This window comes from Elaeis guineensis, chromosome 13 (assembly GCF_000442705.2).
Source record: "Elaeis guineensis isolate ETL-2024a chromosome 13, EG11, whole genome shotgun sequence".
NCBI classification, from domain to species: Eukaryota; Viridiplantae; Streptophyta; class Magnoliopsida; order Arecales; family Arecaceae; genus Elaeis; species Elaeis guineensis.
The window spans coordinates 60,462,336-60,534,424 of NC_026005.2; the positions used below are offsets into that span (position 1 = coordinate 60,462,336).

General features: G+C 37.4%; 2 protein-coding genes and 2 pseudogenes across 9 annotated transcripts; 1 reads left to right on the forward strand and 3 right to left on the reverse strand.

Annotated features, from left to right (window-relative positions):
* Positions 1–14,169: 14,169 nt before the first annotated feature.
* LOC105060967 (arabinosyltransferase RRA2) lies at positions 14,170–45,171 on the forward strand. 4 transcript variants are annotated; one of them, XM_019845928.3, is made up of 3 exons: positions 14,170–14,239; positions 14,325–14,593; positions 43,271–44,590. In XM_019845928.3, the coding sequence occupies exons 2-3, from the start codon at positions 14,402–14,404 to the stop codon at positions 44,381–44,383; spliced, it is 1,305 nt and encodes a 434-aa protein (XP_019701487.1). In that variant the 5' UTR covers positions 14,170–14,239; positions 14,325–14,401; the 3' UTR covers positions 44,384–44,590. The 4 variants fall into 4 exon arrangements, with proteins under 4 accessions (XP_019701487.1, XP_010943175.1, XP_029116503.1 ...); XM_010944873.4 differs by lacking the exon at positions 14,170–14,239 and adding an exon at positions 44,765–45,171 and having other exon boundaries at positions 14,249–14,593; positions 43,271–44,430; XM_010944874.3 differs by lacking the exon at positions 14,170–14,239 and adding an exon at positions 40,661–40,718 and having other exon boundaries at positions 14,393–14,593.
* LOC140853286 (uncharacterized) lies at positions 17,545–18,527 on the reverse strand (annotated as a pseudogene).
* On the reverse strand, positions 29,187–30,233 carry LOC140853389 (uncharacterized; annotated as a pseudogene).
* Positions 45,172–47,006: 1,835 nt separating the features above from the next.
* On the reverse strand, positions 47,007–58,158 carry LOC105060966 (G-box-binding factor 1). 5 transcript variants are annotated; one of them, XM_010944869.4, is made up of 11 exons: positions 57,902–58,147; positions 57,714–57,809; positions 57,543–57,629; positions 57,326–57,453; positions 57,124–57,166; positions 56,852–56,900; positions 55,539–55,604; positions 55,399–55,460; positions 55,159–55,236; positions 47,923–48,048; positions 47,007–47,356 (listed from the first exon to the last, which is right to left on the reverse strand). In XM_010944869.4, exons 1-11 carry the CDS (start codon positions 58,028–58,030, stop codon positions 47,330–47,332), a joined length of 891 nt encoding a protein of 296 aa, XP_010943171.1. In that variant the 5' UTR covers positions 58,031–58,147; the 3' UTR covers positions 47,007–47,329. The 5 variants fall into 5 exon arrangements, 3 of the variants coding, with proteins under 3 accessions (XP_010943171.1, XP_010943173.1, XP_010943172.1); XR_012136328.1 differs by having other exon boundaries at positions 47,141–47,356; positions 47,923–48,128; positions 55,399–55,442; positions 57,902–58,158; XR_012136327.1 differs by having other exon boundaries at positions 47,141–47,356; positions 47,923–48,128; positions 57,902–58,154.
* Positions 58,159–72,089: the final 13,931 nt, after the last annotated feature.

The following is a 72,089-nucleotide window of genomic DNA, read 5'->3' on the forward strand; positions in this document are numbered from 1 at the left end:
CTCTTGGAGTGGTCAATTCCATCTTGACTCATGCATCTACTTTACAAGTACTTGACTGTGTCCAAAAACCTTCCAATCTTAAATTAGAAATTCAGGTAGTTCGGCCTCAAGGCATAGTGAGTTGCTTGCAAGTCATCGTGGTGATCTCAGGACCGAGGGACACTTATATCTATATCCCTTTGGAGTGACACTTGATAGCAAAGTACTTCAAAGTTGGTCACGTTCAGTGAAATGTACTCCTACATTTCACCTGCATGCCATACCAGCGTCTCCATTCTCCTTGATTAAAAGGACAACCAACCTATATGGCACACAATGATCTATACTTGATATGTCTATCATCCTAGTAATAGCATATCATTTGATCACGAACTCATTTAAAAACTAAATGATAAATCCTCCTTTATCAATTTAAAATAGTCGTAAAGACTTTCATCATAACATAAAAATTCGATATAGAAGATGTACAAGCTTATGATAAAAATTATCAAATAAATATTTTATTAATTAATTCATATACAATTACATCAATTAGTACAACCATCAACAGGCTGACGATTGATTTTGGAACATATTTTCCAACAACTCCCACTTGTACTAAAGCCAGTCGCTACAGTATCATATACCCATCTTCATTTTGTGATCTTCGAACTCCTTTTCTACAAGGACTTTAATTAATGGGTTGGCTAGATTATTCTTTCCATCGATCTTCTGAAGGTTGATGTTACTTCGATCCATGATTTTTCGGACAAGGTGGTAGCGACGCAGAATATGCTTTGTCTGCTGATGTACCTTCGACTTCTTTGCCTGAGCTATGGCTCTAGTACTATCACAGTAAAGCAAAATTGGACCATCGATGGAGGGTGCCACTCCAAGCTCGGTGATGACTTTCTCAGCCACACAGCTTCCTTTGCAGTATTGAATGTCACGATGTACTCTACCTCACAAACTGAATCAACTGTAGTGTGCTGCTTGAAACTTTTTCAATATATAGCTCCACCATTTAGGGTGAAGATATATCCCGATGCGCTTTTACTATCGTCACGATCTAACTAAAAATTAGAATCAGTGTGTCCCACGAGTTGCAAATTAGATTCTCCATAAACGAGCCATTGATCCTTAGTATTTCTCAAATATTTAAGAATAATTTTTGCAACCTTCCAATTGTTCTCATCCAAATCTGATTGGTATCTGCTCACTACTCCTAGTGAGTATGCCATATCCTGTCTTGTACATATCATGGCGTACATTATAGAACCCACTGTCAAGGCATATAAAATTTTACTCATACGCTCTCTCTCTTGAGGTGTTATCGGACAATCTTTCTTCAAGAGAGAAATTCTATGGCCTATCGAAAGATAGCTTTTCTTGAAATTCTTCATGCTGAACCATTTCAGCATGAAATCTATATATGTTGATTGGAAGAGTCCGAGCAGCCTCTTAAATCTATCTCTATAGATCTTCATCCCTAGGATGTAGGCTGCTTCTCCTAGATCCTTCATGAAAAATTATGACGACAGCCATACTTTTATTTCCTGTAATGCAGGGATATTATTTTTGATTAAGAGAATATCGTCTATATACAAAATAAGAAATATAATTACTGAATTATTAGCTCACTTATATATATAGGATTTCTCTCCATTCTTAATGAAGCCATACGTTCTGATTACCTTATCAAAATGTATGTTCCAACTCCGAGATGCTTGCTTCAATCTATAGATGGATCTTTGAAGCTTGCACATCTTGGACTCATCTGTAGATGTGAACTCTTCAGGTTGCATCATATACACCTCTTTATTTAGCTCTCCATGTAGAAAAACTGTCTTCACATCAATTTGTCAAATTTCATAGTCCAGATATGTTACTATCGCAAGCATGATCTGAATAGATTTGAGCATTATCATAGGAGAGAATGTCTCGTCATAGTCAATACCATAATATTGACGATACTCTTTGGCAACTAGACAGGTTTTATAGATCTCAATCTTTTCGTATGCGCCTCTTTTCCTTTTGAAGACCCACTTACACCCTCTGAATTTTATCCCTTCAGGTGGATCAACCAATGTATACACATTGTTGATCTTCATGGACTCCATTTCGAATTTCATAGCTTTAAATCATTTCTCAGAGTTGGACCTCTATATTGCATCCATATAGGTGACTGGATCCTCATTGTTCTCATCGAGCTTAACAGGATCACCGTCTCGGATCAAGAAACCTACTTATCTGTCTGGTTGATGCGGTACTCTACCGGATCACCTTAAGGATGTTTGTATATTGGGCTTCGAATTTGATCTTATTAAATCTAGTTCAGATTCAGTTACTGGTATTGGTTCTTCTACCTGTCGAATTTCGTCAAGCTCGACTTTAGAGGTACTTATTCCTTCACTAAGAAACTCTTTTTTCAAAAAGTATGCCTTACTGCTGACAAATATATTTTGTTCAGCAGAAAGGTAAAAGTAATATCCTCTCATTTTTTTAGGGTACCCTACAAAATTATACTTATCGGACCTAGATTCGAGCTTGTCGGTTTGTAATCGTTTGACATAAGCCGAACACACCCAAATCTTAAGGTAAGTGAGGTTTGGCCTACGCTCTGACTATATCTCATATGGTATTTTACTAACTGACTTGCTCAGTATATTATTGAGCATAAAATAGGCCGTCTCAAGTGCATATCCTCAAAAAAAAATCGACAGACTTGCAAACTCCATCATGGACCGAACCATATCCAACAAGGTTCGATTCTTTTTTTCTGAGACATCATTATACTGTGGTGTCCCTAGAAGAGTTCATTGTGAGAGAATCACATTCTCTCTAGGATATGTCAGAAATTCATTGAAAAGGTATTCACCCCCTCGATCAGATGGAAGAGTCTTAATACCTTTTTCAGTTTGTTTCTCTATTTCATTACGAAATTGTTTGAACATTTCAAATGATTCAGACTTGTGTTTCATCAAGTAGACATATCCATACCTAGATAGGTCGTCTATGAACGTAATGAAATAGCTATACCCTTCTTTGGCACTAATGTTCATAGGTCTACAAACATCACTATGTATTAGACCTAGAACTTCACTAGCTCGTTCATCTTTTTCAGTAAAAGGTGACTTAGTCCTCTTTTCAAGAAGATAAGACTCCCAGGTCGGTAATGATTTACAATCATTGATATTGAGGATATCCTTTTGTGCTAATCTATTTATCCTATTTTTGTTAATATGATCGAGCTTGCAATACCAAAGGTAGGCATCTGTGATATTATCTAACTTTGGATATTTATTTAGAGTGTACATTATGCTTATAGACTGTGATAATATATAGATACCATTTCTTAATTATCCTCACATTATTGTAACATCATTCATAATTGTATCATAATAATCATTCTTTATTAATAAACTATAATCATCTTTGGTCAAAAGACCAATAGAGATTATATTCATCAAGAAAGATGGACAATAGTGATAATCATTTAAAATGATACTGTTAGACTTGAAAATAAGCTCAACAACTCCTAAAGCTCAGATTGAAACTTGACTTCCATCTTCCATATTTAAGAATCTCTCGTCATTCTCAAATTTTTTACTAACTTAAAGTCCTTGCAATGAATTACATATGTGAATTGAACTTTCGGTATCCAATACCCGATAATAGTGTCACATATAGAGAAATTATAAGGTATTATCATATAAGCACCTTGATCAGCAACTAATTATTCATTTCTCTTTAGCTTATTTGGGTCATAGTCTGCTTGACTCGATTCAACCCTAAACTTTTTAGCAAGATTGGACTCAAGACCAATATTCAACTTTCAATATTGACTATCAAAGTTGGGTCCAATAAGCTCATCGCTGTCAAACAGTGAGTGGAGCGATACATTACTAGCTATTTTTGAAAAGAAAGAAAAATACAGACCTAATTAGTATATGAATTAATCAAGCCTAAAGACATGGACTTTAGTCTAAAGGTTCTCCCACTATTTTATACGAATTGGTAGCCTCTACCTCCAGTTCGAAGAATTATCTTAATTCTTTAGCGGATACTAGAATCCACACAGACTGTATACAGGCCCGAGTATGGCTCAGCTAATTCATATGCATCTATGGGTAGGTTCTCAACCAATTATTTTTTTAAATAATTTTTAGTAATTAGTTTTATCCCAGATTTCATTTCAGTAGACGATGGGCCTCCACTGAAAGTCCTGGTTAGGTCCAACCATTAACATAAATCTACTCAGTAATTCTAACTAATGAATAATCAGGCTCGAGTATGACTCGACCAATCCAACTATTCATCAGATAGTACAATAAAGTCATCATATGATGAATAATAATTCCATCATTTCAGAGAAATACCAGACGGATGGCGCCTGCAATATCAATCAAAAATAATGGGTCCATTATCATGCACCTTAATGGGAGGCTATGATCTAGTTATCACCATAACTAACTCATTTTATGGATCTAATAATTTAAAAAATTTGATTAACAAAATTTATCAGAATTAAATACATAGACCAACTAATCTCAATCCTTCCACTGACTTCACCAAGTCAGATTTGGATGGACTAGAAACAAGTCGATCCAACTGACAAGTCGTCAATCCTTCCACTGACTTCACTAAGTCATATCGAGCATAAGATGAGTCGAATTAGGGGCACCTAAATTAGTCAAACTAATTTTTTAGTAAGCATGGATCAACCTTAATCATTAAGTGATCTGATCAAAACTTGATTCACCATGTTGGCCAGATAAGTAAGATCGATGGGAGGGATATGCCATTAACTCGTCATAAACTCAATCTATGTGAGTAGCTCCCAATTAATGACCACCGATCAAGACTGTCAAACTTACCTTAGATACCAACTAGTTAATCGATTTCAATTGGATCTACTTATGGATTTGGGTTCGATGCTGAGCTCAAGATCAAAGTCCATTTGGATCCAATCAAAGATATGGACTCGACCAACTATAACTATTGTATTGGCTCTAAAGAAATCTTGATTTAATCTAATTTCTCTTCTTAGTCCTTTTGATCTTTGATTTTAACCCTAGGTCTAATCCAATTAGGAAGACCTGATCAAGCTAACCCATAAACCCATCACCCACGTTTTATGCGAATGATATTAGATCTTTAATTCATAATTCTAGATCTAATAGGTTCAACTTAATTCTTAATTCAGTTTGAGACTGTGGGTAGGGGTTCGATATTTAAAAATAGTTTTAAATTTTATAAAATATTTTTATAATTAATTTTATGCATAATCATTTAGATCTGAAATTTGAATCAGCTCACCCTTGGATTGAGCCTACTCATCATAATGGGTCGACTAAGTTTCAAGACTTAGTTAACCATTGATAATGAATGATTAATCATAATTTTTAGCCTGTAACAATGAGTCAGCTCAATAGAAATTAAGCTGAGGAATCAAGGTCCTTAGTCGACCCAAATAATACTAAGTCGACTCAACAGACGAGCTACAATAATTACATTAATTTTAGATCAAAATAATTCTATATAAATAGTATAAAATTAATTATAAATTATTTTAAAATTATTCTAAATATGTTCATGATTCTAAATTTTATTTGCAAAGATTAGATGTAACTACTTTTCATACAATGTATCATATACACAATCTTAGGATTTTGAAAAAAGTAAATTTTTTTTTCGCATTCATCTTCATGGGATATAGTCACAATAGTATCCCTACACATCATAAGAAGATCTAATTGAATAGAAAAAAGAGAGATCTAATCTCTATTACCTCCTATGACCGGATGGCCTGATGATAAATCCGATCCAATTACTTTGCTACTCAGATCATCTAATCTAAATAATTTAGATCTAATCTAAATTATTTCAGATCTAATTATTATATTTTAATTATACTAAAATTAGATAATAATCATCATAAATAAATTTTACATATTTCAAATTAAAATTAGATTTTATAAAAATCAACACAAACTAGGATAATCTTTGCACTGTAAGGGGTAAACCTTACAGCAGGACAACCTTATATCAGTTTGTACGATCAGATTTATAACTAATCTTAGATCTAAATATTATATATCAGATCTAATCTAAATTAAATTATAGATCTATATGTATATAACATCACATCATATCGAACTGTGGCTCTGATACCACTGTTGGGATGCACAAAGATTTCATGCATGCATTTTAAAAATTTTTTAGTGAAAGAATATTAGATTAAACTATTTAATCTATAAATACATATATAAGATCTGATCTTAAAACTCCTACAAATGAATCGATGACATAAATTTATATGCATAAAAATCTAAATCTAAAATGACAAGCATGTGACCAAAAACAGTATTTAGTAATAGATCTAATCTACCACTTTTAGGATTCCAAATCTAATATCTGAGCATGGATAGTCAAACTCCATGATTGAGAATATAGATCTAGAAGTCTTCTCTAATCGCTCATAGCAGCACAAGCGTTCGGCCTCTATGAATGGTCCACACGAAGTCCTCAGACCGATCAGCCTTCCATGGGAGTGCTAGCTTGTGCAGTCAGCTTCTGATGGCAGATCTGACTTGATCTCCTTCTTCGATCACTTCAAACCTTTTTGATGTTGAAGATGGATTAGAGGAGGATGCTGGATGATAGAGAAAAATAGATGAAGACTCTCTTCTCTTTTATTTTTTTCTCACCCAAAAACCTTAGAATAGTTTTAGGTTGCTCACTCGAGAGGAGATCGATCTCCTCTTTTGTTCATGCCAAGAAAGAAGAAAATCCACCCAAACCTCACATCCCAAAGAAAGATTTTCAACCCTCTTTCTCTTTGGTATCTCATGGTGAAAAGTTCTCTTCTTTTGGTGCACAAAATTATGGTCTTTTTTATGATTATCGCACAAATCAAATAAGACAGAATAAGGACTGGAGTTTGTTACAATTTAAACTATTTTAAATTTTAATTTAACTTTAACTTTTTCTCACCCTTATCTAACTTAAAGAGGGACTTACCAAAAAAAATTGAGTACAAAAATCAATTGAGAAGACTTTCTTTTCTCGCACATAATAGGCACCTTCAAAAACTACCGACGTGTGGAAGGATATGGATAAGATTTAAAATTAAAATTCAAATCAATTTGAATTCAAATCAAAATCAATCAATTTTTATCCATAATGGATGACAAAAGAAGGGTTATTTTTTTATTTTCTCATGCACAAACTAATTTTGTGTGGTGAGAAAAGGTGTGAGATAATTTGGGTGGCGCAAGAGAGAGAGTCCCACTCATTTGGGACTTTAGGGTTTAACCAATTAGATTTCTTTCAAATCCAATCCAATTAGAACTAAATAAAATATGATGAACCTAATCTAATTAAGCTCTTATAATCTTAATTAAATTTTATCAAATCAATAAATTAATTGAGCCATAGATCCGATCAAATTAGGATCATTTTTTCTTTACCGATTAGGTCATCTCATAACCTAATCAGACTTGACCTGATTGAATTTAATTCAATCAAATTTAGTGATCTAATAACTAATTAATCCTTCATTAACGATAGAGGTCAAGTCTAGTGGGACTCTTCTCTAGAATCTCCGTCCAGTAGGACTCTTCACTAGAGTTTTCATCCAGTGGGATTCTTCAGATTAACCATATGATCGGAGAGAAACTTCTAATGTGTGTGACCCCATAAGTTCGTACCTAAGTCGGTAGCACAGAAATTGATTCTGACATCAATCGGTGTAACCATCTAGTAATGGTACCCGATATCTGGATAGACCGAATGTATATAAAGTAACACTCAAGAACCTATTTGGATATAGTTATCGTATAATTCATTCCTTTGACCCTTGATGCTAGGATGACTTAGAGTTTAAACTGTCAACTCTTAACAATACATCCATTATGTATCTCAACTTGATAAATCTTATAACTCCTCACAAGGATTGCCCTAACCAAGGTCTTACTAAATTGAAACACAAAGCATTCTCTCCAATCTCTTGGAGTGATCAATTTCATCTTGACTCACGCACCGACTTCACAAGTACTTAACTATGCCCAAAAATCTTTAGATCCTGAATTAAAAATTCAGATAGTCCAGCACCAAAGCACAGTGAGTTGCTTGCAAGTCACCGTGGTGATCTCAGATCTGAGGGACACTTATACCCATATCGTTTCAGAGTGACTCTTGATAACAGAGTACTCTGGAGTTGGTCACATTCAGTGAAATATACTCCTACATTTCACCTGCATACCATACCAGCATCTCCATGCTCCTTGGTTAAGAGAACAACCAACCTATATGGCACACAACGACCTACACTTGATATGTCTATCATCCTAGTAATAGCATATCATTTGGTTGTACACTCATTTAAGGACTAAATGATAAATCTCCCTTTATCGATTTAAAATAGTCCTAAAGATTTTCATCATAACACAGAAGTTCGATATAGAAGATGTACAAGCTTATGATGAAAATTATCAAATAAATATTTTATTAATTAATTCATATATAATTACATCAATTAGCACAACCGTCAACAGGCTGACGATTGACTTTGGGACATATTTTTTAACATTTAGGTCTTACTAGTATGATCTCATTTTGGCCCTAAAATCATTACCGTAACCTATGGGGTTCATTATAATCTTAAACAAGCATAAAATGCAATATATAATGAATCAAAATATCTAACTTAATTAATAATAAATATCAATTACATGAGTTTAAAAAATAAAAATATAAAAAAATATCATATTGCATCATACATGCAATTGATTTGTAGGGTATTATTCTTTCAATCTTTCACTTGCACTAAAGTCAATCGTCCCTATACTTGATGCCCATGCAATTTAAGTAGCGATCAAACTACTGCAATGAGAAGGTCCTAGTGAATGGATCCGCTATATTGTTCTTGGTGTCAACTCACTTAACGATCACATCACATCTTTTGACTATCTTCCAAATGAAGTGAAACCGCCTTAGGATGTACTTGGATTTGTGATGAGACCTCAATTCCTTAGCTTGAGCAACTATCCCAGTATTATTATAATAAAAAGACACTGGTTGTTTAATTTTAGAAACCATACCCAACTCTGAGATAAACTTTTTCATCCAGAAGGCTTCTTTAACAGTCTCACTAGCAGCAATGTACTCGATCTCAATGACTGAGTCAAGAGCATTCTGCTGTTTGGAACTCTTCCAACTCATTGCACCATCATATAGGGTAAATACATATTCAGATATAGATTTACTATCATTTGGATTAGATTAAAAATTAGAATCAGTAAAGCCTTCCAGTTTCAAATCAGATCCACCATTAATGAGAAAAATATCACTAGTCTTTTTCAAGTACTTGAGAATATTTTTCATAACTTTTCAATGATCCTCTCCTGGATCTACCTAAAATCTGCTTACAATATCTAAGACATAAACTACATCAGGCCTGGTATACAGCATAGCATCTATAATCGATCCTACAGTCAAAGCATAAGGAATAGAACTCATTCTATTTCTCTCTTTAGGTGTCTTAGGAGATATTTTTTTAGAGAGTTGTATGCCATGACTCATGGGTAAGTAACCTCTTTTATTTTTCTTCATATTGAATCTCTTCAACACAAGATCTATGTACCTAGACTGAGACAAGCCAAGCATCCATTTCGATCTATCCCTATAGATCTTTACACCAAGTATATAAGATGCTTCATCCAAGTCTTTCATAAAAAACTTTTATGATAGCTATATTTTGACCGATTGCAACATAAGGATGTCATTCTCAAGGAACAGTATGTCATCCAGATACAAGACCAAGAAGACAATGACACTCCCACTAGTCTTCTTGTACACACATAGTTCATCCATATTTTTAATAAAATCAAATAATTTGACTATCTCATCAAAGCAGATGTTCCTACTCCTCGATACCTACTTTAATCTATAAATATATTTCTTTAGCTTGCATACTTGATTTGCCCTTCCATTGAAGGTAAATATCTCTGGATGAATTATATAGACTTCTTCCTCAAGATTTTCATTGAGAAAGATAGTCTTGACATCCATTTATCAGATCTCATAATCATTATATGTAGCTATAGCAAGTATAATCTGAATAGACTTGAACATAGCTACGGATGAAAAAGTTTCTTCATAGTCAACACTTTGCCTTTGTCTGAAACCTTTTGTCATCAGTCTAACCTTATAGGTCTCTACCTGGCCATCTGCTCCAATTTTCATCTTGAAGACCCATTTGCAGTCTATTGGGGTCACATCCTCAGGTGCATCAACTAAAGTCCAAACTTGGTTGGCATACATGGAGTCCATTTTGGATTTCATGACCTTAAGCTATTTGTCAGAGTCACTACTAACGACAGCTTTCTAATAGATTATAGGATCATCATTCTCAATGATGTATAATGAGTTGTCATTCTCAATGACAAATCCATATCTAAGTGGTACATTATGCACTTTACTTGACTTTCGGAGAGGAGGTGTGTGTAGTGGCTGTGCCTCAACAATGGATACATTAGGTTGAGGATCAACTTATAGACTGTCCATATGTTGCTTCTAGATAAACTATAGGTCTTAAACTTCTTCAAGTTCAACTGTCCTCCCACTACCCCCTTCTTTAGATAAACTCTTTTTCCAAGAAGATGGCATGCCTACTAACAAACATCTTTTGTGGAATAAGGTGATAGAAGTAGTATTCTATACTCTCTTTGGGATAACCTACAAACTTGCATTTATCTGACCTAGCACTTCGCTTATGTCCCTCAGTATTTCTGACATAAGCAGGACAGTCCCAAATCTTAAGATACTCAAGATTAGACTTTCTTCATCTTCATATCTTATATGGAGTACTAGACATAGATTTACAAGGTACCTTATTTAAAATATGTGCAGCAATCTCTAGGGCATAGCCTCAGAAAGAGATCAGAAGATCTGTAAAGTACATCATGGATCGCACCATATCTAATAAAGTATGATTTTTTCTTTCCGCAATACCAATTAATTGTGGAGTGTAAGGAGTCTATTGAAAGAGAATTCTATTTTCTTTTAAATAATCAAAAAACTCACTAGTTAAATATTCATCTCCTCGATCAAATCGAAGAGCTTTGATACTCTTACCAGTTTGTTTCTCAACCATTATTTGGTACTCTTTAAACTTATCAAAGACTTCAGATTTATATTTCAATAAATACACATTTCCAAACCTAGATAAATTATTAGTGAATATGATGAGATAGGAGTATCCTCTTTTGGCCTGAGTTGACATTAGACCACAAACATCAGTATGTACTGGGTTCAAAATGTCACTCATCCTATCTCCATATCCAGTAAATAGAGTCTTGGTCATCTTACCTGTGAGACAAGATTCACAAGTTTCATATGATTCAAAATCATAATGATCAAAGAACCTTTCTTTGTATAACTTATTAGTCCTTGACTCATTGATATGACCAAGTCGGTAGTACTAGAGATATGTGACATTCACATCTTCTATCTTTTTTTCTTCAAATATTCAACATGAAGAATATTATCATTAAGTGACAAGAATAAAAGATTATTATCTATAAAAGTATTACCATAACATTCATTAGAAAAACAAATAGAGCAACCATTGTCTTTTCTTTTTATTTCAAAATCCTGTTCCAGTAATACAAGTACAGAAATAATATTTCTAACAATATTTGGCATATAGTAACGATCTTTCAATTTCAAAATTTTGCCTAAAGGCAACTTCAATAGCTTGGTTCCTATAGCTTTAGCTTGGATGGACTATCCACTAGTATCGCACAGTATGAAGTCACCTTTATTCAGACTTCCTATTTTCTGTAAATCCCGCAATGATTTGCAAAGTTGTAAATCACATGCAGTATCTAATATCCTAGAATCTGAAGTTGAAGTACTTAGTGATAAATTTGTCTATATCATATACAAACCTTTAGTAATATTTGCTTCTTTGTGCTTTAAACTTATAAGATAGTCCTTGCAGTTCCTCTTCTAGTACCCTTCTTTGCCACACTAATAATAGGTACCCTAAGCAGAGACTTTCTTCGCCTTCTTCTTGAAGATGCTAGCCTTAGGTTTGACTTTTTCTTAGAATTTTTTTTGTCTTTCTTCTTGGAGATCTTATCTACAAGAAGAACAGGAGCTTTTTCATCCTTGAAATAGCTCTCTGCTATTTTAAGCATAGCTCAAGCAGGCTAGTATTCAGTTGTTCATGTGATAATTTATGATAAACTATGAGAAAAAATCAGAGAGTGACTGTAGGATCAAATCCTGACTAAGCTCACTATCCATAGTAAAATCCAACTATCCCAAATGAGTGATCAGATCAATCATCTTCACGACATGAATCTGCATGAACATGTCTTTACTCATCCTGGCACAGAATAACTGTTTAGATATCTCATATCTAGCAATCCGATTTTATTCTCCATATAACTCTTTTAGATTAAGGAGTATGAAAGAAATATTCATGCCTTCATGTTGCCTCTGAAGCTCATTGCTTATATAGGCAAGCATGACGCACTTGATAGTCACACTGTCATCTTGCTACATCTTGTATATGGCCCTTTCCTCCTCCGTTGCATCTTTACCAATCGAATCAGATGCAGGGATATCCAAAATATAGGAGACTTTCTCCTGTATGAGAATAATTTTCAGGTTCCTCAACCAGTCCACATAATTGGATTCGATCAACTTATTGGCATCAAGTATGCTATGCAATGAAAGTGAGGATGCCATTATATAATTAAATCTACAATAACAAGAAACTAATATAAGCGGACAACTCATGATGACATGAACAACTAGATTAAAACGTTTATCTAATTGTTACTTCTACTATTTTATTGAATACCATAGTCCTCTCTTATGATAAATGAGAAATTTCTATTGATTTTCTTAGTGGGGTTGAGATCCTAATTCCTCACAAAAGGCCTTGTGGTTGCATAACAAACCTTCATAAGTTCAAAGGTAGAAACTCTTTCCAATTGCATCTTATGCAACTCTCAACATCTTCCTGCCTTTAAAACATTCATAACCTTATGGTTGCATAACAAACTATAATATTTTAGTTAAGTTAGACCCTTCATTTTCATACAGTCATATTTGAACAATGCTACCCTTGTGATTGCACAACAAAGCAACATATTCAAATATACTGTCAGCATCTATTATGTACCAAGACAATCCAACATTAATCTCCATAGTAAGCCTTGTGATTGTACAATAAACTCACTACAATTTTTGATATAGAATTGGCTTATCATGAAGGAAGGCCTTTATTGTGTCTACATCACTAAGCAATCCAAATTCAAAACTCAATAGATCAAATTGGTCAAGTAGGTGGGAGGCTCCCCAATGCTTTCCTTAGATACCAATAACTTGATCAAGTAAGTAAACAGACCTAATTAGAAAGTCACCTTTAACATTTACCTTGGATACCAACTGATCAATGAATCCAACATTCGGTTAGCAAGTGAATCCCGATAGTATAACTTAATATAATTTTTTAATAAAGATTTTAGACTGGTCACTAGCATATATTAATATTTACATCATATATAGGCTATGCAATTTGATTTCTCTCAATTACGTGCACTTCTATACAACTTTCCATAAAGGTGGTAAAAGAGAAAGCAATATTTTTCTCCTTTGTGCAAAATCTCCAATGACCCTATGCAATGCACTGGATATGATTATTTTCTTTTTTTTTTAATTATTTTTAAAATGCTAACAAATGATAATAAAAGTAATATTTAATAAGTAAATTTTATTATATATTAAGTAAAGAACTTTAATAATAACCAAACATATCAATATTATCATTAATATTTATTTTATATTAAAAAATAAATTTTAGTTATTACTAATCGCATTGCTGTTGATGTTATTAAACTGGCATCTATGCGGCAAACAGAGAGCTTTGCATAAGTAGAAAGATCCATAATTTGTGCAAACTATACAAAACTTGTCCAAGCTTTTCTTTAAATCTAATTAACCACAAAATTTTAGACCAGTTGTTCATGAATATATGCAATTGATTTTCAAAATGTAATCCCCGTTATCCATCGATGTGAGCATCAGGTAAACCAACATGATAAAGGCTTCGAATATTTTTGTTAAAAAAATAAAAAAAAAAAACAAGTTGCCAAAAATAAAATGGATTTCTTTCAATTTATTTTTTTTCTTAATGATTTGCTGAACGTTTCCTCATCTTCACATGGAAAGTAAATCCTTGGTAAGTCCCTTCATGGAAGGAAAATCTATAGTAAGGTTTTCATAAGCATCATAAAAATCTCGCTGATCCTGATTTCTTCCCATAGGGAAGAAGTAAAAGGCTTCAATCTTCGCTTTCGTCTCCTCTCCTCTCCTCCGGTTTGGGGATCGGAGGGCCGAGATAATGGCAGGGCGGCGGGAGGGTCCGCTGATGCGTATCGGGAATGGCCCGCCTTCTCGCGGATATCGGATCGCCTTGGCCGTCGCCATCGGCATCATCCTCGGATGCGTCGTTGCCTTCCTCTTTCCCGATGGCCTCTTCCGCTTCTCATTCCCGTCTCCTCCTCTCTCCCACAATACCACCAAATTGATACAGGTACTCTCGATTCGACTTCGTTTCCTTCTTTTCTCGGTTTTGGTGACTTATTCTGATTGAAAGGTGGAATTGAAAATTTGCATGAAATTTTAGAACATGTCCTTAATTTCGGAATTTGTAGTGATTATAGTGTATTATTCTTCGTATGCCAACATGTTGGAAAAGCTTATGGTGAGCCCGTTCGCAAGAACTATTGAGAACTATTTTTCCTTATTGATTTTGGTCCTTGCAAAGAACTAATTTTAATTTCCCTTCGATGTTTTTCGGTCCAAGAAGAGTTTTGGATATCTTAAACCTGATTTTGTTTAAGCTTTGCCTCATCTTAGGACAAATTCTCCATTATGTCAAAATTTGGAACATAAAGTGTGAATTTTGAGGTACTGTGATTAGCCAATTAAAAAACATTTTTTTCTAATGATTTCGAGGAAGAAAAAAAAAGATATATTCTGCTAAATTGGAGGGAGTCTCTTTTTTTTCCCAACAGTTGCAACATGATCAATTCTTCTGACTGTTTGCTCGTGTTTGGTGTGAAGTTTGGCAATTTTTAGGGAATTTTCTGAATATATTTAGACTTGCTGTCGAAAGCACTGAAGTTGTAGTCACTGTTTAACAGCCATTCAACGGCCGTAACAGGTTTTTACGGTTTCAATTGATTTATTTCATTCAACCATTCGTCAACTTCAAAGAATTGCATTCTGCTACGATGCAATTTCTGGAGAAGTAATTTGATCTTAAATTTGTTAGAAGATTTTCCAAAATAGATATGTTGATGCCATGGCTAAAAGGATGTATGGAGACTGGAGAGCAATAGCGGAAGTGAAAACTACTTGTGAGTATCTATTGTAGTGCCTTTAGATCCATCATACATTGGGTGTGCCGTAGTTAGTTGTTGGTGGATGAATAAAGTTAGGCTCTATTTTGAATTATCATTGATGGTAGAGCTTTTGGAGTTTTTAGAAGTAGAGCTTTTGAGAAGTAAAATTTTTAGTAGTTTCTGAAAAAAAGCTAGTAACTACATTTCTAAAGTGTTGTAGAATTTTAACATATATTTGGTAATCAAAATGAGAAATGCTTTTTGTATGATAAAATTATAATAAATGATATTATATAGTACTATATAGTGAAATATAATACAATAAGATATTGCATATTATTACATATTAAAATATTATTATATTTTATAATGTTATTTTAATGTAGTGTAATATAATATTGAATACTATAGCATTATAATATAATATAATATAATATTATATTATATTATATTATATTATAATTATAACATAATATATAATATAATATAACATAATGGATTATAATCCAATCTAATAATATATTATATTATATATTTATATAATAATATTATTGTATTATTATTATAATAGAACATAATATAATTTCTCATTATCTTGTTATATTGTTAATATAATAATATAATATAATAATCAATTATATTATTATATTAATAAATTATATTATCATAATATAATATATATTGTATGTTTATATTATACTAATATAATATTATTGTTAGCATATAATCATATAATAAAATATAATATAATGTAATATAATCTAATACATTATCTTGTTATATTGTTAATATAATAGTATAATATAATATTCTATTATATTATTATCTTAATAATATATTATTATCATCATAACATAACTATTATTATAACAATAACATAATATTATGATTGTAATAATATGTTATATTGTGCTTATAATATAATATAGGAATATATTATATTATAGTTATGAATTATAATAATAATATAATATAATATAATATTAATTTATTATATTATATTTATAGTATAATAATAATCTAATATGATATGATATGGTATGATATAAATTTATAATTATGAAATATGTTAGTAGGTATTTTGGTCATTAAAACTTTTTATTAAAATAAAACAGCGCTCCGCCATGGGTCAGAAAGTACTTTTGGGGAGAAGTTCCAAAATGAAGCTTTTTCCAAAATTTTTTTAGCTTTCTTACAAAACCAAAGCAGCTTTATGATATTTTATCAAACACTATTATACCATTCAAAAGTACTTTTGAAGGGCCAGAAAATACTTTCTAGCCCTTCAAAAACTTTGCCAAATGGAGCCTTAGGCCCTATTTACGATTATCATTAGCAGTAGAGCTTTTAGGGCTTTTGAAAGTAAAGCTTTTAAAAAATATAGTTTTTACAAAAAGCTGTTTGCTATTTGGTAACTGTATTTCTAAAGTACTGTGGAACTTTAACATGTATTTGATAATCAAACTAAAAAAATACTTTTAATATAACAAAATAACCATAGAAGATATTACCAAATATTATACACTAGAGTAAAATAAAATATAATATATATTATTACATAAATATATTACATATTATAATATTATTATAATGTAATATAATATTATTATAATATAGCAATATAATATTGTAACTATCGTATAATAATATAATATAATATTGTATAATATAACATAGGAATGTATTATTACATAGTATAATATTATTATACTGTAACATAATGTAACATAAAACTGTAGTATGGTGTAATATAATAATATATGGTATTATTACATATTATAATATTTCTATAACATGATATAATATAATAATATTTTTATATATAATATAAAATAGTATAATATTATATCATAATAGTTCAATATATTATAATATAATATTATATTTATAGTATAATATAGATGCATATAATCATGCTTGCCTAAAAATAAAATTTTAGGATTCTTTTTTACCCAGTGCTTTTCTTGTTCTTGCTTTTCTTATATGTAATGAAATATTATCAATTGATATTGATAAATCAAGTATATATTTGATGCTGCCATATCCATAATGAATTCTAAAATATGCATTAACTATTAATGGCACCAATTATTTTATATTCTTGATTCTAGTAGCAACAAAAATAGAAGATGCAAGTTTACTTAAAACCAAAATATGAATGATCCGAGATAAAATACATGTTGCATGTATAATTTGATAAAAAAAGAAGCCAACGAGTCATAAGAAGAGTAGCAATATAATCATGCAGAACATCTATCTTATAGTTATTGTTCGGCTTTGCTCTGTACTAGGTTCTTCTTATAATTCACTAATCTCTAAATAATCTGGAGAGAGTAGATCCTCATCATCATCATAAAAACTGAAACTCAAAGTCTTTAATTGCATGATTCCTAATAAAGTTATAAATGGCCATGGAAGCCATCACAATTTAAACTTATTTATAATAAGGAAAGTTAAGCATTATACTCAATATTCTCTATCTATTTTTTCAACATCCAAATATCCTCTTAATAGTACATCTTAGGGAGGAATATGCATGATTAAAGATTTCACGCATACCCCTTGATTGACTTCCACATCGAAAATTTGGTAAATGATATCTTTCCCCTTTATAAGGCCCCATATATCCTGACACATAAGGCTACACTGCATCCACCAAGTAATATTTACCTGCATCAATATATATACATTAGAATTTAACACATGCATGAAGGTTAAAACATATGCCTATCATTATAATATATTTAATTAAAATGCATACCTCTAGATGGGTATGGAAATTTGAGCTCTTTTCTGCGATAATCTCTAAAACAATACCAGTATAATGAGCAGTACCCTCCCATTTAGCCCAAATAAAAGTAAAATACACGTCAAAATCACAACAAGCCATAATATTTTGTGTAGAAATTTCTTTTTAGCCAATATATGGTATATGCTTAGATGGAGAAATTTTTACTAGTACATGGATACCATCAATTTCTCCAATGCAATCTTTAAAATAAGGCCGCCAGTAGCTGTCATCATGGTTGTTTCTCCATTCTAAATTGTCATTAACATTTATCTGGATTGCCTTGTAAAATCTCTAATACAAACCTATATCCAGTTGGATAAGAAGTTCTACAAGGCTCTTTGTCAACATTATGTAATATTCAATTGCAATACCAGCAACTACAGTCACGAATGCATAAAATTCAACATCATCAACTATCTCATCTTTTATTCTGCTCACAACTATTATCAATGCTATCCATATCTATATAAAAAATATTATGCAAAAATTAAAACATCTATAACAAAAAAAACAAACGATATATAACATCAAGACATAAAATATATATAACATAAGAAATATAAAACACTAATACATAACGCCTATAATATCCATAATATTCACAACATCCATCATGATTCCAATATAAATGTTTATAATTAAAACTGTTGGGTGTAAAACCCCCCCAGCCGAAGTTCGTATCCGGAGTGACCCCTCGGGGATTCTACAGGCAAGCTTCGTCCGGACTCCTACGGGAGCCGGACTCCGTCTCCGACTTTCTGGAGTGACCCCTCGGGGACTCTACAGGCAAGCTTCGTCCGGATTCCTACGGGAGCCGGACTCCGTCTCCGACTTCAACTGCAGACAAGCTCCGTCCGGACTCTTACGGGGGCCGTACTCCGTCTCCAACTTCGACTGCAGACCGGACTCCTACGGGAGCCGGACTCTGTCTCCAACTTCGACTGCAGACCGGACTCCTACGGGAGCCGGACTCCGTCTCCAACTTCGGCTGCAGGCAAACTTCGTTCGGACTCCTACAGGAGCCGGACTTCGCCCTCAACTTTGATCGAAAGAAGACTCCGTCCGGACTCCTACGGGAGCCGGACTTCGTCCTCGACTTCGAACACTGGTAAGCTTCGTCCGGACTCTTACGGGAGCCGGACTTCATCCTCGACTTCGAACGCTGGTAAGCTCCGTCCGGACTCCTACGGGAGCCAGACTCTGTCTCCAACCCCGACTACAGACAAACTCCGTCCGGACTCCTACGGAAGCCGTACTTCATCTCCAACTTCGACTGCAGACCGAACTCCTACGGGAGCCGTACTTCATCTCCAACTTCGACTGCAGACCAGACTCCTACGGGACCCGGACTCCGTCTCCAACTTCGGCTGCAGGCAAACTTCGTCCGAACTCCTACGGGAGTCAGACTTCGCCCTCAACTTTGATCGAAAGAAGACTCCGTCCGGACTCCTACAAGAGCCGGACTCCGTCTCCAACCCCGACTGCAGACAAACTCCGTCCGGATTTCTACGGGAGCCATACTTCATCCCCAACTTCGACTGCAGGAAGACCTCGTCCGAGCTCCTACGGGAGCCGGACTTCGCCTCCGACTCTAGCTACAGACTCCAACCGAACTTCAGCCGACAAGTCTGGACCCCCTGGCAGGCCGTAGTAACGGTCACGACTCTGCTCCACTCCTTACGGCAGATCCTACGCGGCTTCATTACTCTCTGGCAGGCTGCAGTAACGGCCACGATTCTGCTCCACTCCCTGCGGCGGATCCTGTGCGGTTCCACCACTCCCTGACGAGTCACGACAACAGATGCCGCTCCACGCCTCGCAACTGATTCCATGTGGCGAGCCATGGTGACAGCCACGACTCCACCCCATTACTCTTCATGATAAATTTCTCCTGGCCCCGTACGGCCCATGACGAGGCGATCATAAACAGTCGCTATCAACCCGCTGCTCCCCCCCGTCTATAAAAGGGGACCCCAGATACGTTATTCTCTAAGCTCTATTTTCTATCCCAAAATTCTACTAAAATTTCTGTTCGAGCACTCCATTCTTGTTGAGGCAGAGAACTGACTTGAGCGTCGGAGGGTCTTGCCGGAGCAACCCCACCTCCGGTTTAGATTTTTTTTGCAGGTCCCGATGACGATCACGACTCCCACGACTCCAGCTTCTCCGGCGCAGGTGGATTTTTGCACCAATAGGATTGGCGCTAGAGGAAGGGCTATGTCTTCGCGGTACCCTTGTTCTTAAAGGAGCGCTCAACGGGACCGCCCCCGGGCATCTTTTCCGACGTCCTCTCCTCCTTCCTCCACTGGATCCTCGCCCGATGCCTTCTTGCGAAGCATCCACACGGCGACCCACGGCCTCCGCGGCCAGATCTCAGGCTCCGGCCTCGCCTCCAGTTTCCCAGGCCCCGCATCCTCCGGCAACGGTGGCCGGTATGGAGCGGTCGGACAATCGGCCTCCGATGGATTTTGCCAACACCATCTCGGGAGGATCCCGGCAGGAAGCAACCAACGTACTAGCTGTACCCCCCAAGCGATAAAAGATTGAGGAGCCCATAACCTTTACTGAAGAAGATGCTCAGGGAGTCCAATTCCCTCATAACGACGCGGTTGTAGTTTTCTTGAATATAGCAAATTACGACGTCCGCCGCATTCTCGTCGATAATGAAAGTTCGGCCGACATTTTGTTCTACGACGCCTTCTCAAGAATGTCCATCCTTGACGGTCATTTGAGGCCGATTAGCTCCCCTCTAGTAGGGTTTATCGGCGACGCTGTTCCGGTGGAGGGAATAATAACTTTGACTGTGGCCGCAGGTCGATATCCAAGGCAATCCCGAGCTCTGGTGAATTTCCTGGTGGTGAAGGCGCCGTCAGCCTACAATGCAATCCTTGGCCGACCTGACCTCAATGCTCTCCGAGCCGTCGTGTCAACCTACCATTTGAAGTTGAAATTTTCTACCAACCAGGGAATCGGAAAGGTCAGAGGAGACCAAGCCCTGGCCAGACACTGCTACAACATAGCCTTGCAAAGAAGCGACCAATCCGACCCCTGTCCAGTTGATGGGCTGGATGCTCGCGACGACCTCACTGAAGAGAGGGGTGGCCCAATTGAAGATCTGGTACCGATCCCTTTGAACGACGGAAATGCGGAGCATGTGGCGATGATCGGCTCCAACCTGGGGGAAGAGGTGCGGATGCGTCTCATTGATTTTCTACGAAAGAATGCGGACGTCTTCGCTTGGGTTTCGACGAACATGCCGGAGATCGACACGGAAGTCATGGAGCACCGCCTGGCCGTCGATCCCATGCATCGACCGATGAAAGAAAAAATTCGAGGTCATGCACCAGAGAGGCAGAAGGCGATAGCCGAAGAAGTGGACAAACTCCTTAAGGCCGGATTCATTAGGGAAGTCCATTATCCTAATTGGATTTCCAACGTTGTCCTAGTCAAAAAGGCAAACGGCAAGTGGAGGATGTGCATAGACTTCAAAAAGCTGAATAAAGCCTGCCCAAAGGACAGCTACCCTCTGCCCAGAATTGATCAACTGGTAGACGCGACCTCGGGCCATGAGCTCCTCACCTTTATGGATGCATTCTCCGGCTATAATCAAATCAGGATGGCGCCGGAAGACGAAGAAAAGACCGCTTTCATTACTAACCGTGGCCTTTACTGTTACAGGGTCATGCCTTTCGGCCTCAAAAATGCAGGCGCAACCTACCAGCGGTTGGTGAACAAAATCTTCAAGGAACAGATCGGCCGCAACATGGAGGTCTACGTGGACGACATGCTCGTAAAAAACAAATCTTCTATGGACCACGTCGCCGACCTCGAGGAGATCTTCGACGTCCTCCGAAAATATAAAATGAAGCTGAACCCGACTAAATGTGCTTTCAGAGTGACCTCAGAAAAGTTTCTGGGCTTCATGGTATCGGGGCACAGAATTGAAGCCAATCCGGAGAAAATTCGCGCCATCCAGGAGATGGCAGCCCCAAAGTCGATAAAAGAGGTTCAGCACCTTACAGGGAGGGTAGCAGTCCTGAATCGCTTCGTCGTGAGGTCGGCCGAACGGTGCTTACCCTTCTTCCAAACCCTCAAGCAGCCGAAGAACTTCTGTTGGACCCCTGAGTGCCAACAGGCATTCGAAGAACTAAGGAGCTACCTCGGCTCACCTCCGCTGCTGGCAAAGCCAGAGCCTGGAGAGGAACTATTTTTATACCTGACGGTCTCTCCCATGGCTCTCGCGGCAGTTCTTGTCAAAGAAGAAGCAAAAGTCCAACGGCCGATCTACTACGTCAGTCGCACGTTGAGAGACGCCGAGACCAGGTATACTAAATTGGAAAAACTGACTTACGCCCTGTTGATTGCAGTCCGGAGGCTCTGACCCTACTTTCAAGGGCACATCGTAACGCTGCTCACCGACCAACCGATCAAGGTGATTCTACACCGGGCGGATGCCTCCGGGAGGATGGCAAAATGGGCAATCGAGCTCACAGAATTCGACATCAACTATCGATCCAGGTCAGCAGTGAAGACCCAGATGTTGGCGGATTTTCTAGTGGAGTGTACTATCCCAGAGGAGGCCGAACTTGAACAAGACGAAACTGACGACCTGAAATCCCGACCGAACTCCCCCAAAGGAGAAGCGGATCCCTCTGATTGCTTTTGGGTCCTCTACGTGGACGGGTCTTCCAACACGACAGGCACAGGTGCGGGCCTGATCTTGATCAGTCCAGAGGGAATCATCGCGGAGTACGCTCTGCGCTTCGAGTTTCCCGCAACAAACAACGGAGCAGAATATGAAGCTCTGATCGCAGGACTGAGGATCGCCAAAGAGCTGGGAATAGATCGGCTCCAGGTCCACAGCGACTCTCAACTAGTAGTGGGACAAGTCAACGGAAACTACGAAGTGCGGGAGGACAGCATGACTAAATATCTTGAAAAGGTAAAGGAGCTCGTCCCCGCCTTCAGTAGCTTCAACATCAGGCAGATTTCGAGGTTGGAAAATACCAGAGCCGACCTTCTCTCCAAGCTGGCAACGCTGGCTCCGGCCAAATTACCCAAGGGTGTTCTCTTTGAAGTGCTCAAGTGCCCGAGTACAGAAGAATGGTGGCCCGTGTTGGAAATTGACCACGAGCCCAGCTGGATCGACCCACTGATAACATATCTCAAAGACGGGGCTCTCCCCCAGGATGCGAAAGAAGCTCGGAAGCTCTGAAATCAAGCCTCCCGATACATCCTTTATGAGGGCAAGTTGTACAAGAGATCATACTCTTTGTCCCTTTTAAAATGTCTCCGGCCTTCGGAGGCTGACTACGCCTTGTGGGAGGTGCATGAAGGAATCTGCGGAAGTCATCTGGGGGCTAGATCTTTATCCCACAAGTTGCTCCGCCAAGGATATTACTGACCGACGATGCATCATGACTCGATTGAATACGTCAGAAAGTACGATCGATGCCAGAGATATGCCAACATCCAGAGACAACCCGCCACCGAGCTTACACCCTTGAGTGCCCCATGGCCTTTTGCGCAATGGGGGATGGACATCCTTGGACCCTTTCCCGTGGCGTCGGGGCAGAGGAAGTTCCTCCTGGTAGCGATTGACTACTTCACCAAGTGGGTTGAAGCCGAACCCCTGGCAAAAATCACAGAAGCTAAAGTGCAAGATTTCGTTTGGAAGTCAATCATATGCAGGTTCGGTCTGCCAAGGATCCTAATCACTGATAATGGGCGGCAATTTGTGGGAGCAAGATCCGCCGAATTCTGTGAAGATCTAAACATCTCCCACAACTTCACATCAGTAGCCCATCCTCAGGCGAACGGCGAAGCTGAAGTGACCAACAGAACCCTGCTGCAGGGGATCAAGACAAGGCTTGAAAAGGCGAAGGGAACTTGGGCAGACGAACTTTATCATGTGCTGTGGGCGTATCGAACTACCCAAAGACTGCCCATGGGAGAGACCCCCTTTGCTTTAGCCTTCGGAACGGAAGCCGTCATCCCAATTGAGCTTAAACTCCCGTCGGCACGAGTCGTGGCATTCAACGAACATCAAAATTCGCAAGGTCTTAAAGCCAACCTCGACTTGCTGGAAGAAAGGCGGGAGGTAGCTCAAGTTCGAATGGCAGCCTACAGACAGAAAGTCACCCGCTATTACAACTCCCGGGTCAAGAATAAAGCCTTTAGAGCAGGAGATCTAGTGCTTCGACGAGCCGCTGTCTCGCAACCTCAGGATCGACGGAAGCTCGCCCCAAACTGGGAAGGCCCGTATGAGGTCAAAGAAGTAGTCCGGTCCGAAACTTATTACCTCAAGGAGCTCGGAGGAGTAGACCTCCCGCGACCATGGAGCTCGAAAAACTTACGAATGTATTACCGATAACTTTATTTTAAATAAAAATTGCATATCTACATGTCTCCCCTCTTGGCACTAGCTTATATCGACAGGGCAGTCAAAACAAACTGTGTCGGAAGTAGGGGGGAACTTCGTCTCGACAAAGTCGAAGGTCCGATTCTCTTTAGATCGGATGGAGGGAGAGGCCCTGCAACGCCCATATGCGCCCCCACGGCCCTGTTAGGGACAGGAGGAGAACCTCGCCCTAACTTGAGCAAAGTCGAAGGCCCGATTCTCTTTAGACCGGATAGGGAGAGAGGCCCTGCAATGCCCATATGCGCCCCCACGGCCCTGTTAGGGACAGGAGGAGAATCTTGCCCTAACTTGAGCAAAGTCGAAGGCCCGGTTCTCTTTAGACCGGATGGGGGGAGAGGCCCTGCAACGCCCATATGCGCCCCCACAGCCCTGTTAGGGACAGGAGGAGAACCTCGCCCTAACTTGAGCAAAGTCGAAGGCCCGGTTCTCTTTAGACCTGATGGGGGGAGAGGCCCTGCAACGCCCATATGCGCCCCCACAGTCCTGTTAGGGACAGGAGGAGAATCTCGCCCTAACTTGAGCAAAGTCGAAGGTCCGGTTCTCTTTAGACCGGATGGGGGGAAGGGCCCAGCAATACCCATATGTGCCCCTACAGCCGCGTTAGAGACAAGAGGCGAACCTCGTCCTAACCAGAGCTGAAACCTATTACGACAGAAATAGGGAAAGAACCTCGCCCCGACATCAATTAAGGTCTGGTCATTCAAGACCAGATGAGAAAAAGGAGGACCTTCCCCAGCAGCCCCTTCGCAATAAAACTTCGTCCGGGCTCCTATGGGAGTCGGACTTCGCCCTCGACTTTGATCGAAGGAAGACTCTATCCGGACTCCTACGGGAGCCGGACTTCGTCCCCGACTTCGACCGCTGGTAAGCTCTGCCCGGACTCCTACGGGAGCCAAATTTCGCCTCTGACTTCAATTGCAGGTAGACTCCGTCCGGACTCCCACGGGAGTCGGACTTCGCCCCGACTTCACCTAGGGGAGCCGGACTCCCGCAGCCCCACCAAGAGCAGAGGGAAAAATCCCACTCGAAAAAAAAAAGGGGAGAGGAGTTAAAAGGGAAAGCGATGGACTACGTCAGCGACGAATGAAAAACAAACAGCGTCGAAGATGCAGAGAACCCCGTCTCAGCAAGGGTTGGGGTTCTTATCAAGAACCTCAGCTTTCAAGGAAGCTTTCAACGCAAGCCCGAGATGAGACGACTTCCTCAGGGTGACAGAAGCTCAGACCTCCGAGCTCGAGCCCTGATGGGGGGCGCCAAATTCGAGCGGCCCCAGATGAATCTGCGGCCACGGACGAAAAAGACGAGTCGATACGATGGCAATCGGGTACCTCCGAACGACGCAAAGGCCGAAAAGAAGCTCGGCAAGCGACAATTCAACACATGAGTAAAAGAGGTAGCAGAAAATTTTCTTCTCATATTATTCATCAAATATACATCATAGAGCCATTGAGGTTGAGGGAGAAGGATAACTGAAAGGCGAGCCGACGTGACAACTACCGGTAACCTACGGACGACGTCAAAAAAAAAAAAAAGAAAAGGAGAAAAAGAAGAAAAAGAAGAAAAGAAGAGAAATAGAGAGAAGGGAATACAACAACAACAATGGTAAAGAAAAGAAGTTCGGCAGACAATAATTCGACGCAAAGTGCGAACGAAGTAACAAAATCTCCTTCTCATTTTTCGATTAACCAGATGTACGTTACAAGACCCGAAGGGTCAGAAAAAGAAAACATTATTACAAGACTCGAAAGGGATACACCGGAGGCCACTTCGAGCTGTAGACTTCTCTTTTCGGTTCTGTCCCTCCCAGCAGCATTTTCCAGTACGTGTGACAAGCCTCTCGACTCTCGCCCCCCACCTCGTTCCGCTCCATCTCCGAAATTCCAACCCTAGGGGGAAAAGGATGGGATAGAATTCAGGGGGCAGCAAAGGCAACGGCAGCGACGACGACGACCTGTTTCAAGAAGAACCGGAGTTACCCCGGAGGCAGCGATGGCGCCGGAGACATGCGCCACCACCGTGTGCTCCACGACAACCACCGTCCTAGGTGTTCCGGTAAGGTCAGCATGCGCTACTTCCACCATCCTCGCAACAAGTTCTACTGCCCCACCATCGGCGCCGACCGCTTTTGGTCCCTCGGCTCCGACGACATCAAGGATCCCGTCATGGCTTGTGACGACAGCTCTGCCTCCTTGACCGGTGTCGCCCCGTTCAGCTACTCCGAAATTCTCAGGTGGAGCGTCTTCACCGGTTGTCCCCGTTATTAAACCCCTGTTGTTGAAGGAATTCTCCTTCGAGCTCCCTTTAAGGCGACGGGAACCCTCAGCGACAGTTTGACAACCGGAGAACTCGCAGATCGCTGTTCTCCTCCTCGCACTCTTCCTAGTCCGTGGCATCCTCTTGAGGCTGGTCTCCGGGGTGGAGGCCCCAGCGGGAGAACCCCTCGGAGAGACTCGGGGGACTGAAGACGGTAGAGAGCCGACGGAGATGGCAAAGACCGGCGCGAAGGACGTTTGGAGTTGGAAAGGGCACCGATGGGTGGCTGAGTGGCTAAGCTCTTAGGCGGAAGAAAGGCGTCGACCCTCAGGCGAAGTGAAGCCTCTGGAGGAAAGGCGGGGGCTTAAATAAGCAACGGAGCCTGGCGCAGTTATGGTGGCAGGTGTCCCTAGGCCAACCAGTGCCCACCACGTATCCCACTCACCGCGGCATAGGGTTGACCGTTCGCGGACTTTCATGGCGCGACGCTTAGGATCACGTCCTGGTGGGAGTTCCGAAAAGACTCTTCGGATCGCCCTAATCGGAAAAAGGCTCCAGCATGCGCGCATTAAATGCCAAGATTTCTGAGGGCGGTCGTGTGCAGAATTCAAGGAAACGACTTCGGCTGTGAAAATTTTCTATACTTCCTCCGATCGAAACTCAAACTCGGAAGTAGGGGGACTGGTGTTGGGTGTAAAACCCCCCCAGCCGAAGTTCGTGTCCGGAGTGACCCCTCGGGGATTCTACAGGCAAGCTTCATCCGGACTCCTACGGGAGCCGGACTCCGTCTCCGACTTTCCGGAGTGACCCCTCGGGGACTCTACAAGCAAGCTTCGTCCGGACTCCATCTTCGACTTCAACTGCAGACAAGCTCCGTCCGGACTCCTACGGGAGCCGTACTCCGTCTCCAACTTCGACTGCAGACCGGACTCCTACGGGAGCCGGACTCCGTCTCCAACTTCGACTGCAGATCGGACTCCTATGGGAGCCGGACTCCGTCTCCAACTTCGACTGCAGGCAAACTTCGTCCAGACTCCTACGGGAGCCGGACTTCACCCTCAACTTTGATCGAAAGAAGACTCCGTCCGGACTCCTACGGGAGCCGGACTTCGTCCTCGACTTCGAACGCTGGTAAGCTCCGTCTGGACTCTTACGGGAGCCGGACTTCATCCTCGACTTCGAACGCTGGTAAGCTCCGTCCGGACTCCTACGGGAGCCGAACTCCGTCACCAACCCCGACTGCAGACAAACTCCGTCCGGACTCCTATGGGAGCCGTACTTCATCTCCAACTTCGACTGCAGACCGGACTCCTATGGGAGCCGTACTTCGTCTCCAACTTCGACTGCAGACCAGACTCCTACGGGAGTCGAACTCCGTCTCCAACTTCGACTGCAGGCAAACTTCGTCCGGACTCCTACGGGAGCCGGACTTCGCCCTCAACTTTGATCGAAAGAAGACTCCGTCCGGACTCCTACGGGAGCCGGACTTCGTCCTTGACTTCGAACGCTGGTAAGCTCCATCCGGACTCCTACAAGAGCCAGACTCCGTCTCCAACCCCGACTGCAGACAAACTCCGTCCGGACTCCTACAGGAGCCATACTTCATCCCCAACTTCGACTGCAGGAAGACCTCATCCGAGCTCCTACGGGAGCCGGACTTCGCCTCCAACTCCAGCTACAGACTCCAACCGAACTTCAGCCGACAAGTCTGGACCCCCTGGCAGGCCGTAGTAACGGCCACGACTCTGCTCCACTCCCTGCGGCAGATCCTATGCGGCTCCATTACTCTCTGGCAGGCTGCAGTAACGGCCACGATTCTGCTCCACTCCCTGCGGAGGATCCTGTGCGGTTCCACCACTCCCTGACGAGTCACGACAACGGACGTCGCTCCACGCCCCGCAACTGATTCCACGTGGCGAGCCATGGTGACAGCCACGACTCCACCCCATTACTCTTCATGATAAATTCCTCCTAGCCCCATACGGCCCACGACGAGACGATCATAAGCAGTCGCTATCAACCCGCTGCTCCCCCCGTCTATAAAAGGGGACTCTAGACACGTTATTCTCTAAGCTCTATTTTCTATCCCAAAACTCTGCTAAAATTTTCGTTCGAGCACTCCATTCTTGTTGAGGCAGAGAACTGACTTGAGCGTCGGAGGGTCTTGCCGGAGCAACCCCACCTCCGGTTTAGATTTCTTTTGCAGGTCCCGACGGCGACCACGACTCCCACGACTCCAGCTTCTCCGGCGCAGGTGGATTTTTGCACCAACAAAAACTAAAAAAAACATATCACCATAATAATGTGTCAAGAACTACTTTCGATAGGTTGATATTCACTTGAGCCATTCAATTTGAACATGGGTATCCTGAAGAACCACAAACATCTCCCGATGTTCTTTTTTAAAAAGCACCTCAGCAGCAAGTAGAAGTAGTTCAAGCACCATTTTCATCACCTCATCGATGCTACACCCAGGCTTATCAGTCATCCTGGATGTTATTGGATTCTTTCTCTCCACCACATTAATAAGACGACTGAACTCCTAAGATAATTGCGCAGCACCCCTTACCTTCTTACGTTTCTTATCCTAATTCCTAGGGCTAACTCTCTTCTTTTCTTTTTTCTGTGTGGGATAAGGTACATGGGTAGAATTAACATTATCTATATCAGTAAGAAGGTCATCAATTTCATGTACAATCTCATTAGGATCTTCATCCAAGTCACATAAGCCCTCAAACATATCAATATTTTCTCTATTTAATCTCTCATCTGCTCCCAATATGCCCTCAACATCCCTCAATATTGGTAAAGCTTGTATCCAAACCCCTTTCCCTATGGCACTAGTATCTTTAAATAACCTATCCAATTTCATGACATGTTGTAAACCACATTCTTGAAACTTAGCTGCATCAGGAATTTCCTGCAGGTTAAGGATACATAATTGTCAATAGAAGTTTTTAAATCATAGTATAAAAAATCCTACAAATGTCGATGTACTATTATTTATACCTACAATTTTTTTTCCACCATGCATCCAGTGCATCTATTATGTTCTAATAGGATCTCATCCAAGCCCTATTTCTTTTGCTACCAATCTCATCCAAATGCTCCAATTTCCTTTCAAATTATCCCATTTATTTTTAAATTGTTTGTAGTCATATTAATTTCCAATTTTCTCATTAATTTTTTTAAATTATATTGGCCCACCCCTATTGAAATGTGTTCTCGGATGATTACGAGCTTCAACTTCATCAATACATATATCAATGAACTCTTTCATCAATCTATCATTCCAAACAGCCTTCTTCTTTTCATTTTAGGTTGATGGACCAGCAGAGGTATTTTGGCACTTCTCAAGCATTTCTTTTTTTCACAATGCAACAACAAAGACATAAAATACTTTGTAAATCATAAATCATGATTTCAACCATAATCATAATGTAATTTGTAAAGTAAATATAAATATATCTAATTTAAATACACATGCACATATAATGCACATCCATTCCTTCTACATAAATAAAATTACTTATGCATTCATGAATATATATAATTGACATACATATGTTCATACAATATATACAAATATAATTTATATGACAAATTTATTTGTTAAATAAGTTAAAGCCATGTTAATGTAGACAATCCAAGAGACCTATTGGAACCAACAAAAGAGAAAACTGAAGTCCAAAATCCAAAATTTGAACTATCCTCAAAATGTACATGAAACATCAGATGTTAAGTTCTCCAAGCATCTAGTAATTTAGATTCAAGATCCTATTCTCATTTGCTCAGTGCATCTAAGGAATCTTTATTTATTCTCTTCTCATAATTCCATCCATGACATTTAGAATTTGGATTGGAGTGGCCAAGTGCCCTTTCCTAATTTTAATAGAAAGATTAGTTTAAGTAACTTGCTAGCCTCCATCAAAGCAAACAATTTAAGGTGCTAAGCCTATATAGCCTGCAAGTATATCATCATGGAGTCCAAACCCCTTCTATTTGTCATATATTCTTCAGATATTCCCCATTGTCATTGTTGAGAAACTATTGGATCTTTTATAGATTTTAATGTCTAAAAGATTCTTTCAAACACAATGTGCATCATATTCCTTCATCAGGTTATAATAGATATTCATAGATTTTTGATAATCTTTCTTTCTTTGATTCAAATTATTTGTCCATTTTTATCCAAATAGGCTTGCAGAAGGGATCATCAATGTCATGGTCATTGGGATCTCTTTTAGGAAGGCCAAGACCATAGTATCATCTCATTACTTTATCATGTCTCTTTTCATTTCATATGTTCATTGCTTTTTAAAATTTGAATTATGATTTTCTGTACTCTAGGTGTATGTGTTCATGTTTCTTTTTAGTCTTTATGGAATCACTGAAGCCGCATCACTTTCTTCTTTCCTCATAAGAATTAAATATTCCATTCTGTGACAATTTGGGTCAAATTCATTTAATGTCATGCAGAATCAGTAAAGCTGCATCACTTTCTTCTTTCCTCATAAGAATTAAATATTCCATTCTGTGACAGTTTGGGTTGAATTCATTTAATGTCATGCAAAGGTTTCATTTTGCTCTTAGCAGGACATGTTGGTCTATGCCTATCTATTTTAACTTGTCTTCTGAAATGGGCCTTGGGAGGGGGGGGATTATGAGATTATGGAAGAAAGGAGTTCTCTCCCATAGGAAAGAAATATGAACGAAACCAAAACAAGGGGAGGCATGCGATAATGGGAGAGACGGCAGAGAGTTCTCTCCTATAATATCTCTTTATTTAGAGAAAAAAACACAAACGAAACCAAAAAATTTCAAAAAGTATCTAGAATTTTAAATAATGGAAGAGAAATAAGAAACAATACCTTGATTGCATGGAAATGGAGGGAGCTGAGGCCGACTGGGTTCCTTTTGTGTAGAAACAATATCTTGATCGTATGGGAAAAGGAGCTATGGGCGATTGGAGTTCTTTTTTTGCATTAGGATTTTCGAGAGTTGTTTCATGTGTTACATTTTATAGGGATATAAATGTAACTATGAGATTGTTCATTGGGTATTTTGATTAGAAAATAAAATTTTTTGAAGTTAAAAATACCTTCCTGACATGAGTTAGAAGGTGCTTTTGGGGGGGGGAGCTCGAAAATGGAGCTTCTCTCAGGTAGACACTTTTAGCTTTTTGGTAAAGCTAAACTAGCTTTCATATTTTTTACCAAACACTATTATAACTATCCAAAGTGCTTTTGGAGGGTCAGAAAGTACTTTCTAGCCCTCCAAAAGCTTAGCCAAATAGGGCCTTAGTCATTGGTGGTGGAATGTTAAACTAGTCTCATTCATGATTGAGTATTTGAATTATTTGACAAATAGGGCATTAGTATTAGGGGGTGTTAATGGAAAGCCTTCAGTAGATAGTAGTTGATATTACTTGAACTTATTGATTTTTCCAAACTGAGAATTGCCATTACTTGAACTAATTGATTTTTGCAAATTGAGAATTGCCAACACTATTGAACAATTAAATACAGCATGATAATGCTTAGCACATCAACAAGATGATACTCCAATGAATTAATGATGCTTGTAGGCAGCTTAAAATACCAACACTTGGCATGGTTTTGACTATTGAACCCTAGACATCATATGTAAGCATTTCTACTCCATTTTTCTAATCATTTAAGCATTTTTCATGTGGAAGAAGGAATAACTAAATTATATCAGGTTTCCTTGGCTTGAGGTTTTAGTTCTAAAGTTTCTTATTATATATCTTCAGTATCTGATTCATCAATCAGATGTATATGATATTTACATTTGTCATTAAGTACGAGTATTCATTGAATTGGTGTCTTAGTGGTAAAACTAGTCATGGAGCATGGATTTGAGAAATTTCTTCAGCTGGGGACAAATGTTAATTTGAATTGAGGTGTTCAATCATGAATATTAGAGGTTAGCATCTATATATATATATATATATATATATATATATATATATATAATAAATCTACAATCAATATATGTCAGAAAATACTAGCAATCTTGAGAAAGATATGCAAATGTCAAGAACTAGATGGAGGTTGTATTTTTTGTTGATTTGAGCATTGAAGAGCCAATTGTTGCAAACTTGCATATTTGATATTTGATAGTCTAAACCTTAAGGATCTCAGTAATGGAAGCCCAATAATCAAAATCCAATTATTGATGATCCCCAAGAGGAACTTTTGTCTAAAGATCTGATTATCAAATGGAAATTGTCATGCAATCTAAACTTCTCTTATCTGATTGAGATTAGATGAGTTGGGTTGACGGAAGAGAGTCAGAGAAGCAATAGTGTGATCAAGGTCCGTGGAATCGGTATCAGGACCTGTGCCAACTGATTGGCAGTATGAGTGTGTACATATCCATACCAAACCAAACCGGTGCGAAATGACACAGAAGCGAAAAAAGGAATCGAGGAAGAAAAGAGAGAAAGAGGGGAGAGAGAGGTGATCAATGAACAGAAGAGAAAGGAATTATTTTATTCTTTCTTTTAGTCTCTCAGAGGGTCTTTATAGGCAACTAGATACAATACGCTTGGATACATATTAGATACAATGTACTTAGACACATACAAAATATGGTGAGATCTTAATATATGGTTATAACTAAATATGATTATAATCATACTAAAAATATAACCATATATTATATTTCTTCTCTCACACCCCCTCAAGCTGGAGCATATATATCAAACATTCCCAGCTTGGTACATAATGAAGAAAAAGCAGTAGGCCCAAGAGCCTTGGTAAGGATATCAGCCAACTAATCCTCTAACATTATATGGAGAGTAACAATCTTTCCTGATAAAACAGCATGTCGAACAAAGTGATAATTGACCTTAATATATTTAGTCTGTTCATGAAAGACAAGATTGTTTGCAATGTATATAGCAGACTGATTGTCATAATGCATCACCATAGGCTTAGAACAAGATACACCAAGTTCTCCTAACAAAAAATTGACCCACATCATCTCATAAGCTGTGTGAGCCATCAGTCTATACTCAGCCTCATCACTTGAACGGACCACCACTGTTTGTTTTTTACTTTTTCATGTGCCAAGATTTCCTTCAACAAAGATACAAAAATCTGATGTGGATCTCCTGTCACTCACCGAGCCAACATAGTCAGCATCAGAATAGGTATCAATTTGTAAATGTCTATTTCTTTTATACAAAAGATCTTTTCCAAGGACTCTCTTAATGTAATGCAAGATTTTTAACACAGCATCCAATGACATACCTTAGGCTTCTACATGTACTGACTAACTACCTCCACTGCGAAGGAAATGTCGGGCCTTGTGACTGTCAAATAGATAAGCTTCCCCATTAGTCTACGGTACCAAGTGACATCTTCAAAATCATCTCCAAAATCATCAATCTCTAATGGTAATTGAGAAATAATAGGAGTAGAACTTGGTTTACAACCAAGTAAGCCTGTTTGCATCAATAAATCAGTAGCATATTTTCTTTGAGAAAGAAACACTCCTTATGACCCATATGCCACTTCAATTCCCAGGAAATACCGAGGTTGGCCTAAATTTTTGATGACAAAATGATTCTCTAAGTGTTCTTTGACTCGAACAATCTCATCATAATCACCTCATGTCAGAAGAATAGTATCTACATACACAATAAAAACAACCAATCCCAAGGATATTTGCTTCACAAAAATTGAGTATTCAGACTTGCTGTAATGAAGTCCAATTTTGCTAACTATCTGGCAAAACTTGTCAAACCAGGCCCTTGGACTTTGCTTGAGGCCATATATAGTTTTCTTTAACTTGCAAACTTTCTCCCCCTGAGCAACATATCTCGGAGGTAGCTTCATATAAACAACCTCAGACAAATCTCCATGTAAAAATGCATTACTTACATCCATCTAATGTATTTTTCAGCCCTGATTAATTGTAATGGAAAAGAGAATTCGGACTGAGTTGAGATGAGCAATTGGAGAAAAGTCTCAAAATAGTCAACACCATAGATTTGGATGTATCCTTTAGCAATAAGATGAGCCTTAAAACACTCCACAGTACCATCAGGTTGGTACTTGACCATAAAGACCCATCGACATGCAACAGGATGAACACCGGACGGTGGTGATATTAATGCTCAAGTGCCACAACTGACTAGACCAGCTATCTCTTCATCCATGGCCTGTCTCCATCTGGGATCAGATTGAGCCTCCTGATAGGTCCTGGGAATAGATATGCAAGATAGAGATCCAACAAAAGATCGAAAAAAAGGTAGAAGATAATCAAAAGTCATGAAGGCAGATATTGGATGTAAAGTACAAGATCATTTATCCTTTCGTAATGCAATGGGCAAATCTAAATCTAGGAGATGGTCAGCAGAAATCTCAGATGGAGATGACATAGTCGGTGGTGGTAAAGATGGAGGAGCTCTTTTCCTGCGATGGTTGTAAACCTAGAAAGATGAAGAAGTAGAAGTACTAGAAGATGGAGCTATGGGAGTACTAGGAGCGATAGATAGTAGAGGAATACCAGACGACTCAGAAGAGATGGAAAAAAATGGAGTGGTCTCAAAGAATGAGACATCAATAGAGACAAAGTGTCATCTAGAAAGAGGATCATAATATTAGTATCCTTTCTGAGAATGAGAATATCCCAAAAAGATACCACAAACAGATCAAGGAGACAACTTGTCTCTACCAGGTCCAAAGAGATGAATGAAATACAGGCATCCAAATAGTCATGGGGTGAGTGAGAAGGGATCCACAAAGGGATAGAGAATGAAAAATGAAGATTTTCCATCCAATATACTTGATGAAACCTTATTTATAAGATAACATGCTGTAAGAACAGCATCACCCTGGTAAGGTTTAGGTACTCGCATATAAACATAAGAGTCCGTGCCACATCTAAAAGATGTCTATGTTTTCTTTTAGTAAAACTCCATTCTGCTGATAGGTGTAAGGACACGAGGTCTAATATATTATACCATGAGAAGTACAAAAATCTAAAAAACTGAACTGCATGTATTCAGAGGCATTATCAGTGCGAAGAACTTCAATAGATGTAAAAAACTGAGTTTTTATTTCATGATAAAAGTTTTGAAATATAGAAAAGATTTCAAACCAACACTTAAGGAGATACATCCAGGTCATCCTAGTGTGGTCATCGACAAAAATCACATAATATCTAAAATCTAATCGAGTCAGGATAGGACTTGGACTCCAGATATCTGAATGGATTAGCATAAAGGGAGAAGAACAACGCTTACTAACAGAAGAAGGAAAGGACACTCTATGATGTTTTCCTAACTGGCAAGCTTCACATTCAAGACTATCCGAAGGCCTAGGGAGAAGACTAAGATTCTTCAGGACTTCTGTAGATGGATGACCAAGACAACAGTGCCACTGATAAGGTGAAATGGAAGATGACAACATCGCACAAGCAGAAGATGAAGTACCAAAAAGGAAGTAAACTCCATCCACCTTAATACCGCCACCAATCATCTTCCTCATGCTAAGATCCTGAAAGAGACAATGAGAAGGATAAAAAATAATTAAGCAGTTTAAGGATTTAACAAGGCATCCAATATATAATAAATTCAAATGATATTTAGGAGCATATAGGACATCTATAAGAATAAGAGTAGGAGAAATCCTCACACTACAACATCCAAAAATAAGAACTGAAGTGCCATCCGCAATAGTGACGGATAGCACATGAGACAATGGAGTATATGTAGAAAAAAGATCTCTGTTATCTGTGACATGAAAAGAAGTACCTAAATCTAATAACTAGGACATACTAGGAGTGACTGCAGTAGCCATCGCAAGAGTAGGAGATACAAATAGTGGAGCTGAAGATGTGGAGGCATTGGTGGACTGGAGAAATTGCTTATAGTCAGCCCATTAAACTCAAAACTGAGTCATTAGTGGCAGGAGAGGCACCAACGTCAAATGAAGCTATAGAGAATGCAGCACTAGCAAGATGAGAGGTAGGAGGCTTTCCAAATTTTTGCCAACAATACATAACAGGATGATTTGAGCGTCCGCAATATGGACATGGTGGAAAAGAGTTACATCCATATCCACGACCTCCACAACTTTCTCCACCACTACGAGTACCAACAGCAAGAGTAGTGTTCTCCATAGATGGAGATGATGTAGGCTGCAACTTAGTAATACATAGAACTCGACTCATAGCATTGCTCAAGGTGAGAATGCTATCATTAGCCATGAGCTGAGCTTGAACATGAGAGAGAGATTAAGTCCGAAAAAGAACTTTGCTACATAGAATTCCTCACACTGCTGTTGAAGAATAGAAACATCAATAGTGAGGGGATGATACTGGACAAGCTTGGTCCTCTTTTCCTGAAGAATCCTGTAGTACTCCTGGATTGAGAGATTCCCCTGCTGCAAAGAAAAGATGTCTGAGTAAAGAGAGTAAATCCTCAAGATATTCTTCTCTTGAAAATATGTTATCCTCAAGAAATCCTACTTCTCTTTCGTGGTGGACGGAAACATCACCGTATTAGCAATATGAGGCTTTAGGCTGTTTAACATCCAGGTGAGAATAACATAATCAACCTCTTGCCATTTGCAGAATTCTACTAAATCACCACTATCAATAGATTCTTTGTTAAGATGATGGAGCATCTCGTGGGATCCCACCATGTAGCAGAATGCCTGAGACCAAAGAAGGTAATTGGCACCATTAAATTTGATACTAATACCAAGAGGGGTGGTTCTCAGGTCATTTGAGGAAGAAGCCATAAAGAAAATCTAGAGGATCTGCCAAAAGGGAGAGGATGTAGAAGAATATAATGCTCAAAACGGATCTCCGATGACTATTACGAGAGAGAAAACAGTCCGCAGCATTGATGAATCTCAAGAAGAAAGGCTGATGCGAAGTCCACGAGATTTGGTGATGATAGAGAAGTGATGGAACATCGATCCTGGATGCATAATAATCATCATCGAACAAAAATTAGAGAGAAGGACAGCAACAATAGCAGCAGAAGGGAATGATGATGGTGGCGACAGGAAGAGAAGATGGCTGCAGCAGATTTAGATGGTGTAGGTGGTGACATCTAGGGAGAATGGCAATATCGTCAAGGATGATGTTGAAGGCATGGGTGCGTCAGATGAGGATGATGCGGACGAGGGCAAAGACATGGGGTTGATGGGTAAGAGACTGATCGGTGATTAGGTGGCCTCACCCTCTTCCTTAGATGGATGATCGCAGCTCGGTGCTCCTACGGTGATTTACTCCTTTCTCGACGATCAGAAAGAACTCGGCGGTGTGGGAGAGATGTGAGATGGTGAGATGGAAGGCTATGGAGGAGTCAGTGGCTTTGATTAGAATAGAGTTGGGCTCTGATACCATGATCAATGGAGAGAAGAGAAAAATTATTCTTTTCTTTCTTTTAGCCTCTCAAAGGACCTTTATAGGCAACTATATACAATATACTTGGACACATACTAGATACAATGTACTTGGACACATACAAAATATGGTGAGATCTTAATATATGGTTATAACTAAATATGATTATAATCATACTAAAAATATAACTACATACTATATTTCTTCTCTAACAAAAGGGAGAGGGAGGGAGAATGGGGGAGGGAGGGATAGGGTGGTCAGAGGAGATGTTGACGATGGCCATAGGCAAGTCGTGGGTGCACTCGGAGGGCCGCCAAGGCCTCCATTTTTCTCTGCCTGGCGGCCTCCGTTTTCCTCTGCCAAATCAGACCCGAGAGAGAGAGATAGAGAGAGGGGGATGAAAAGAAAAGGAGGGAGTGGAAGCCGATAGAGAGGCCGTCGGAGGGCCTCCAGTTGGCTGTCGTGGCCGTCGGACAGCGAAATCACGGTCCGCAACTCTGCGAGTGTGAAATAGGGGTGATCATCCTTGTTTCATAGGATTTTCTTAAAAAATGCTGATCACAGTGAAGCCGGCAATGGTTTGCTAGCTTCACTAATCATCCTCATTTCAACAAAAACACAATGAACAGGGGCGGTCGCCCCTATTCTGCTACCACCGCTCCATCCACATCTTTTCCATCGCCTAGTGGCCACGGCGGCCTCTCCACCAGTTGTGCCTTCCTTCAGTGCCCTCACTTTCTCTCTCTTTCTATCTCTTTTGATTAAACGCTCTATTGGATGATACGGAGCAGTGGAGGCTTCCACGGCCCTTCGACGGCCTCGATGGGCCACCGCCGGCCCTCTGACTGTGTCGTCCCCTCTTTTCCTCCCATCCTCTCTCTCTCTTCCTCTCTATCCCTCTCCCTCGTTCGGTGTTTTGATTCGGAAGGCCGAACCATTCCGATTTGCAGGTAGTACGGCTCGGAATGCCCCGAACCACCCGGTTCGAGATGGTTCGGTGAACCACGAGTGTGATAGATTACTGGCAATATATTGCCGGTTGGTCTTTACTCTCAATTATTGAAAATCCAATAGTTGGATTTGAAAATAACATTCATTAGCAAGAAGTTTCAATGGGATCCAAACACCTAAAATAGGTAGATATTATTATAATCTTTGCAGGGCTTTGGGCTTTGAATTTAAAATTAATTGTTTTATTTTTTCCAAATCCAGTAGCAACATCAGCTATTAAGTGTCATGACTAAGATCTGAGTTTCATCTGTATAATATGTGATTTTGTAGTGTCTGATTGACAAACATCTATGAAAGTGTTTGAAGCACTAAAGTTCCTGTAGACCAAGTTGTCATGGCTAGAAAGTGTTTCTTGTGGTGGTATTTGGTACTCAAATATCTACCTCATATATGGTTTTAAGTTTGTGCAGCTTTCAGGTCCAAAAACCTCTCGCCGGGGAAGCATCCTCCCACCTCTTTTTTCAACCCTTCAGTAGAAGCATCATTTCATTCTCAAGGATTCAACGAAGCATTTGATGTGATTGACTATATTTTCTTTTCTGTTTTTTCTAATGCCTGATTTAAAATTCTGAGCTATACCATTGATTTTAGTTGCTATAACGACTCACTAGAGCAGTTTCTGTCTAAAAACATGATTCTAAGTATCTTAATGGTGCTATATGGAGCTTGGGTTTGAAGAGGCTGACTTATCGAGCATAAACCTGCTACAGCAGTTACCATGCTATGAGTTCAAGGTGGATGATTTATTTCTGTAGCTGGCTGGGCCAGTTCCAGGTTGGACTGTTTTAGCAATCAACAGGTCTAACAGGTTGTTGAAAGAAGAGGCTGGTATAATTATTTTGTGCCCTAGACAAAATGAAGCAGAGGAGAGAAGAAGATAAAGAAAAGTGAATTTATGTCGCAAGATTTTAGACATTTTTCTTCTACAGTTGATGTTTCGAGACTTCGGACATTTTTATCTTATGAGTGATGTGTTTGGTAGGTGATGATTTTCTCATTTGATTGTGGACCTTTAAATTATATGGATGTCAACATGGTATTATGACAGTGAGGTGATGTTTTATAACTTGGTTGTGCACTATTCACACCATCAAATTTATCATGTTTCTAGAGAGCAAGCCTTGGTGCAACAGTAAGATTACTTTTAGGTTTTTTTTCAATTTTTTTTTCACATGAAGTTAGCGTCAAGTATTGATTTTTGATACTTAGAAAAAATATTGATTTTTTTTGATAGCTCACGGTGCATGGCATCTACAACAATGCCTGCTGTCAGCTATCTGCAATGAAACCTCCTCCTAATTGCTGCATGCCTGCATTTTTTTCACATGAAATTAGTGTCAAGTATTGATTTTTGGTACTTAGAAAAAATATTTATTTTTTTGATAGCTCACTTACGGTGCATGGCAGCTACAACAATGCCTGCTGTCAGCTCTCTGCAATGAAAGTATGAAACCTCTTCCTAATTGCTGCATGCCTGGCATCCGCTTTTTAATACATTGATCTATACCATATTGTACTATTCTTAGACATAAATTTAATTATTAAGATATCTAAGTTCTAAGAAAGATGCATAATAACATCTTAGAGTGAATATTGTAAATGATATATAAGGAAGAAAAGAAATAGTCAAGCTAATTTTATAGGCTGATACCTCAAAATTCTTACCATACTTGATTCATCTCATAATTTCAAGTTCTGGCCTGTACTGGCCAATTCCAGCACTGGTTGATAGGTTGGTGCTACACCTATTAAAACTTTATGAAGGCTTTTTTTTTTCTAAAAAATATTTTCTTTCTTTTCTTTTCTTTTTTTTTTTTTTTTTGACATCACACAGAGCATTTCTGTTTGTGTAGGACGTACCATGCCAGCCAATGCTGGCATGCCCCATTTAGCAGTGGTTAAAACCTTGTTTCATCTGTGGTCACAATATGGCAACACCAACATTTCCATATCCAGTTTATACACCACTTTCTAATCATTCAAGTGCCTTGCCCTCAGAAGCACAATAACTGAATTGTATAAGCTTTTGAAGGCTTGACATTTTACCTCTACATTCTTTTGCACAATTTGCTCTTTCCTTTTTCAACGTTTTCTTCAAAAAGAAGACCATGTCATATTTATGTCTCATCATCAGGTGTAAGACCCTATCTTACCCTATGTGCAAAGCCTTCATCTGAGCACTCTCTTCAGCTCATGGACAAACATCAATCTTGATTTGAGGCATCATATAGATGACCAGAAGATGATTGGCAATCCAAAATATGAATGTTCCTATGGTCAGAATGCTTGACAAATACAAGCATTCTTGAGATCGATATCCACATCAAGTGCTAGATGGAGATTTAAAGGCTGACGTTCGTAACATTGGAGAGCCCATTGTTGCAGACTTGATGCCTGATATGCCAAACCTTTAAGATCTGAATAAGATGATATCTTGATGATTGAAAATCCAATTATCAATGATCTCCAAGAGGAACTTCTATTACAAGATCTGATTGTTAATGCAACACCACCAATAATGGATGAATGGAAAATGGAAACTATCATGCAATCTCTTTTAACTTGTCTGATATGTCAGGATTAGTGGAAGAGAATTACTGATGGGATAGTATAATAGTCTAATTTCAAGACATCACCAGGTCGGTCTTCATTATTAGGTCTTGAAGATCCACAATAAACCTAGGAAAATATTCAAGCAGCAAAAATGTATGACTTTGTTAGGTTTCATGTAGGCTTTAGGCTTAAAATTTAAATTCAGTTAATCTTTTTTTTTTCCACATGTGCAACTATGACCTTTAGCTGTCACTATAGAAGATCTAAATGTGAATTATGTGTGCGCGTGTGTGTGTGTGCTGTCACTATAGAAGATCTAAATGTGAATTACGTGTGTGTGTGTGTGTGTGCGCGCACGTGCGCGCGCTTGTATCTATTTGTATGTGCACATGTGTTTATGCAACATATGTTTGGGTATAGACATGCACCCATGTGCATACCCACACATAAATGTATTCATATGTATTTGTGTTTGTGTACGTATGCACACAAACATGCATACGTACATATACCTATGCGCTATACGTATGCACACACATTCAGAAAACAATCAGACAGTTTGATGTAGGAAACCACAGAAATTTACAGGCTTCCATTCATAGAGAGACTTGAATGAAAAGTATGAAGATCAGATGAACAAGAATTTGAGAGAAATAGAAGGAATTTAACGCTCACGAAGCTGTTTTTCCCATTTCTTCTTTTGTATATGGTTTTATAATGTATGAGTCTGAGATATGTTCTAGACATGTTCAATTTTTCTGAAGAGATTGATGTAAACCAAGTCATCTTGGCTAATGTTGTTTGTGGCAGTATTAAGCACTTGAATTGTCTTTTCATTTGGAGTTATGGATTGGTTTAATGGCTTGAATTTGTTCAATTAAATTAAAAAAAATGTCCAAGCATCTTGCATTTCAAGTAATTCACTATGTATATGTAAAGCCATTTGTGAAGGAATTAATGGCTTAGATTTAAAGGTTATTAACCAATGCAATGCACTTCTTTAGATAGAATTCTGTGTATTAAGACATCTAAACAAGAGTAAAGATGCATAATATGGTCTCTAATGAAAGCACTGCAAATTAAATTGTGCAGAGAAAATGAATAGTCAAGTTTATCTTCAAAGCTGGCACCATATAATTCTTGCTCTACTTTAGGTGGAAGTAGACTCGGCTATCTTCAAGAAAAGACTGGATTAAAGATATATGCAGCAATGGAATTGAACATCCAGCCACCTAGAATAGTGATTGATGTAATTTAGCTCCAGCATCTTTTTGACCTAAATACACCTTGCTAGTTTTCATTTGGGTGACATAATTATCTTATAACTTTAATTCTCTTAACTGTACATCATTGTGTTCTTTGATGTCTTCATCCTAAATCATCTTTTGTCTTTGCTTTCTTGTCAGAATGACAGCTTTCTTTTTTTTAATTGGTTCATTCTAGGTCAATGCAGCCCCCTGTGAATCACTTGAGAGGACCAACATTTTGAAGTCAGAGTTGGCAACGCTATCAGAAAAAAATGCAGAATTAAAGCAGGAGGTTAGGGAGCTAACTATGAAGCTTCAATTGGCTGAACAAAGAAAAGATCAGGCTGAAAAGCAGTTTCTGGCTTTAGGACCGAAGCATAAAGCTGGTCCTTTTGGTACTGTCAAGAGTTTGAGAACAAATCCAGCTGTCACTCCTGATGAATCTGTGAACCCAAGATTGGCAAAGATACTAGAAAAAGTAGCTGTTCGAAAAGAGCTCATAGTTGCTCTGGCAAACTCCTATGTGGAGGAGATGGTGGAGATCTGGTCTGAGAATATCAAAAGAGTGGGTATAACCAATTATCTAGTTGTCGCATTGGATGATGAGATGGAAAGCTTCTGCAAGTCCAAGGAAGTTCCTGTTTACCAAGGAAATTTTGATGAAGGCATCAATTCCATTGGAAGGAGAGGCGGGAACCATGCAGTGTCCGGATTGAAGTTCCATGTTTTGAGGGAATTTTTGCAGCTTGGTTACAGTGTTCTTCTCTCAGACGTTGATATCATCTACTTACAGAACCCATTTGATCATCTCTACAGAGATTCTGATGTGGAATCCATGAGTGATGGTCACAATAACATGACAGCTTATGGTTATGATGATGTCTTTGATGAGCCTCAAATGGGTTGGGCAAGATATGCTCATACAATGCGGATATGGGTTTACAATTCTGGCTTTTTCTATATTAGACCAACAATTCCCTCAATTGAGCTTTTGGATCGCGTAGCAAGCAGATTATCTCGTGAAAATGCATGGGACCAACGGGTCTTCAATGAAGAGCTTTTCATCCCCTCACACCCAGGATATTATGGGCTTCATGCATCCAGGAGAACCATGGATATGTATCTTTTTATGAACAGCAATGTTCTTTTCAAGACTGTGAGGAAAGATGCTAACCTGCGCAAGTTAAAGCCAGTCATTGTTCATGTGAATTACCATCCTGATAAACTCCGTAGAATGAAGGCTGTTATGGAGTTTTATGTCAATGGAGACCAAAATGCACTGGATCCTTTGCCTGATGGTTCAGAGTAGTATATGGGGCTCTTGCTTTGCGTTTCAATTTTGCAATAGAAGTACAGGTTTTTGACTTTTACCTTGTCGACATTACTTTCATACAGATACATCTAAAAGGCCTATGTCAGGTGTAGCCTTCAAAAGTCGCTGCACCCGAGCTTTTTTTTGAGAGCTTATACCAAAATGTTTTTTATAATTTAAATACAACCCTTTCTTCAGGCTCCACACTTGCATTTTCCGCCCTATCTGGCCAATGTGATTTTACGACCAACCATGCATTTATTCAACATATTTGCATGTTAGTAGCTTTTTGTTAAATATCTTTGCCCATTTATCTATCTATTTACTTATACATTTTTCTTGTTCTGCTCATCTATGCCATATGGAAATGTTTCGCAGACCTGCTGAAAGAGTACTTGTTCGAGCTCATGTTCGCAGAACTGGAGTGTGTCATGCGGAAATGGGGTCATGATTTAGGAATGCTCCATTGAGGAAAGATAAATGCTACATTTTGAAACTTGAGATTGGATTTATTAAAAGGGTGAAGCCTCCTTCATATCATGGCGTTAGCCTGTCAACCTGATTAACTTACTAGAATTTATTGCTTAGGGAAAGGATCACTAGTTGTTAAACCGCTATTCCAATGACTCTGCGAATATGCTGAGTTCCATTAGAAGTTCTGGAAGGCAGCTTTTCTTGATCCCATATATGATCTAGTGCTCTGATTATGATCAAGATGGAAGACTGTAGTATCATAAGGAAACTTCTATCACTTGTCTCCATTGTCTACTATGGTTCTTTTGTGATATTTGACGAAGTCAATATGATCTTGATTGCTGGACGGTAGTCATCATTGCTCAGTTCTCGCACTATCTTCATTTTGGCGAGTTCTTGACCTTGACGTCAACTTCTGCACAGATCTTGTGTCAAGGAGAGACCTTCTTTTAAAGAAGAATTGGGGGGAGGGCATAAGCCTTCACCCAATTTACTGAGGTAAGAAATTTTCGATGAATGCATGCGGGTTTGGGCACATCACTGACCCACTGGTGGCTAGATGGCATCTAGAGGTCCAACAGACTATCATTTGCTAGGGCAGGGCATGTGCAGCAATAGGTGATTGTGAATCTCTATCCTCATATTGAAGTTTTTGTATTACTTACATAACTTGATGAATATGCTTTGAAAGTACACAATTGCTTCACTTGTTGAGGTTACTAAAAGTTGAATCAAGATTTGCTGTCTTGACATCAAACCCTATACCAATACTATATTATCATAGTATTAGTATACAGTGCGATATGGGATAACAAGAACTATCAAGTATTAGCATGGTATGAGATTGTGTACCAATTCAATAAATATATATTACGGTATATTCGGTATGATATGGTACTGATCGGTATGATGAATCTTGAGTTGAATACCAATGATCAAAAAGTAAGCCCTGTCTCTATCATAATTCATAATTTCAATGAATTCTAGTTAACCTTGGCTATATTTTTTCTTAACAACATCAATAAATACACTTATCTTTCATAACATGCACTTTCATATCTTTTCCTTACATTAAGATATTAAGAATCCCATTAAATAGTGGTGTATTTGTTACATATAGGCATTGCTGAAGAGGTGAAAAAGGAGAAGTGGGGCATCCTAACTTTGAATTAAGACGATTTCTGTAATTGACTTAGACTTTTGGATATTTGTTAGAAATTAGGAACCGTTAAGTCATCAGAATTGAACAAGTAATATGCGAACTAGGTAGGATGATTAAATGTTATCCTATTACAAAAACTATCAACTGAGATGTGTTCCTTCAATTGTCATCTTTGCTAAGATCTGAAAAATTTGCAGTTTGTAACCTCTGAGATGTGTTCCTTCAATTGTCATCTTTGCTAAGATCTGAAAAATTTGCAGTTTGTAGCCTCTAAATCAGGGGATATGTGTCATCCATCTAACCCATTTCATTTCAAAATGAGTATAATATAGGACAAATAGCATTGGCGCTGCCTGAGTAGTATCTAACCTCACCTTTGTATCCCACCATCAAAAAGGAGAGTCTGGCTACAAATAGATCCGTCTGGATGCAAAGAATTCCTCCTTGTTAATACGGAGAAAGAGACGAATACAATTGGGATAGTTATAAGAGGCGAGAAAGGGAAGACATGCAGCACTTGATCCCCACATCCCAATACCAATTAAATAGATTTTGCAATCGTGAGAAACGGGGAACATGGGGCACTTTAATCTCCAGCTCTCAATCCCGATTAAGTAAATTTTGAAACGTCCTGGGCTTCATTCCAATGGACACATCTAATAATCAGAAAATTCCAGGTTTAAATTTTGGATGGTGCACTCCCAAAGCGTTCATTGCCGGTTGAAGCTTACGAAGGCATAGTCTCGTACTGGACTCCATAAATCACGTGCAATTAAAGGTTTATATGCAAGTTCAATAACATCAACTGATAGTATCTTTCAAGTACTGAGAATCTTGTATATCTGACATGCTTCATACCACCACTTATGAGATAATGGTGTTCAACATATAACATCAAGCTAATCAAAATTTTTGCAATTATCATCACCGCCACTGTGCAGAACACTTCACAATCGGCCAGCAAGATAACAGATTCGCAACATATGTAAAAAAAAGAATCGCTGATTAAATCCCTGTATCTTTTGAGCATATTTACAGCCATGTACTACAAGCTACAAAAGAAAATAATTGGTAAAAAAACCTGCAGAGAGATGCATGTATTCAGGAATGCCGCATTTCAATGACAGAAAAAAGTGAAAGGCCCCAAGAACAATGACAGAAGGCAAAGAGCTCTTCTTGACCTGATAAATTTAGGCTTAACCATCAACTTCTCATTCGCACAGCTGAATCCCACCAAACCATGAAAAAGATGATCACCGCTTTCAGCATCAATTGAATGCATGGTTGATAAATCACCGCATATGCCTTCAATGGAAGATTTTACTGAGCTCCTCCTGTTTCAAGAAGGGGAAAAAAAAGTTTAATCAACATCACCATGCATAATTGTCTAAACATTAACAAAATAGAACCCACTGCCCCGGAACTGAAGCTCATTTGTTAATGAATAGGAACTTGAAGCTTGCTTGCATTTCATAATTCATAATTCCAGTGATATTTTTGGTTAACTAGGGAGTGGAACTGTAAGAACTATATAACAGCAATGGCTTTGTTGAATTTATTTCGTTTAACATGAGGTACCAGGGCCAGCACAGTTGCAAATGTAAACATAATACTTTTTACTGACCAAAATGAGAAATGTTTAGCCAACCAGGGCTTAGATCAAGTGGTTGGTCCCTCCCCTGTCAGATGAGGTCACAGGTTTGAATCATAGTGAGATGCTTCAATAGACATATAAAGCTATTTGTGTTCAGCGTCCAGTTAATTTAGGGCCTCTGCCCAGCATACAGGCTCTGTATTTAAACTTTAAGGCTAAATTTAACAAAAAAGAAAAAATAAATAGATAAAATTAGGGATGGTAAGACAGATGTCAAGAGAAGAAAGATGGAGTGGATTTACTAACTGCAATTGAAGCATTTTCTGAATCCAGCTCCTTGCAGTGTTTATCAAGTTGTTCAAGCTCTCTTCTGAGTGCACAGTTCTCACTGTTCAGCATATCCACCCTCCTTGCCAAATCCTGATATTGTTGCTGGTGAAAGAGAACATACTCAGATACATACAACCAGGTCTCAGATTTTCACTATAGGTACGACAGAAAGAACCATGAACCTAGGTAAAAAAGAACATAAGACTCAAAAGGCACCAAGCACCATAATTAAAGATGAATTTAATATTTAATGCATAAAACTTTAATTATGGAACCAAAGAAAATGAAAATATAGCCCCGTTGTGGCACCCTTCAACATGGAAGAAGGTTCAGGTTTCAAGTCTTCATAGTGGTGTCTCCTCACCCCTCTACACACACACACACACAGAATGAATGAAAATAACAGCACCGTCACCGTAAAAGGGAACCTGAGATATGGAGTCAAGCAAAACTGTGAACATGATAATGAAAGAGAACCAGTTAAACAGTAGTAATCTAAGAGAAGATAAAACATTTGACAAGCACAACTTGCAACTTGAGGGAGAAGATATTTCCAGACAGATAAGTAACATGACGTAGCCATTAAAAAAGAATGTAGCATGATAAGATCAAGATACCACTTCAGCAAACTTGTGTTGAAATGAGGAAATATGGATTCTACAGACGGGAGGGAGGAGAATGGGAGTGGGGTATCTAAAGCTTGATCCCCATAGAACCAGGCTCCTAACTGTGATCAACCATAACTTTGTTCCTCCCATAGAAAAAACTTCTGATAAATTACATTCATGACTTCCATGTGTGAATGACCCATTTAACCCGTCTTTTGAGACCAGTGATCTATCAATTACAAAAATGCAATCTGTTACAGCAGTCTCCTGGGCACCCAGGCAACTGCCTCAGCTGTTGACATGTCTTCCAAAGCCCAGATGATCCTTGCCTAGTCCTTCATACACTCAGTTCATATAAAAATTTGTACCTCTATACATGCATATTACATGCATATGGAAAAATATGAATACATATGTATGAATGAACACACATCAGAAATGTGCCATATATATGTAGACACACATACTATGCATATATGTATGTTAGCTGTATGCATGTAAATATGCATTTATATAGCATACCATATATTTATATATTTAAGGCATTTTCTTGTTATTTCTTTTTATTAGTGACAAGTGGATGCTAGGCAGGGAGTAAGATGGAGCAAATTGGAAACCAAGGAAGAATAAGATTGTGTTGAATACTAATAAAATTAGTGTTCAACAGGTGGGTTTTTCATTCAGAACTTTATCACGAGATCCAGCCTCCATTGAGAAAGCTTGGCAATCTCAATCACTTGAACCGAGGCATCAATGATCTGCTGCTACTTCTAATTTCTTTTTATTTTTATAGTTTATTATGGACTTTGCTAAGTGAAATGTGCCATCAAAATGTTTCTTGTTACGTACACTCACTGCATATTAGAGCAGGATAATGCATATTGAGAGGATGAACTGTAATGGTTTGGCAACTTTGTAATCTGTCCCCTAGGTGCCTGGATGAACCACCTATCCAACAAGCTAGGAAGCATCACCCAGGGTTGCTATGGCTATTTGACAACTGAGTGCAAAGCACAATCAAGGGGAGAAAATGTGAAATTAAAATACATATAGCAACTGATGAGATCCTGTATTCTAGGCACTTGGACAAAGTTTGTTGCCTAGGCACCTGGTCAACCACTTATCCAATAAGCTAGGAACCACCGCCTAGGGTTGCTATGGCTATTTGTCAACTATGAGTGCAAAAGCAAAATCAAGAGGAGAAAATGTGAAATTAAACTACATGTAGAAAATTGGCAAGACCAATTCTGTTTTCTAATCAAAAGGTAATGTGGCTATTCACGCAAAGGGACATATTTGACATTGGTTGCAACCCCACCAACTATCCTAGTTTCATAGAACTCCATGAACAGAAAATGCTGAGTCTTGACAACTTATAATGTTAAGGCAGCAATCTTCCCAACTTCAATCATCAATGAAATTTGAAGAAAATAATTCATTATGGTCGAGGAGAAACATTTAGGTAGAATTTCCAAGGAAAAACTCAGCCAACCACACATTGTCAAGAAATCTTGACAAGAAATGAATTGTGCATAAGGTATACAAGCCAACTAAAAATTACGTAATTCAGAATAAATTAGTCTTATTGTGAGCCAAGATGGACATTATTCAACGTTTTTCCCTTTTGATGGTTATGTTGTTCATGCTGTTGGGGTTACTCATCCTAAAAGTAAATCAAAGCCTTCATATTTCCAGTCTTCTACACTTCCAGTGCAATGATACTGCCATCCTTAAAGCACTCCTATTCTTAAAAGGGTCATGATGATGACTGCCCAGCAGGCATTTAATCCACATCCCACTTATCAATTATCCAAACCTCAATCAAAATGCCAGTAAAAATGCTCAGCACAACTAAGCAAATTTAAAATGAACAAAATTTCATTTTTCTCCAAATTTTATCTCTCACAAATCTCTCTCTCTCTCTCCATCTCACTTCTTGGATCTTGCCCAAGTAATTCCATTCCAAACCCCACCATAGCTTATTGGTCCCACCTCCACAAATAATGCCCTTTCTCTCTCAAACTCTTTCTTAGTGACACCACCACATAAACACTAGGATAGGGATTGATTGATAAGCAATGCTATAGAAATAAATTCAATTAATGATACAGTTTAGGATTAAAGTAGTTATCTCTCAGCATGTTGGGCTTACCGGCCAAGTAGATGGTTAGGTAGGCTTAGTGTGGTAATGACCATGTGTAAATATATATGTGTGTGGAAAGAGAAGAGAGAGAGAGAGAGTGGGGGGAGAAGGGGGGGCAGAGAGAGAGGTCTATGGAATATTGATCTCACATGAAGTCCCTCCATTTCTTTATAGAAATCTTTGTCTCTTATCTTTGTTCTACGTTACAAAGCTTTTAAACTAGAGGATTTGATTAGTTTTTTGACAGTTTCTTTTTTAGATTACAGTGAATGATTTTTAGTCATCAAACTCAACATTACTTTTATTTCTTTATTTGGTTTTTTTTTTGGTAAATATATTTGGTGTATTTTCTCTATTTTAGTATTTCTAATTCATGAACCATTAATTTTCTTAATACATATGCAAAAGTGAAATATAACTACTGATATTTAAGTTGCTCATTACACTCACTATCATAGCAAAATGCACCCACTATTTGGTAAATTGAACATCTTCTAGTCAACAACTAGGATAGAGAAAAGGATGAATAAGTGATTAGACTGTTGCTCTGCTACCAAGAGGTGTGCTCTGAATAAGCTTAATCTCCCAACAACATGCAAAAGCGGAAAATTGAAATGGACACAAAGAAAATGTGGATTCTGACATTCAACTATGAGTTTAACATTAAACGTCCATACACCATCCAAGGTCCTAAACTTTTTGTTTCCACGTGGGATGGCACAAGCTTCAATTCCATGCAACTACTCAAATCTGTAACACCCCTATTCTTTGACTACAAATTGCAAAAAAGACCTCCATTTTACCAAGGAAACCATGTTGGTTATCCAAAAGACATTTAAAATTAGAAAAAGTATAATGTTTCCACCACCAACTAATTTATAAATGCATTTTAGTTTATGCTTGACTTCATGAGCATAGACCAAGTTCTTGAGCTATTGCAATGGATACTCAAATTGGTAGGACCAAGGCAAATTTCAAATTTATGGAATTTTGGCCTATTTGGAAAGCATTTGTGAAACTTAATTTGAGAGCTATCTACTATGGAATTTGCTCAAAGATTAATCTTAATTTGTTGTTTGAAATTAAAATAACAATGTAGAACTGAATATAAAATTTAAACCTAAATGATGTATTTTATAAAATGTCTTGAAAAAAAAATCCATCATTACAAATCCAACTATGATAAATGGTTTGTAGATCGATTTTGATAAACTTTGATCGTCATGGCTGTGCATTATATGAAATACTAATTTTAAGACTTATTAGTAGGACTAACCTAGCTGATTATTAAAAAAAAAAAAAATCTAACATCAATATGAAGCCAACCAGAGTGTGATGAATTGACTAAAACAAATTGAGGGTTACAAGGATAAATGGATGTCCTAAGGTGCTGAGGAGTTCTACTGGGAAGGGGGATAGACTTTTCTATTAAAAGTCTATTAAAAGGTAAGAGTGATCATACAATAGGACAAAGAGTGATCATACAATAGGACACAGAAGAGAAAATCATATCTTAGATGACCAAGACTCCAACTTAACTGGCCACTCTATTTGTGGATGATTGAAAATCTAGATGACATAATGGAGCATTTAACTCAAAGAAAACTTTCATCAGGAGACTCTAGAATATTGTTACATACTGCATCAATTACAAGAATTTTTCCTATAGATTATTTTTGCCCTCAAATTGATTTCAACATACCACCACTAGGAATGGAAGCCAAACATGAAGATAAACAAAAGGTTTTATAATAGACAATTTATTTAACAAAATAAAAGTTGAAGAAATGCTGAAAAGTGAAAAGACTTATTCAGAACACTCTTGATTTAAAAATGTTCTTGCACCTCATTATAGAAAGGATGTAAAATAATTAATGTATTTTCAATTCATAATTGATTTGATGTATATCTGCTACAAGAGAAACCAATCATTACTCTTTCTATTTTTTAAACCTCTATAAATTCATTGGTGAGAGAAAAGCTGCTCTTTTCATGAAGGACTAATCCCCACTGACTACCCTATGCCGCTGCCCCACCCCACCCCACCTATGCCAAAGCCTAGGACCAAGGCAGACCAAGCCACTGCTCGCAAAACTGGGAATTTACTAATAGGAGGTCGAAACAGGGTGTTGCCACCCAGAATCGAACCTGACCTCTTGCTTAGAGGTCAAAAGGAGGTACAATCCAAACTAAAGTTCTGTCCTCTGGTGAGACAAAAAGTTGCATTGGAAAGACTAATAAGTAGCACATGCATTCAAACACAAATAGACTATTTTTGAACACTACCAAATACTTTACATATTATTCTTTATGATGTTAGGCGGCTGCCCACCTCCCTAGTTGACTGAGGCTCATGAACAGAGTGAACAGCAGCTAAAAAGGCACGATGACGAGGAGTGAACCAGTGAGATTCAACTTTTTGAATACTACCAAATACTTTACATATTATTCTTTATAATGTTAGTTTATAATCTATTGTCTATCATCTCAAAATAATTCATTATGTTCAAACTTGGATTCTCACTCACAAAAGGATTACCTTTAGAATACTACTAAATACTTTATAATATTAAATGTTATTTTGTCCAACATCTCAATAGTATTCATTACAATCCAACTTGGATTCTGGCTTTTGCTCTTCTCAAGTAGTCTTGTTGTTCATATGCACCATGATAAAACAAATTTTGCTTCATGCAACTACTTCACCAGGATTCCATTTTTGGTTCTTGCTATTTCAGAGTTCTCCCTAAATATCCTTTGCCACTTTGCTTGCTTTTACAAAGTCATAAACCCCTGCTTCTAATGCGCTTTGTTTGCTAGAGTTCTTCTAGCTTCCAGTGAAAATCGCATCCTAAATCTCCATTTGATTAGAACTGCACAATGTTACTTTACATTTCCAGAATAAAATGCCTCTTGTCTAGCATTATTAGCTCAGAGCTTTGTTATGATCCTAGCTTGATGTGTCTATCAAGTGGGCAATTGGGCTTATGGGGCTAATTTTTAGTCCTGATACATAGCTAATTAGCTACCTTTGGTATCAACTCCCTTTGTAGGTTAGAACTCGTCCTCAACTTTATTTCTCAATCCCCGTCTCCATATGGAGAGAGATCTGCTTCATTATAAGTGGCTAAGATACCATACCGTAGGAAGCTTAATTTTGCAGATTTTCCCTAATAAGCTTTAGATCTTTCGGAAACCTGCACCCTATATTCGATGTTGTTCTTTGCAGAGTTGAATATACACAAAATCACCTTCCTTATGATATCAAACCTCTAGGGGCATTTCTCTTCACCTCACATCTCATGGTTTACTGTCTCCAAATTAAAAAAATAATCATCATAAAGAAAAAACCATAAACAACTTCTTTTTTCTATAAGCTAAAATATACTAAATAAAGATAGGACAAGAGAGCGGCAAACAGTAAAGAGAGGTGATCTAGCAAGTAACCTCAAGGTATCAAATTCTATCATCTTCTAATGCTCATTAATTGGCCTCCCATATGCTTGATTAATGTTTAGACAAAAAAAAAGATAAATGTTATGTCCTACTTCAACAGTAGTTTCCTTCTACAGTCATTTCCTTGAAATTGGAAATATAGTCAAGTCTCTTCACATGACTTCCACTCAACTCTTTTGCCTCCATATTAAAGTTTAGAAACTCCAATATCTCGGTCATCTCGCTAAGCGAGCAATACTAAGATAAGCTGAAAACAGCAGTTTATATTGGTTGAGATAGGAAGTTGATGTTACTGACGTCAAACAGAAAGACAGTCAAGTAATCTCCTTTACCATCTTATACTTGGGTTATTCTGAGAAAATCTGGAAAAAGCCCCTTGTATCCATCAAGGTGTCGCCTCCCTCAACCAAGGACCCTACGATCTACTCATGTTATTTGAAGATCTATTCTCAATTCCTCAATCTAAACAATAAATGAATTTCAGGACAGAAATTACCAATACTTATGCAAACCTTTCTGTTGTTTAATTCTCAGCACTTTTTTACTTCTGATCCACATAACCAACAAAATTTGAATCATAATTCAGAATACATATGTGTATGATACACCCAATCTTCTAAACTAGATAAAACCACTATATTTCTATCCTTGATGCGAGATCATTTTGTACATCCACTGCATATTTTTAGACTTCCACAAAAACAAAGCTCTTAGTAGGTTACCCTCTCAATATATTGTGAGCGAGCATTTTATAATCCCACTATCTTTCAAACACTATCATGCTTGTCAGAAAAGCAATAATCAGTAGTCTCTAACATCTTTCTTTGCTATTTTTCAAACATGTTTCTCCACAATTCTATGTTCACTATTATCAAATGACACACACTTCACCAAAAGGCCAAAAGAAGTTTAATGATACAAAAACACTCGAACAACCTGTTTCTTTAAAATTTGTTTAGAAAAGCAAATTTAAGATGTTCCAAAAACATAAAGAGAAGAGCATACCTGCTTTCGAAGCCTTGACCTCCTTGCTGACTCTCTGTTCAACTGCTTTCTTCTTTGCTTCTTAAGTTCACGCTCATCCTGTCAAGATAAGAAACAAGTAACTCACAAAGTTAGTCAAAAAGAGGTGGCATTTTGATTACTATCTTTTAAACTTGGAAAGAAAAGAATATTTTGATTCCCTTTGTAGAGTTTTGAGTTCAAATGATTTGTCAAAGACTTCTAAGTTCTAGCCTTTCTTACCAGCATCCAGTGATGTTTAGGCAACCGTCCTCTCTGCCCAGCCACTGGAGACAAAGATGCTGCTGCTCAAATAAAGATAGGACCATGTAATACTGCCCTCCCTGGATCTTAAACTGGGAGTTTTCTAGCAAGACCCTTACCACTGTAACATGATTCGGCAGTAGTGTTGTCACATTGACTAGAACCAGTATGCTGCATACTTCCTCCTACGCAAGCCCAAACAAAACTTTATGATTCCAAATATCATAACCAAGTATGCTCTCTAATCATTGATCTCATGGTTTCAATCAAAAAAAGAATGACCTCATGATGGAATTAAAAATATTAAGCCATAGGGTTTATAAGGTTACACAGCTTGATATCGACTCACATGAGCTTCATCAATTGGATATGAATGATTTAAATTTGAAATTAACTCAATGTTGAGTCCCAAACCTCCACCAAATTCTCAAAACATGGAGGAATCAATGTAGATCCAACTAACATGAGCTTAAAATGCTACATATGGTGATTATAACTTCAAGAATGAATCCCCACTTAATCATGATTCAATGGACTGAAGCTAGGTCCAAAACTTACCATTAAAGCTAGTTAGGACACCTGACCCACTACACTTATAATTTAGCACCTGATAAGGTTATTATTGACAGTGATAAGAGAGAGATTGTTGCTCCCCAGTTAGGGAACCTGACCAATTACACTAATAATCAAAAACCTATCAAGGTTATTATTGATGGTAATGAGAAAGATTGTTGCCCCCCCTCTTGATGGACGAGGAATAGCGAAGGTGAGTGGGATGAAAATGTGTTAAAAGGGGAGTTAGCATGAGCTCTCTAAATTGAGGACTGATATTGCTAATTTGTTAACTGTGATCAACAACATTTAAAATGCTTAAAAAAATACATAAATTTTGGTCATTTCCTACATATGCATCAAGTGGACATGATGTCAAGAAGGCTAATTTTAAAACTAAAATATATGGTAGGATGCTAGGATCATATATATTGCAACACCACACAATCAACAACAATTTACCCATCTGACAAACACAAGAACTAAAATTCAATTGGTTCAGGTACATGTAAACAATAAGTTAATTTAGACATAGTATTGCCTCATCAAAACCACATACATAGGTAGAAGATCTCTTATTTTTCCTAGAAAAAGCATTTTGATATTAAAGACAATGATTGAGAATGATGATATTTAATTTAAGTAGCCAATCATTCATTTTACATTTATAAAATTTTGGCTCTAGTCCTATCAATAGGATTCTAGCTTTTTATGATAGGGTTGACACAATGCAGATAAAATATGAGCTTGTTGGTTGCAAATCATGGAACAAACTTGTTTTGTAATAAATTACAGATATTAGATAATACTAACAAGCATATTAGTGGTACAGAGACTCTACATAGTACATAAAAACATGAACTTCAAAGAGGATATATACCATCTCGAAGTGTCTTGCCAATATTTTTCTTCTGAGTTACAACATAGTCCTGAAGTTGAAAAAGAAATCGTAGGGTGAGAAAGCATAATGCCATATTGTAGATCACAAGATGTCATCCAGAGCTGATCTCTTTAACTTTTTCACCAATAAATTCTTAGCCGAAAAAATAATAAACAATTAGAAAAATAACATTAATCCAGAGGGAATTCAATGCAGCAAGTGCATAATTCTAAGCACTTCAAGAGCACTCCATCTATCATCAGGTAATTTACCTGCAGGCCAGTGCTTGATGAGCCCTCGCTTTCAATGTTAACACTGTTTAAATGTTCATTTTTCATGACATAAGTCCATTAATATATCAAAACCAGATCAAGAAAGGTTTCCATAATATCCAAAACAACCCTACTAAAACAGGTGATCAAATAAAAGAAAAAGATCTTAATGTCAAAGAGATAACTTGGAAACCCAAGCAACCTCTGGGAAGCATCCTCATTAGCAGACTCTGATGTTGCTTTCATCCCTTCTCCCCCATTCCAAGACTCTTCTTTAGATTTCTTCTCCGCCAGCCTCCTCTCTGCTTCCGCTGCTATGTATACCGATCCCTAAACAATCCACTTGATGGATCAAGAATTCCAAACCCAAAATCTTCGAAGAAACGGAAAAGAGGAGGAAGAAGAAGGGAGAAAGTTACCGTTGCCATGGCAGGCTGAGAATAGATTCCTCCTTGAGGATACATTGGAGCATAAGCGATCGGGGATCCACACGGAGGCATCGGATACTAAAACAAACAAGCATTGGAAAACAGAAAAATTTGAGAGAAAAATCTAATCTTTACGACGGAGAGGGGAGGGAGGCCACCGACCTGACTTCCCCAGGGATAGGGAAAGAAGACTGCGGGCGGCGGGTGGAATACCGAAATCTCAGCGGAGGCGGCGGCCGCTCCGCCGCCGTAGGTTGCCTGCAAAGGATCGAAAGAGAGCCATCAAGAACGAGATATTTTTTTTGAAACCCTAGGTGGCGCAGGAGTCAGGGGTACGAAGGGAGGACAACCTGGGCCGAGGTCGACCCGTCCGAGTGCGCCGCCAGCAGCAGCGGCGGAGGAGGGTCCGCCGGTGGGGCGGTGGAGGTCGGAGCCTTGGAGGGCTTCGCGGAAGCGATGCTCTGTTCTCCGGTTCCCATACGGTGAGATTACCGGCGCGGCGTGAGGGTTCTGGAAGAGGGTATAGATCGACGGCTGAAAGAGCGCGAGTTTTGAGATCGACGACAGAGGTCGCGCGGGTACCGCGGCTCTTCTTCTTTCTATCTCGCGGGGTTTGGCTACGTGGCCACCATCGAGGATTTTGTCCATCGGACCGAGTCACGTCCGGTGGGATTTCGGTAACTGCCACGTGGCGATGTGGTACCGATCGCGGTTGAATCTTTTGAGAAATTTTTGGCTGAAACACTTCTACCATGTATGCCTTCAAATGTCCAATAAAAAACTAGTATATTATTAATTAATAAAAAAAATTATATTATTATTTAAATTTAATTAAATATTTTAAATAAAAAAAATTTACTACCGACTATGATCGGCCAACTAATAATTTTTACTATTTTGAATGAAAAATTTTATTTTTTCTAATAATATTCTAATTTATTATTGGATGGTCCAAAGTATATCAATAATTTCTCATATCTTTCGCACGAAAAAAAAGAATTCATCTTTTCTTTGCATAAAACCACCATTGGATTATCCACCGCCATTGCTACCACTGGCACTAATGCTGTTCAGCCTACTAAGAACTGGAAGTTGGATGACTCGCTTAATGAAGAACTCGAAGAAGAGTGGTGCTGTGATGCTCAAGATAAAATTTGCCCCTAGCCCCAAATCTTCACCGTCGATGTCATGCATAAGGATAGTCATGGTCTATGCTCCGCAGTCCATCATGTAGTGAATGGCTCCAATCTCCGATTCATCCTCCTTTCTTTGCTCTCACTCTATATTTGATTGGGATCATAAGAGAGGATGAATGGCCCCTCATTCATTATTTAGTAAAAAAAAATCTTGAAAAAGACAAATGAAAAAGAGAGGTTGTTCATCCATCCAAACTTATTAATTTGCAACCTCTTAAATTAGGAGGATGAAGGAAGGATGGATAGAGTATGTGAGGAGAAGATTTTTATGTTAATAAAATTATCTTTTGTTAACTTTTTAATAAAATTTTAATATTTCTTTACTTTTTTATTATTCTATTTATATATTTTTTTATTTGAGCTAAACTATTTATCCTATACTATCAAATTTTATTACTAATTATTATAATTTTAGCATATAATTTTCATAATTATAAGTAAATAATCAAAATTATCTTCTATTTTTTTATTTACATTATTTTTTTAGCTAGCTATTTATATAAATTGATTAAATATTTAAATTAAATTATAAATTAATTATTTATTTATATAATTAATATATAAATAAATTATTAATTTATAAAAATATTCATTAAATTTATTAAGTTCAAATTAAATTTTTATATAATATTTTATATAATTATAAATTTTCAAAATTATAAGTTTATATATTGCTCTAATTCTTTAGTATAAATAAGTATTATAAATCGATAATAATAATACTTTTTTATGAAAGAGTAGTTTCATAAAAATATTATATAAATATCATTTATTCTTCCTTTTATTCCTCCTATATCAAATAAAGAAAAGAATTATTCTTATCCATCCATCCTCCACTACATTCTTTGTACCAAACGAAAGAAATCTAAATTCTCTCTCTCGCTCGTTTTTTTCATTTCTTTTCATCTATTTATCATGTTGAGAGATGGACATAAGAAGGAGTTTTCGAAGATTTTTTTTCCCCAAAGATGCCATCCCTGATGTGGGTTCTCAATATAGTGCATGACAATTTTGATTGAGATCTTCAATTTTACATAGAAAGGAGGTTAGAATTTATGGTATTTAGAATCCGATTCATTGGTCTTTAAGCACCTAATGTCAAGTTTTTTATTTGTAGATCGTTGGATTTCATGCATTGTTTTGCTCTTTGGAGAAGCATATAGAAATTCAAGGACATATTTATGAAATGATTTTCTATGCTATGTGAAATTAGCAACAGTAGTTGAAGGATTTAGTTTAGATGTCTCCACAATCAATTGGTTGGTCCATAAGCTTTTTTTTTTGCTGAAATCTAAAATATTAGAGGAGAAACCCTATAATTTTCTCCTTTTTTGTGAAAAGAGAAATCCTATCATTTTGATAGATGTTTCCTATTTGATTCAATAGCCATTGAAAGTGTTTAATTTGGATCTTGATTGTTTAAAGGGGCGAGAGATTGGATTTTAACTAATAGGCTTTTCTTGGTTTTTTTGGAATTTCAGAGGTCATCCCAGTTTGAGCAAAGACTCCATAGGCCAACCTTCGTCAAATCGACGTCAACGTTGCCCTTGCCTGCATGCTTCAAGAATAGGTGAGCCGCCTTGATCCTCCTTGAAAAATTTTTGGTCTAGATAGGGAGTTCATGATGCTATGAATGAATGATAGCAGTGTCAGCAATTACTTGAGCTCTGTTGGGAACTATGAGTATGAGGACAGAAACGATCAAGATTGATTGACAGGAGGAGCAATAATGGTGATGGTGTGTTCGATGCCAATAGTTGGTATATCGATTTGCTAAATATGAGAGTGACAAGGCCTTTGCAAGGGCATTACAGGATGTCGAAAAAGTACAGTTGTCCATCCAATTGCTGACCCTTGCTAAATTGAATGATCATAAGGGGGGAGTTTTTCTTAAATTTTCTTGCTTGCTATCATCTTTTGGTTCCATTAGATCTTGAATAGATCTAAAATTTATTATCCAATGGTACGAAAGTTAGATTCTTATCAGTCATCATGAAAAATGGGGCTTGAAATTTTTTGATATATTTTTCACAAATCTTACCTTATTTTCTTAGTTATGGATGGACAATATGTGTTAGTTGTTTCATTCTTAGTATGTCTGAAATACTTTATTGGGTATGTAAAGATGTATTTATCTACAAGAATATAACAAATTGGTCTTCATGTAGTATCATCCATGAGTTATGGAAGCCTAAAGCAATGAGCATTATGAATCATTAATACAATGCACTGAAACAATTTAAGTTGTATGTTGCATGTTTTGTTATATCTTATAAGGATCACCATATTCACATCCTTTATTGGAACTCTAGTTTGCTTAACTTCTAGGTTAAAATAGGAAGAAACACTTCATTCATGTTAGGGTTTCATATTACCTTTATGTAGACCTCAAGGGTATCATGAATATGTGGTATATCATAAAATGGAAAGTTGGTAGGTAAAAAAGTATTTAGTAAAGTTTGGAACTTTTATATGACATTTGTAAGAATATTAGGTTGAATAGGGGTTCACATTTTAGTTATCTATGCTCACACTAAAGAGATGTTGAGGAAAGATGGGAATACTCGGTCCTTAGACCTCTATTCCAAGCCAAATAAATGTAATGTGGATAAAGCTATCTTAGTTATATAGGGAGGGTGGCTTCAAAAAATAAGGGAGATTTTTGGTATTAATGGTAAGGATCTAAATCTAGAGCATAGAAACTGAAAGATGTTTGGTAAAGTTCAGTAGATAGGTTCATAACTATGTAGGGATTCTTGAATTCCAGAGCATTTGTAATTTTTGAACAGTATAGAGATCATCTGTTGGAAAGTATAAAGATTTGAAGCCGATAGAATAATTTAGTGTGATGTAAGACGCTAAGATTGAGTGAATGATTTAGTGATGGGTTGAGAAAAACATGAGATATGAAGGGCTGAAGTGAGATTTTTCTCCTCTCTTCTCCATGAGGTAATGTTGCACCTAAATGGCTTGTATCATGCAGAATTAAGTTGAGTTTTAGAAATTTTATAAAACTAGCTTAGAATCCAATGTGATGCATGAGGTATCAAAATCAACGATTCTTTATTGATTGGAGCTGATACTTTCTCAACAAAATCAATTACATATATTATTAAACACTTACACTATAATAATATAATTAATATATATATAAAATAAAGATAAAAATTTCAGCAATACTTGTTCAAATCCCTTAAGCTTTCTCTATATATTAAACCATTTATTTTATTTTATTATAAAAAATTTATTTTTTAAAAAAATAACATATTTTTGTTGAAATATTTATATAATTTTAAATCTAAATAATTAAAATTTATTTAGAAAAAGATAGCTCTAAAAAAAATCTGAAACGAAGAAGTGCGATTCTATCAATTTTGGATATACATAATTAATAAATAATAATATATTAAATTCTACTTTTGAGCCCAGAAACTCTTCAACACTGTACGTAAATTCTCCATCCACCAATTTAAAATGCTGATTTTGTTAACATATCATACGGATAAATTTTAAAGTTCTCTTTTTCTCAGGTTATGCTCACCACATCGCTCATAAGGAATACTTCACTGCACAAAGCACTGCATTTAATTCTGTCCCTCTTATTGATTACTAAAGCAACTAAAGAGGAGGTGCCAATAAGGCAGAGGCTCCGATCTCCCGTCATCCTCTTTCTTCCTTCCCTGTTCGCCACCGGGACCTCGTCGTGGGAGCGCTCCGCCCCACACCGCTCCTCCGCTTCTTCTCCCCACCCCTTTTACCGGCTTCGGGAGAGATAGGAAGAGAGAAGGGGGATGAAGAAGCTATGGGAAGAATGGGAAAAAAAGGATGAAGACGGAAAGCCAAAAAATAAAAATTTGTAGACATGTGGCGAAATGTTACCTTGGAAAACAGTGGTACGTGTCAAACAGGGGGTTCTCCGTTGAGATGCCTCCTTTCGAGCAAGGAGAGGTAGGCATGTGATCTCCCTCTCCACTCTCCTCCTCCTCTCCTTCCTCATCTTTCTCTTCCGCCACTGCCTCCACACCGCACAGCGTCTCCCATTGCGCCCGGTGGGATGTGAGCAGGCTCAGTAATCCCCCGTTCGCCCCCTCCTCCGCCGATGGCGATCGCGAACGATGGCCGCTGGCCCACTTCGGCGCCCCTTCCTTCTTCGACGGCGGCCGCAAGAATGGATCCGGTGAGTCGGCCGCTGCCCCACCCTGTGGATTCTTCCCATCCATTTCTGCAGCTCTCTATCGTGTCGAAGCCCAAAAAAAAAAAAAACATGCTCGCCCCTCTCTCTCTCCATCTCTTGGGGAGATGCAAGATCGGAACTGTGTTCGATTCCCCGATCGTCACTCTCTCTCTCTCTCTCTCACGACGTTTGATTCTCTTATCGTCGCTCTCTCTCTCTCACGTTCGTCTCTGCTCGACGTGTTTGACAAAATCTCTTTTTTTTTTTTTTTGCCATGTGGCTCCCTCCTCTCTCTCTCTCTCAACACCCACGCGGCAAACGGAGACTACTTCATTGAGAGGTCTCTATTTCTATATATACATTAAATATATTAGATTAGATGTATACAAAATTTAAATAAAAAACTCAGATATATAAAATATAATATATAATAAAATAGATAAATATTATATAATAAATATTATATATATATATATATATATATATATATCCTGCACATTGCACAAGTTGTATGCTAGTTCACGAGATACTGTGGTTAGGGGCATATTTTAGGTTGGCTCTATCATAAACTGCAGAAAATTTTCCTCACTAGGATGCCATTCAATTATTCTCAAGATACATGCTAAATAGATTTTTTTTTTTGGTTGAAGATAGGTGAGGCCTACAGCCAACCGAGACTTGACCACAACTCACTTCACCTGGACGAGAACCCAGGAACCTAGGCTACTGAGCGGATCGAGCTTGTGCTTGCAGAACCAATTCCTTTTATATAAGCCAAAATAAGGGCTGATGCCTCTTGGAATCCGACCCCTACTTCTCATCCAAAAGAGAAGAGAGTACAGTATCAAAGCAAACACTCGATTATTAAATATATTTGATCTTTTTTTTGCTCTCCTTTGAGACATCCAATGTGCATCTTTGATCTTTGGTTGCAGAATAAAAGATGTATTGGAATAGAAGAAACTCACCATTCCCTTATCTTGATTGTCCTAGCAAAAATACATCAACTTAAAAGGATCTCATGGGGGTTGATATGTCACCCATGCTGAAGACATGTGCGAGAGAATCAGTAACGAAGTATACAAGGTCGCTGCTATAACATTGATCAAAGATAAATGAGTACAATCATAGTGATAGATATGTCATTCCAGAACTATAGAAAAATTATGCTGAAGGAAATCATTCAGTACATAATGAAGCATCAGAATATCTCATTTTGGACCATCCTCATTCTCTAACTGACCCTTTCGAATGAAGCTTTCTGATGGAAAATCTCGTCAATTCAAACTTCGGCCGCCGACCCTAGCTTTTGACTACCGATCTTAACTTCGACCACCGATCTAGACTTTGGTTACCGATTTGACTCCCTTGCAGTCCTTAGCCACTGGCATTAGGGTGACATCTGGATATCGGACGTCGATCCAAGAAAGATCATGAGGCCAATATTATCTTCGATCAAAGCATCCTTTACCGATCCTTATCCTTAGCTGCAGACTGCATTCCCTTCAACTATTGATGGCTATCGTATTTGGAAAGGTTGACCCCCATACAGTCCCAACAAGTCACACCACTCCAACGGCTAGCTGTATATTAGATGAAGTCCTGTCAAATCACACCACTCCTGAGAGTGACTGACTGCGCACTAGATAAGATGACGTCTGCCATCAAAAATCAGATCGGACATTATGGAATGGTATGGTTGCGGAGGCCAAAATGGCCTCCCACTACTTTTTTCCTAATGACTCCAACCTCTCTATAAGGATAGAAAAAAAGGAACCCTTCAGGTATGCACACTCGCGTCCTCTAATCCTCTCACACTCCTTCTCATTTATTTTTATTTTCTGACTTAACTGTCGAAAGATTTCCACAAGAACCAACTTCTGTCAGAACTTATTTTGCAGGTCTCACCATGCCGATGATTTCTAGCCAACTCCAGCTACTCCGACTCGAGTCAAGAATCTACAGCAACACTTGTATTTTTTTAATTGTCTTTGTGTATGTGATGGCCAATATCTATAAATTCTTAACCCGATTGTATCGTAATAATACATTAAGGCTTTACTTACAAATACTATAGCTTTTATCCTAAAAGTTGCTTTTGTCAAAAACCATGTTCAAGGCTAAAACTACTTTTTGTCAGCTTTATTGTAGAAGTCTTTGGCCATGAAGATTTAAAATCTAATTTGAAGTTACAGAAATGATTTGTTGCCTGTTGTCTGACAAACCTAAAAGTCGCTTTTAACTGTTAAATTGACCCAAAAAAGATAAATGCCTAAAGAGAACTCTGAAACTTTCAAATTGACGAAAAAGGATAAATGATATAAGGTAACCGTCAAATTGACCAAAAAACAGAACTCTGAAGCTATGTGGCTACAAGGTACTTGAATACCATGAAACAAATACGGTTTAATTGTAACTATATAATAGAAGTTTTTGAATATAGCTTGGGTGTGCAATGAAATCAGTCAAACCACAAAATCTATCCAAATCGCTAATTTTGGTTTGATTTAGATCAGATTTTTTATATTTGATTCGATTTTGATTTAAAAATTTTAGAAACCAAAAAAATGGATTTAATTTCATTTGAATTTTAAGAAGTCCAATTTAAACCGAGTTGACCCATTTATATATATACAAATATATGATAAATCATAAGCTGCCCTATTTCTTAAAGAAGGTTGTAGTCCTACCCATTCAGCCTGTTTAGTCCATCCATAAGCTGTCTATTTAACCCATCTCATAAGCTGGCCATTTGGTATAATTGGAACTTAAACTAGATAGCAGCATTTAGTTTATTCAATAAGCTATCCATTTAATATAAGCCTAATAGTCAACAATCCAATAAACCAAACCAAACTGATTTTTTCAAATGATTTTTCTATATGGTCAGTTAGGTTTTGGTTTCGATTTTAGAAAACCAATTCAAAATAGTTTGGTTTGAAGATTAATCCTAAACCAACCTGAACAAAATCATACGTGTACCCCTTCATGTAGCTAATGTGAATAAAATAAAATAACTATTTTGCATATTTCACCAAAAAAAAATGTTGCATATATTAACTCATAACATGTACTATCATGAACACAGGCCAAGAACAAGTATCTTGTGCCACGAGGTTAGGTAGGCTTTTGTAAAATATTAGCATCATATAATAATCATCATTGTAATTAGTTTTTATCAAATTTCTAATAATGCTTTGCATGCTTCCTAATATAATTGTGAATTTTCATGCTAGCAATAATGATTTTCATTTGATCATCTAGTTTATGCATAGCCATTAGATTGAGTATAGCGTATTTATTCTTCCAAACTCTAAATAGATGCTTTATGATATTTGAGTGATGCACGAGTTGTATTGAATACCTCATTAGGACCTCATATTGGTGGATTGTCATGTTGAAATTGTAGAATATAAAAGCTCCGCCAAGTATCTTTCATGTTTAGTTATCTTGCATCAAAGATATAATATTTGTCTATTCCAAACTACAAATAATATGAGGCTAAATAGAAGTTATATTCATTCGATCAATTAAGTTTAAAATAGAAGTTATTTGTTACAGTAACCACCTCTTAGGTCCATGAAGTTTCAAAGAAAAAATATATACCATAATTTTCTGCATGCAATAATATCTCCTCCTTATATATAGAATTTGCATATCAACAAAAACCACAACACGAAGATGTGTTGAGAAACTAATAAATATATATAGCATACAATTCAAGTCAAAAAGTGAGATATTATGTTGAGTCTTTACTTTGAAATATTGGTAAAATTGTAATCTTTGTTACATGTACTCTGAGATGATATGATGTGATGGCGATCTAATCATCTACAATGCAAATAAACTTGATATTTAGAGAACATAAATTCATCTATTCATATTTTTCCCAGAATATTGAAACTATTTTTGAACAAATCTACTATCAACTCCATCGCTCAAAGTGAAAAAAATGATCATTAGTTTTTCAATTCTCATATCTCTAGAAGAAATGCTTTTGCTATCTCAGGTTGTTTTTTTCTTAACCACTTGCTCAATATCATCACCAATCCCTTTCCTTTTTTGCCTTGGAAATTTGTCCTTTTGAAAGATGTGATATTTTCTGCATAGACTAACAAAAATTTGACAATGGAAAGTATTTATAAGTACTAAATTGATTATTTGCAAAAAGTACTTTATATCATGTAATAGTAAATCAACAATATTCAAATAAGCATAACTAACACCAATATTAGATTGGGCAGTTCTTAGAAGTCCACTTTTCTTTCTACGGAAAGGATGATGACTTATAAAATAGCCTATATTATATTTGAGTCTTCTATCTATATGTCAAGACAGATGCACATAATTCTATATCTATTTAAGAGTTCGTTATGAACTGTTAAAATAGATTGAAATAAATTATAAGTTATAGTGTATGTATGGTTTAATGTATTTTATTAGTTGAATAATTATTATATGGTCAGTTTTGCTGTTTATAATGAAATTGATGTGATAAGGTGGCACGACACATTGATAGAGTTGGTGTTGGATACGTACGAGTGGCTTGGGTTCGATCCTTTCTCACTTTGATTGAATCATACTTTCTTAGAATGATATTCCACCAACTTGGCCAGCCTAAGGACTTCCTTTCTCCAATCCAACTAAATAATCTGCGTGCATCCCTTCCTTTCTTTTTATTAAATTCTTTCATCCAGCCTACTCTTGTCTCCTATGAAGAACCAAATATCTATTAAAACATTCTCTCTATTTTGGTATTTTATTTTCGTTTTAATATCAAGATGGCACCTCTTTACCGCTTCATAAAAAAAGGAGAAATACACATGCTTATGTTGATGTGTTTATACAACTACGCAACTTAATACTCTACCAGCATGCCTTCATTTTTAATTAAATTCTTCTGTCCAGTGCATTCTTTCTATTTCCAATCATATGAACCAAAACTTTTTCAAAAATCTCTCTACTTGTTACCGAATCTTAAAACTATAGAGTCATGCAATGAATGTGTGCATGATACATGTAGATTTTGCCCACGTCTTAAGGTCATCATTGTAACAAAGCCATTGCTATGTTTGTCCAATCATGTGAGAAACAAGAACCAAAGGACCCTTCTTCTCACATGTTAACTAAAAATAAATGAATAAAAAAATCCTTCTTGCATTGGAACTGACAAAACCAATAGATCTAGCCAAGGAATATACGACCATGGGCACGGCCATTGGGAAGCTAGGGTAGTGGGGGCAACCACCCCTGGATTATATATCCTAGAGCTGTGAGCTCCTTCTACTCTTCCAAAAAAATCTATGGCATTTTAGGTACTAGGTAAATTATGGATTACTTTGTTAAATAGGAATTTCTCATCCACTACCTTGGAAACTCAAACAAGCAGCTACATTTTATGTTTAATCACAGCTATCCAATTGTGTGCTCCCCTCCACCACAGCCACCACTTTCAGGCATTTCGTTATGCAGTACAGCCCATATGTTTCTTTTGCGTTGCAATAGAAGAGGACAAAACTCAGGACACCAAACTATGCAGAAATTTCTTTCCTTTATTTTTTTCTTCCTTTTCTTCCTCTGCTTATATATTCTTTTACTTCCCCTTCTTTTCCCCTATTCAAAGGAAGATTTATCATAATTTTTGGAGATAATTCGTTATTTTAAAATTTCTTCTTCATATCTGCGAATAGACCTGTGTTCAAAAATTATGCATTGTGCTATAGTTTTAAGCATACGCCAGCCATCATTTTTTTTTTTTCTTTTCGTGTCATCGTTTGTAAGCTAAGTAACTGGAAAAATTAATTTTCTTGGCAATGTGATATCATAGGTTTGTTATATAAGAACTTTATGAGACAATAGAACTTACATAAAGACGAAATTATTAATGCTGTCGAAGATCTTTTCCATCTGCCTGTCGAATCAACCTATAATAATAGTTTGCAAGCACTTGCGATCTGCAATCATAAGAGACTAAGCCGGATGTACTGTCATTGTCATCAATGAGTAACTTGATTTTTCAATCCTAACTCTAAGAATTATCGATGAAAAGAGCCTCACAAGCTCTCAGATGACTTGGAGATCAAGTCTATAAGAGATGTCTTTTTATAACATACCTCACCCATCAGAGGTACTATGTGAATTGGTCTCAAAGACTGAAAGATGAACATTATCCACGATGGTTGTGTAGAGATTAATTTTATCACAATAACCATCAAGTATATTCTCAATTTATTGGAGGCTTATCTTTAGTCAGGGTCTAAATGAATAAAATTAACTAAAACAAATCTTGATGCGTGTTAGTGTGGGCCACATTCAGATGGAACTTAATCGAATAAATTCCAATATTCTCCTACTTGGCTCAACCTAACACAAGTATCTTTATTTTAATTATTTAAAACATTTCAAACAACCTTTAATAAAAATTTTTTTGGATCTAAAAATTGAAAAACTGACATGGATCCATATTTAAAAACTTAATTGCTCTGTAGGATATATACTGTGTACTTGATTATAAAATAATCATAATGTGAATCATGACAGCAAATGTATTATCAATCAATATATGACCTTCCATGCATCACAATGCTAATGACATCTCACAATCAATTTTTTTATATGAAATTTTACTTTATGAACATATAGAACTTTATATCTATTCTTTGATCTTCTTTATATCACATGGTAAATAGTTGATCCGCATAAAATAAACTAAATTTTTTATAAAATTTAATATGATGACTTTATACATAATGTCTAATATATATCATAAAATGAGTTATATCCATATGATTTATATGATCCCTCAAAATCCCAAAAATAAGTCCTTTAGTTAGTGGATCTATAAATATTATTAGCTCTATATAATATGTTCCATAGATACTATGTCCTTTTTTCTCTCACGAAGAGCCAAGTATTTAACACCAATATACCTACTGGTGCTTGCACTCTCTGTACTGTAGGAGAATTTTATTATAGAATTATCATCATAATATATCTTTATCAGTCTACCTAGTAAAGCCAATAGCTCCAAGTTCTGTGATACAATTCAACAAGTGTATAGCTCGTAAGAAAGTCTCATAACAGGCTACATATTCTGTTTTTATTGTAGATGTAGTAAACAAGACCTTATTGCACACTCATCCATGATATAGCACCTCTTGTAAGTAGAGAGATATATCCGATAATAGACTTCCTACTGTCGGTGCATCTAGCATAGTTCAAATCCTAATAGCCTATTACTTTATGATGATTAGACCGATTATATGTGAGCATGTAAACTTTTATACTATATAAGTAATATATGACTTTTTTTATAAGTTTTAATGCTCTATTCCTGAATCATGTTGATAATGTCTAAACATTGATACACCAAAAATAATATCTAAATGCATACAAATATGGGCATATATTAAATTTTCGATAATAAATGTATGGATTATGAACCTTATTTTCTTTTCTTTATCTTAATTCTTGAATATGGAGTTTTATTAAATTTATCACCCTTTACTATATGAGCATATCTAAAAGAATAATTTTTCATTCTAAATTTAGTACTATAGAGATGTAAGTCCTTTAAGATAGTCTAAGTAACTCTAAGAATTTGTCTATGTGAATCTTAATGTCGATAACATAAATGATTTCACTTATATCTTTCATCTCAAAATTTAGGGATAGAAATTATTTGATTTTCTTAAGTAGACTAAAAATACTACTGGCAAGTAGAATATTATCCATCTAATACCAAAATTATGAACTTACTTTCACTGATCTTTGAGTATATACATCAATGGTATTTTTTAAAATCCAAACTAAGAAAATGATTATCCTATTAAATTTGAGATATCAGGATGTAGAAGCATGTTTAAGTTCATAATTGAAATTCTTTAATCTGCAAATCATGTGCTCTTATCTACTGACTATAAATTCCTCAAGTGTAGATCACTTCCTCTAGATTGCCATTGAAAAAGATCATTCTTATATCCATCCGATATAGCTCTAAGTCAAAAATGAGCTACTAAGACTATGACAATCCTAAAAAATACATCCTTTTAAATCAATGCCTTTCTTTTGTGTGAATCCTTTTGTTGTAAGTCTGATTTTATACTATTTGATCTTTCTATTGAGATTCTTTTTGGTTATATAGATCCATTTGCAACTTATTGATCGCATCCTTCAAGTAGGTCAATTTATTCTCAGATATGGTTGTTATCCATAGAGCCTAGTGCTTCCTTTTATGGAATCTAATCATTATAAGGAGTTCTTATCTTTCATGGATTGTAAGAACGTCTCAAATTCATATCTTTTTTTCTATATTAGTCAGATATACCATATAATCTGAAGGTATAGCAAATTTTTTTATTCTAATAGATCTTCATATAGTTGTCGCTTGATCCACTTGTGGTAGTAGCTAGGCAGTTGGTTCTTTAGCAATAAAAATCTTATGAAGTGAAACTTGATAAAATAATGGTTCCTCCTAAATATTGTTTCGAGGAATAACTATAGAAATCATCATTTTTGTATGCTTTTTAGGTCCAGAATTTAAGTTCTATTTTTCTTCAAAGATAATATCTCGAGATTCTCCACTCCCACTAAATATGCCATCCTCTAAAAATCTAATTTTATTTTCTACTATTTATGGTATACAAGATGGACAATAGAATCTATACACTTTTGACCTATCTGGATAACCAATGAAAAATCACTAGTTGTTCTAAGATTAAATATTTTTTTTATGGGTTATAAACCTTGGCTTTGCTGGATAACCCCATATACACATATATCTCAATTAGATTTCCTACTAATTCATAACTCATAAGGAGTCTTTTGAACTATCTTAGTAGAGATCTTGTATAAAATATACGCATTGTTGTTTTTATAGCCTCACCTCACAAGTTATTAGATAGAGTAGAATAATTTATTATAGTCCAAACTATTTCTTTAAGTATTCAATTTCTTATTTCAGCTATACTATTTTGATCCGATGTGTTTTGACATTATGTATTAGAATACAATGCCAGTTCTTCTAAAAATTTTGCTAATGATTCTGACCTTTATTTCATCTATATATATCTACCATAGTATTGGCCACCTCTTTCTGATTAGACTATTTTAATCACTTTTCTTGATTATATCTTTATCTCTATTTTAAATTTTTTAAACGCGTCAAAA

Coding starts and splice junctions, on each gene's coding strand:
- LOC105060967 (XM_019845928.3), top strand. CDS start 14,402: ATGGCAGGGCGGCGGGAGGGTCCGCTGATGCGTATCGGGAATGGCCCG. Junction 14,594..43,270: donor ATACCACCAAATTGATACAG/GTACTCTCGATT, acceptor GGTTCATTCTAG/GTCAATGCAGCCCCCTGTGA.
- LOC105060966 (XM_010944869.4), bottom strand. CDS start 58,030: ATGGGAACCGGAGAACAGAGCATCGCTTCCGCGAAGCCCTCCAAGGCT. Junction 48,049..55,158: donor GGTCAAGGCTTCGAAAGCAG/GTATGCTCTTCT, acceptor CTCTTTCACCAG/CAACAATATCAGGATTTGGC. Junction 47,357..47,922: donor CAGAAAATGCTTCAATTGCA/GTTAGTAAATCC, acceptor TTCTTGAAACAG/GAGGAGCTCAGTAAAATCTT.